General features: G+C 40.9%; 2 protein-coding genes across 2 annotated transcripts; one reads left to right on the top strand and one right to left on the bottom strand.

Moving 5' to 3' along the window:
* Positions 1-309: 309 nt before the first annotated feature.
* Positions 310-27,930, bottom strand: LOC139461223 (ferrochelatase, mitochondrial-like). Its single transcript, XM_071242840.1, has 11 exons — positions 27,872-27,930; positions 22,294-22,399; positions 17,809-17,931; positions 14,460-14,608; positions 12,735-12,807; positions 11,750-11,918; positions 10,305-10,403; positions 9,752-9,859; positions 8,538-8,702; positions 6,728-6,787; positions 310-5,565 (listed from the first exon to the last, which is right to left on the bottom strand). Exons 1-11 carry the CDS (start codon positions 27,900-27,902, stop codon positions 5,377-5,379), a joined length of 1,272 nt encoding a protein of 423 aa, XP_071098941.1. The 5' UTR covers positions 27,903-27,930; the 3' UTR covers positions 310-5,376.
* Positions 27,931-29,262: 1,332 nt separating this feature from the next.
* LOC139460801 (uncharacterized) lies at positions 29,263-36,256 on the top strand. The gene is made up of 4 exons (XM_071242276.1): positions 29,263-29,296; positions 31,456-31,506; positions 35,013-35,203; positions 35,888-36,256. The coding sequence occupies exons 1-4, from the start codon at positions 29,263-29,265 to the stop codon at positions 36,254-36,256; spliced, it is 645 nt and encodes a 214-aa protein (XP_071098377.1).
* The last annotated feature ends 35,833 nt before the right edge of the window (positions 36,257-72,089 follow it).

Here is a 72,089-nt window from a genome sequence, read left to right on the forward strand (position 1 = left end):
CTAACAAGAGGCATGGTCAGCGCTATCAGTGACGACTAACAAGAAGCATGGTCAGCGCTATCAGTGACGACTCACAAGAGGCATGATCAGCGCTATCAGTGACGACTAACAAGAGGCATGGTCAGCGCTATCAGTGACGACTCACAAGAGGCATGGTCAGCACTTTCAGTGACGACTCACAAGAGGCATGGTCAGAGCTTTCAGTGACGACTCACAAGAGGCATGAACAAACCAATCTTTATTGACTTACATAACATCTATCAGTGACGACTCACAAGAGGCATGGTCAGCACTATCAGTGACAACTCACAAGAGGCATGGTCAGCACTTTCAGTGACGACTCACAAGAGGCATGAACAAACCAATCTTTATTGACTTACATAACATCTTTACAGCACTTATCAAAATAGCAACTAACAGTTCCTGATATATCATGTCAGATGGCTGAATACATGATCAACTATTACAAAGTCTTCAAATTTTTCAACAAATTACTTCAGGGAGTGAGTAAGTTCGCTTTTAACAGTCACGTCGTGTCATTTTAATGTGGGAGGAAAGCCTGAAGTGATGCAGGTCTCAGACCTTTACCACTTCAGTTAAACCCACGAGTACGGATATGGTACTGACAAACCTAGAAACATAATCAGGGTGAACCTGGACTCAAACCCACAATCATAGGTTTCTGGCGTGCCCAAGTGCCGCAACTGTGCGCAGCTAATCATGGCACCTTAGATGACTGGGCCACTCGTGGCCCCAAATGACTTCAGGGGCAAGCAATACATAAACATCTGGTGTTATCACCGATTTTCATTGATCCATTCATATGTTTACTGCTGTTTTGCCTGGCATTGACGTTATATATCATATAAAACAGAGTACATTACTGTCAGCCTGATCCCGTTAGTCGCCTCTTTTGACAAGCATAGTCAACTCTTATTGCAAGAATCGGTTGCTGAAAACGTACATGTATTTTACTCCGGATCACCTCCAATGTAGACCAGAAAAGGGAACCATGTGACCTTCCCACTGGAAGTATCAAAGAGCCATTGTTGTCACACATGGTTTTGTTTAAATGCAACATGAAGTGACTGGAATAACTCACACAAATGGCTTCTGATAATTCTTGGATATGGAGGTGAATAGATTGCAAATACGATATTATACACATGTGAACATGCTCAATACATACCATTCCCAAGTCTACAAACTATGTTACTTTTTCCTCTGGGTTATATTAAGTGAGTGCGTGAGTATATTAAGTGAGTGCGTGAGTATATAAAGTGAGTGCGTGAGTATTTTTTACATCGCTTTTAGCAATATTCCAGCAATATCAAGGCGGGGAACACCAGAAATGGGATTCACACATTGTACCCATGTCGGGAATGGATCCCGGTCTTCGGCGTGACAAGCGAATGCTTTAACCACTAGGCTACCCGACCGCCCCTGATTATTGTAATGTTGAAGTAAATACAAATGGTGGTTCAGAATGACGAACACTTAAAGGTCAGTCATGCAGAGAAATAACACTTGATGATTAAAATATGCAAAGGCTGAAAGATGTACGAAGACATACATCAACAGGTCTACCTCTAAGCTCCAGGGCTGTTAGGTAGACAAGTGGTTAAAGCGTTCGCTTGTCTTGCCGTTCGATTTCCGACATGTGTACACTGTGTGAAGCTCATTTCTAGTGTCCCCCGCTGTGATACTGCTGGAATATTCCTACAAGTGGCAGAAACCCATTCTCACTCACCCACTCGGAGCTCCAGATAAGCTCCGTATTTGCATAATACTAGTATATGCCAAATAAATCCCCATATCCAAATTAATTTTGAGTTGCATGAACCAATTGATAACCCAATAGCACTGCCCTAAGTGGTACTGCCTACGTATCCTCAACTGGCATACCAGTATAAAGAGCTTTATTTACAGACATCACACACACATGATCTCTACTGCAGTGAATAAGGTATTAACAAAGTCTGACTGACTTATTCTGTACTGGAGATACATGTTGCTGTTGAGTTTGAGTGACATGCTACTACATGCTACACTAGCTAAAATGGATAGAATTATCATCAAACCGCCCGCACGTTATCAGAAATGAGCGGGCCACTGTAACTTGATAATGCCCTCATATTGCTTGACGACGGGCCATTATCAAGCCCGTTGTTCGGTGACGTCATAGGCTAGAGAAAATGACGTCACGTATTATAGTGACGTCATCTGGTTTGTTCATATTTGTAAAACATGGTCAGTGACATTCGTGTTGATTGCCGTAAATGTTTCAAAACCGATGTTGTTGTTTCTTTTTATTGGATAACAAATTCCATCCATTTTAGCTATAATAACGGTAACGCTCTTTTTCAGGGCATCATCATTTGCAGAAGCCCTCGGTCTTTTCAACTGCCCTCCTTCGTCGGGCAGCGTTAAAAAATGGCGTTACCCTTATAATATCGCCGATGGGAAGAAATATTAACGATTAACAATATGAAAATTGTGTCATGGATAATACCTTTCAGAAACTATTGTGATTAAATAAAGTTTTAATTTACCGAAGCAGTTTTTTAACCTTCCCGCAGAAAGCCAGCAACTGATTTTGTTATATCTTAAATGTCCACACAGTAATCCCTGCAAAAATGTGTCACCAGTGATGTGAAAAATGTTGCTTTGTCTCAGAGCTTTTTGCACATTTGCTCAAAATTACTTCTCCGCTATTTATTGATAATTGATCTTTATTTAGTTAAAGATTACCAAGCTGCAAGACATAACTCAATAGCCAGCCCCACCAGAAACAGCATTGTGAGCAGACTTATATTAACAAAAGATTCATTTGGTGGTGTAAAAATACCCAACAGACAAGGGAGTAAAAACATATTGAATACCCAGAGAAAACTATCAAGACTTGTGAGTACATACTCAATGGCTCACAGTGTAATCTAGAGCCCTGCTACATAGCAATTGGTTGTCACATCACACACATTATGCAGAAATTATAAAAATGCCACAAAATATCCGAAACAATACCAAACAATCCACTTTTCAAACATAAACATTCTTCAATGTGAACGTCCTTCCTTCCTTTAGAACTAAACCTTAACAAACAAGTGTCAGGCCTCGTGAGGTCATCACAACTCACACCAACAGCTGAACACCTCAACACAGCAGCTGTAGACTTGTCAACTCACTACTCCCAGGACAACTCACTACTCCCAGGACAACTCACTACTCCCAGGACAATTTATTTCCATCTGTAAAAAAATAACATCACATGGGAACTGTTTTACTGCCGCCCTGGCAAACACTATTTAGATACACGTATAGAATGATCTGATCATGCATACTGAAGTTGATAGACGCTTTATCCTTACTCGAACATATAATAGTCAGAACAAAAGCTTGCATAGTCAGAAAGAAATGTGAACAGTAGCTACTTGTAGTGTAACCATGGAGTTTTATTGTTAATAATATAGAACAATATATCACGTGACTAGCCACGGGTCCGGGTAGTCCTGTGTAACCATGGAGTTTTATTGTTAATAATATAGAACAATATATCACGTGACTAGCCACGGGTCCGGGTAGTCCTGTGTAACCATGGAGTTTTATTGTTAATAATATTGAACAATATATCACGTGACTAGCCACGGGTCCGGGTAGTCCTGTGTAACCATGGAGATTTATTGTTAATAATATTGAACAATATATCACGTGACTAGCCACGGGTCCGGGTAGTCCTGTGTAACCATGGAGTTTTATTGTTAATAATATTGAACAATATATCACGTGACTAGCCACGGGTCCGGGTAGTCCTGTGTAACCATGGAGATTTATTGTTAATAATATTGAACAATATATCACATGACTAGCCACGGGTCCGGGTAGTCCTGTGTAACCATGGAGTTTTATTGTTAATAATATAGAACAATATATCACGTGACTAGCCACGGGTCCGGGTAGTCCTGTGTAACCATGGAGATTTATTGTTAATAATATAGAACAATATATCACGTGACTAGCCACGGGTCCGGGTAGTCCTGTGTAACCATGGAGATTTATTGTTAATAATATAGAACAATATATCACGTGACTAGCCACGGGTCCGGGTAGTCCTGTGTAACCATGGAGATTTATTGTTAATAATATTGAACAATATATCACGTGACTAGCCACGGGTCCGGGTAGTCCTGTGTAACCATGGAGATTTATTGTTAATAATATTGAACAATATATCACGTGACTAGCCACGGGTCCGGGTAGTCCTGTGTAACCATGGAGATTTATTGTTAATAATATTGAACAATATATCACGTGACTAGCCACGGGTCCGGGTAGTCCTGTGTAACCATGGAGATTTATTGTTAATAATATTGAACAATATATCACATGACTAGCCACGGGTCCGGGTAGTCCTGTGTAACCATGGAGATTTATTGTTAATAATATTGAACAATATATCACATGACTAGCCACGGGTCTGGGTAGTCCTGTGTAACCATGGAGATTTATTGTTAATAATATTGAACAATATATCACATGACTAGCCACGGGTCCGGGTAGTCCTGTGTAACCATGGAGATTTATTGTTAATAATATTGAACAATATATCACGTGACTAGCCACGGGTCCGGGTAGTCCTGTGTAACCATGGAGATTTATTGTTATTGTTATTAAACAATACATCATGTGACTAGCCCAGGTCCGGGTAGTCCCCTGGGTATCAAGATCCTACTCAGTACCCACCCGACCCGAGTTCCCGAGGTACCCGTCCCAGCCCTCTGTGTTGTCACCAATGAGAAATGGGTAAGATCTTAGTGCTCACTTCTGTTACACAAAGACCTGAGGAAGGTCAGAACGACCTGACACAAACTTTGATCAACCAATGAAATTAATAACAGGAAATTGATATTAGCCAATCAGAAAGCAGCTTTCTTGAGCTTTATGGCAAAAATACTTCGACAAACTTCTTGATTCAAAATTTGAAAACAAAGGAACCTTCTGGAATGTCTAATACATGGCCGAGATTGTATGGCCGTACTTCCCATGGTCTATGCAGTCTCTGTTCAAATGTTTGTTTTACCTTCATGTAGAAAGCCTCATGTCAACATTTTCGAGGTTACACAATTAGAAAATACATTCAGGCTTTCACTGTCCTGAACTCAGTAGCGAAAGTCTGATTGGTCGGATGAGTGGTGTTTCTGACGTGTCCTGTAATGGGATGTCCTGAGATTTTTGTGTCTAAGGAAGCACTAAGATCTGATTAAAATGACTTTAAATATTATTGCAATTGTTTCAGTTCCACAGCATCAATAAAGCTTCATCTAGTTCAGATCCAATGTCAAACACCTAGCATATCCCACTCCCAACACACAGAGACCATCAGGACTTGGCGCCAAGTTTGAGTTGCTCGTCCTCAGCTCGCAACGCGTCTAGCAGTCCCTGCTGATCATGGAAGAACTCCTTGGCGAGACCGCACGTAGCGTTGGTGCACATGGGACAGCGTAGTCGCAGCTGGGTCGAGCACACCTTCTGTGTGGACAAGTGCTGCTTCACAATGTCCGCTATCGCCTGGAACAAGAATTGTTTGTTTCCTTATGATCATAATCATGATGTGGCGGTCGGGTAGCCTAGTGGTTAAAGCATTCGCTCGTCACGCCGAAGACCCGGGTTCGATTCCCCACATGGGTACAATGTGTGAAGCCCATTTCTGGTGTCCCCCGCCGTGATATTGCTGGAATATTGCTAAAAGCGGCGTTAAACCATACTCTCTCACTCACTATAATTATGATTAATATGTTGTTGTTGTTTGTCTGCTAACTAAATTATTATCTTACCTTTGGTGCTTTGTTGTTGGACAACTTTGTAGAGATAGAGAGAGAGTGAAAACAAACTTTCGCTCCTCACATAATTTACACTACACACTATATTCACTGCTTAGAGTGATGTCCAAACAATAATAATTGTGATGGTTTGTTGTTCAGCAATATTCTAGCTATATGACGGCAGTACGTAATCGAGTCTGAGAAAGACAATCCAGTGATGACATCATGAGCGTTGATCCAAACAATTGGAATACGATGACATGCATCAACCAAGTCAGCGAGCCTGACCACCTGATCCTGTTAGTTGCCTCTTTCGACAAGCAAAGTCTCCCTTTACAGCAAGCATGGGATGCAGACGACCTATTCTACCCCGGATCTTCACGGGTCTTGAGATGAGGTGAGCAAAGATGTAGGCCGTGTGGTCAATATGACACACAATCAACCAAGTCACTGTCTCGCCACCTTATCCACCATGTCACCTAGCATGACAAGCACCTGCTGCTGGGGACCTTAGTTCGTGTGTCGTATAAGGCTGCACTCAGCAATATTCCAGTGAACTGTAAATAATGACCCAAACAATCAAGTGATTGATATTGTGAGCAACGGTCCACGTCATCAGAGTACAATGAACACAATCAAGTCAGTCGGTGAGCTTGTCCACCCAGACCATCTGGTCATCTGTAACCATGGTAACGACCAACACTGGCTGCAGGTGCCTTGTAACCCGGAATCGCCACTAGGCCTGACGGGCGGTTGAATCAGGAGAGCTTATCAAGGCCTGGGTTCTATTCCCCACATGAGCACAACGTGTGACGCCCATTTCTGGTGTCCCCTGCCGTGATATTGCTGGAAAAGCACAGTCAAGCCCAACTCACTTGTGGGTAACGGCTTCATATTGATCTACGTACCTCGATGAAGATTGGGTTGTCATTCAAGGATGCTGCCCGCCGAATGTTCTTCACTCCCACCTGGCAACACATGGAGGCCCATCAGCAATCATCATCAACAAATTAGGCTAAAAAATATACTCTTGGTTCTCAGGCATAAAGTCTGCCGCAAGTTTTGTTGTTATTTCCATTTTCAAAAAATAAGATAAAAATCCTAATACTTGAACACAATGCATAAAAATAATTGAAAATGGAAACAAAAACGAAATGTACCATGAATTTTATGATGATGTGGGCAGTGACTCAGAACCAAGACTACTATTTTTTTTAGCCTTAAGCAGCGATGGAACCAACAAAGCACATCTACTAGCCCATATAGACACAGTGGAAAAAGTAGGATTACAACTTCTGTATCATACAGTAATAGTGACGTTAAATAGACCACGGTAAAGGGATCTATACTGAAAATGTTGCTATTACAGTATAATAAAGAAGTTGTTATTAAAAACTTTGGCCTACTTTGTCTTCTGTCAACTTCCAAGAAATGCCTATCAAACAATTTACCTCAACTTGTGATAAATAGCATAGGGCAATACCCAAAAGCCTGCTTAAACTTAGGATACCTTTATCATTAATAAAACTGGTCCTGACTTGCAGACTTGTGCTAATTTCAATCCCATTAAGTATTTTTGGTATTGTAGCATGTAAATGCCAAGGACGTGTGTTTTAGACAATGAATATACAAGAACTTTTTTGTTTAAATGGAAATAAAAACAAAACAGGCGTCAGACTTTATGACAATGCGGCAGTGCCTGAGACTATTATGTTTTTTAGCCTTATCAAGGTTGGTTAGTCAGCAAAAGCAATCAATGTTCTTTATGGGTTTTTTAATACAAGGCACTTTTTGGGGATAGGAACAAGTTGCTTTCTATAAAATGTAGGGAGGTTGATTGTACACAATTGTTTAATTGGTTACATACTCATTTTAACAACGAATAAAACAAAAAAAAACTCTGTCTCATGCACTATGTTTTCAAAAACCATTGCTTGAAAACCAATTCTTTTATGTTTTCAAGCTCAGTGCAGTAAACAGGAGTGCAGAGCCTGAAATGTCTGACTGCAGGTCTACTTAGTATCTCCAAGTAGTAAACAAATTACTGTTTGACTGGCTGTTGTAGAAGTTGGCAAATAATTTTGAAAATTAGTAAAATCTAAATATTTTTTACATTTGTATACTTATCCTGCATTACTCCTGAATGCCTTAAGCGTAGTAATGCAGGATAAATAAAAAATTTAGTAAAATCTAAATATTTTTTACATTTGTATACTTACCCTGCATTAGTACGCTGAAGGCATTAAGGAGTAATGCAGGATAAGTAAAAAATACAATTTTTTTTATTGATAACATTGTATGGTTTACTGCATATAGCGACGTTTTGATGAAGATTCTTACACCGTTATCAAGCTGGAGTGACAATGTTAATCTGCAGCTTATCACACCATGTCATGCATATATACCTCTCATCACTTGGTTCTTGTCACTGCAGCCTGATAACGATGTAAGAATCTACATCACACCATGTCATGCATATACATGTATACCTCTCATCACTTGGTTCTTGTCACTGCAGCCTGATAACAATGTAAGAATCTACATAAAATGTCGCTGTATGCAATAAACCAGAAGTTCTTATAAAAAAAGTTGTTCGTTTATCTTAATCAAATTACTGTTTAAGTCTATATTCCGAAAGTTTCTCAACACAATATCAGTAAAATAGGTACACAAGCTTGTGTGACTAGAAGACAGTGTACATCCCCTCAATGCGCCCACCTCTCCTCCCAGCTCCTGGGCGTACTCCAGGTCCAGCTCGTACAGGGTCTCGATGTGGTCACTGGTGAAGGCGATGGGCACCAGCAGCAGGTTCTTCCGGCCCCTCGTCACCAGCCCCTTGATGGCCTCGTCTGTCTGCGGACTCAACCACGGCAACGGCCCCACCTGCAGATTAGGATCTCACAACTACAGGTGTTCACTGGTAGACTGTGATTGGCTAGATTTGCTTGTTTGTGTTTTAACTATATAAGCATTCTGTATGTAATCCTGTCGGGGCCTGACAGTCCAGGGCTTGGCATCATGAACATCAATCTAAACAATTGGGATACAATGTAAAGCAAACACAAAGTCAGCGAGTCCCATCACTCAATGCCATTAGTTGCCTCTTAAGACAAGCATGGGTTGCTGAAGACAAATTCCAACCCAGATCTTTACAGGACCCTGTTTGGCTGTATACTGTTCAAAGAAAATGTGTTATAATTTTGGATGAAAAAGAGGCTTATGTTGAAATCATAATTTTTGTGTGACCTTGGACTGCCACACCAGTCTGTAGGCGTGACTGTGACACCAGTCTGTAGGCGTGACTGTGACCGAGCTCCCCTACCTTGGACTGCCACACCAGTCTGTAGATGTGACTGTGACTAAGCTCCCCTACCTTGCCTGCCACACCAGTCTGTAGGCGTGACTGTGACCAAGCTCCCCTACCTTGCCTGCCACACCAGTCTGTAGGCGTGACTGTGACCAAGCTCCCTTACCTTGGACTGCCACACCAGTCTGGAGGCATGACTTTGACCAAGCTCCCCTACCTTGGACTGCCACACCAGTCTGTAGGCATGACTGTGACCAAGCTCCCCTACCTTGGACTGCCACACCAGTCTGTAGGCGTGACTGTGACCAAGCTCCCTTACCTTGGACTGCCACACCAGTCTGTAGGCGTGACAGTGACCAAGCTCCCCTACCTTGGACTGCCACACCAGTCTGTAGGCATGACTGTGACCAAGCTCCCTTACCTTGGACTGCCACACCAGTCTGTAGGCGTGACTGTGGCCAAGCTCCCCTACCTTGGACTGCCACACCAGTCTGTAGGCATGACTGTGACCAAGCTCCCTTACCTTGGACTGCCACACCAGTCTGTAGGCGTGACTGTGGCCAAGCTCCCTTACCTTGGACTGCCACACCAGTCTGTAGGCGTGACTGTGACTAAGCTCCCTTACCTTGGACTGCCACACCAGTCTGTAGGCGTGACTGTGGCCGAGCTCCTCCATGACACTCTGTACCGTCGCTGCTACTTCAGTGCTGTATGGGTCTCCACGATTCACGACCTGTACAACACCAGAGATGGTTATGTTGGACATATTTTCACGAAACAATATACAACAGTACTGAAATGTCAAAACTCCCCCAAAAGTGTGCTAAATATACTCAGGAAATGTGAGATTGTGACTCTGACACACAGAGTGAGCCTTTCCCACCTGTGCATCAGGAAGACTAGTATACACTGTTTCACGGTTCATGTTGTTTTACGCCGCCCTCGGCACCATTCCAGCTATATGACGGCGGTCTGTAAATAATTGAGCCTGGACCAGACAATCCAGTGACTGATATCATGAACATCGATCCAATTGGGATACGATGACATACATCAAGCAAATCAGCTAGTCTGACCACCCGATCCTGTTACTCAACAATATATACATGGAATTTTGCTTAAGCCGGCGTTAAACAAACAAACAAACAAACAAACAAACAAACAAACACAACCCTCACCTTGAGGGGCAGTGAGTGGGCAGAGAACAGAATCACAATGTCGTCCCTGTCTTCCTCCGGGAACCTGGCAATCTCGTCTCTTATGTTTTCAGCAAATGCCTGGAAAAAAGAAAGTAAACAAATCACAAAAATACAGTAAACATTGCACCTAAACTTCATCGAAATCATCTATTTCACTCTATACATCTCTGCATCAAGATCTGACAATTACTTCAGGTGACCTTTAATCAGCCCAACAGCATGAAGACTTCCAAATTCTCCGTACAAGCAAGTGAAGCATTCACAACAGTATGTATCATTTCTGTATCTCTAAAGGGGCGGTCGGGTAGTCTAGTGGTTAAAGCGTTCGCTCGTCACGCCGAAGACACAGGTTCGATTCCCGACATGGGTACAATGTGTGAAGCCCATTTCTGGTGTCCCCCGCCATCATATTTCTGGAATATTGCTGAAAGCAACGTAAAACTTTAACTCACTCATTCACTCACTGTATCTCAAAAATGGATGTAAATGGGCAGTTCTGAAGGCAGAATATCAATAGTGTATGGGCGACTATGGTTTTACACTGCTTTTAGCAATATTCCCGCAATATCACGGCAGGGGACACCAGAATTTGGCTTCACACATTGTACCCATGTGGAGAATCTAACCTGGGTCTTAAGCATGACGATCGAGCGCTTTAACCACTAGGCTTCCCCACCACCCACAGAATATCAATAGTATAACAATCCTTGTTGTGGATATTGCTTCCTGTAGTTTCGGAGCACCACAGCATCTACACCCACAAGTGTGTACCATTGCGGGAACTTGAATGTTAAAGTTAATGTGGACTTTTTCTTGTTGAGACAAACTTTCAGAAACTCTAACTGAGGTTGTGAAGGACTGAGGCACCACTCTGACACAGTATACTGACTCTGTGGCGACAAGTCCTTGTTATATCCCCTTTTAGTGTCGAGCAACAGGCAGGGAAACAACAAGTTCCATCTTGTAATGTCTTTTGGCATGAGACGTATAGGAATCAACCAACAAAAATTCCTCCAAAATTCTCCATTTACACAGCTCACATTTTTTATGGTTTACCGATGCAGTTAGTTCACCCCCCAAAAAGTGGCAGTAGGGTAGCCTAGAGGTTAAAGCATTTGCTGAAGGCCCCACATGGCTACAATGTGTGAACCTCATTTCTGATGTCGTGATATTGCTGGAATATTGCTGAAAGTGGCGTAAAACCATTCTCACTCACTCACCGACAAGTGAGTGAGTGAGTGAGTATGGTTTTACGCCACTTTTACCAATATTCAAGCAATATCACGGCGGGGAACACCAGAAATGGGCTTCATACATTGTACCCACGTCGGGAATCGAACCCATTTTTTGGCGTAAAGAGCGAACACTTTAACCACTAGGCTACCCGACCGCCCCCACTCACCGACGAAACTATACTTGGTTACCTTAACAAGGCCTTTGTGTGTTGGCCAGCGATCGATGACACTCCACACCAGGTTGCTAAGGGTGCGGCGGTTCATGTAGTGGCGGTAAATGGCGTTCAGGCTACTTCCTGTAGTAGAACAGCTGTATTGTGGGTACTGGGTGAAGGCGACAGCTCGTTCTATGCCATCCCTGTTTGAAACATAACATCATATTTGTACATAACATAACATCACATCAAGTATTGAAGTTGCTTTCCACCACACTCAAATATATTCCAGCTACAAGCTGGCTGCATGTCTTAACCAGATAAACCAGGGATTGAAAATGTGCATATTCATCCTTTTGAATAGGTATAACAAAAACTTAATGGAAAAGGAATCATTATCTTCAAGAGTTCTCGGACGGTGGAGTAGCCTGTGGTTAAAGCATCCCCTCTTCACTCCAAAGCCTCAAGTTTGATTTTCCACATGGATGGAAACATGAAGCCATTTCTAGTGTACCCAGCCATGATATTGCTCGATTATTGCTAACAGTGACAAAAAGCCACTCATTTTCTTGAATTCAAAAATCTGAAAATAAATACTGGGTACACCAGCATCCCTCGTTTGCCCAGCAAGCTACATCTATATTTCACAGTATTATTTTGAAATACATTCTTCTCTATTCCGTATTCGCCTAATTAAGCTCCCCCCGACCAATCTGTAAGTAACTGTTACATGTGGCCCCAACTAAGACCTCCAGTCTTTATATTCTTTGTTTATTTTTTCAGATCATCTTCCCGAGTCTATTGTTTCTGGACAATGAGTGAGTAACCATGGTTTTACACTTCTTTAAGCAATAGTCCGACAATATCATGGCGGGGGATACCAGAAATGGGATTCACACACTGTACCTATGATGGGAATCGAACCTGGCCTTCGGTATGACGAGTGAACACTTTAACCACTAGGCTTCCCCATCAGCCCCATCTCTGGACAATTGGACAAGACAGACTTAGTGACTTACTCCTCCATCTGTTCAATGGCGTCTTCCGTCAGAGGGTTGGCGTATCGAAAACCCACATAGAACTTGTGAGGAGCTGAAAGACATCAGACATTTCAATTCCAGGTGAGCTTCTATTTTTTTGTGTTACAGTAAACTAGGGTTAAAACGAACTCAAAGGGACCACTAATTTAGCTCGTAAAAACCGTAGTTCGTTATAAGCATATATACAACATATGGCCGGGACAAAAAATATATTTGTTATATCGGTCACTTCATTATAAGCATGTTTGTTATAAATGTAGTTTACGGTAACACCAAAAAATAGTGGCACGGCACGGTAGCTCACCAGGATATGTAGTCAACAGATTAAAATGTCACCAAAGACAGACATTCAACAAAAGGTTGCTCTCAGCAGTGATATTCAAAATATTTCTGCATAAACAGTGAGTACTATAAACTAACACTTAAATCTCATGATCAGACCAAATATGACGTCATCATAATGAGAAACATACATGTTAAAGTTCAGCTCACTCATGCTGGCAATTTTGAAGAAGAAGTTTACACAGACAAATACGCCTCTACAGAGAACACAAAAGTAGGGTCAGAACAAGATAAAACAATCAACATATTCCATGAAATGGAAGAGGTGTGTTGAAACAAAACAAATACCAAATATCAGTACATTTTGAAGAAAAATGACTACGAAATGACTATAAATAGATTTTCAAAATGGCTGCTGTGGTCGATGAGATTCGGACCACTTGGACAAATCTGGAATCATTATTGGTGGAATCATGTGAAATTCTGGGTCACTGGTCCAGCAGTCTCTGATGACATGATGTCTACAGCGCAAGGGACCAAGGAGCCTGGTCGATGTGTAAAGGGCTAGGTCAGGGTAAGGGCAAAAGTTTAATTATGAAAAGCAGACCATACGTGTAGAACCTGCCTACTAATTCCACAAATACCAAAATCAAACTCACTAAATCCATATTTTTTAATCCAATATATCAGTTTTTGGACTGATATCGTGAAAAGCGGCCAATACGAGTTGAACCCCTCTACTAATTGCACATACGAAAACTTGATGACTGATCGGTACTTGTTCTTTTCCATTTCTGTGTCCATTTGGACCCCTGTCACGTTCACCTGGCTGTCACTAATATACAAATGGCCTCCACAGACCAAATATACTTGCAATGAACTACTCAAACAATGTACTACACTGACTAGTTTGTTATGGCCCAGGGTTGAAAGTTAGTCAGGCTTAGAACTTTTTGTCCAAATTCAACTTACTTAATCCGACACCAGAGCTCCAGATAATTTTTTGAGCAATTGAGTTTTTACTCCAGGGTTTCTATTCTAATTGAGTTATTACATTTTTCATTGGGTAACCAATATTTTGTCACTGATCTATTCATCACTCTTTTGGGTTTTTCCCAACAATTAGTAAACATTTTAAGATTAAAATAAATGAAATAAAGTTTTTGATGTATATATAACTGTTCTAAATATATAGGCTTGACTCGGAAAATAAATTATCTTGTAATTGTGTTTCGGAAATTTTTTTGTTCGCATGCTGAAAAAGCTTCATTGGATATTTAAGTGAGCTGTTTTTATACAATTGAGTTTTTCATTTAATGCATGTGTTTCTATACGCTAGTTAATTGAAAGTCACTGCATTTTGAATATTTTGGGTGGGGTATTTTACGCAAATACGCTGTTTATCTGTAGCTCTGAAGTTACCTGTTTCTGGACTGATTTTGTCGAGGAGTTCCACCATGCCTCGTCCTTGTGTCTCGGTCCATCGCTTGATGGGAGAACCCCCGCCAATCTTGCGGTACTGAGTCTGTATGCTGGGCGTCCGCCGCCTGGCGATGTAGGGAGCCAGCTTACTACAACACATCCAACACAACTACTGAAACCTTTATAACTTATTCTAGTGTCCGCCGCCTGGCGATTCTACAACACATCCAACATAACTACTGAAACCTTTATAACTTATTCAAGTGTCCGCCGCCTGGCGATGTAGGGAGCCAGCTTACTACAACACATCCAACACAACTACTGAAACCTTTATAACTTATTCTAGTGTCCGCCGCCTGGCGATTCTACAACACATCCAACATAACTACTGAAACCTTTATAACTTATTCAAGTGTCCGCCGCCTGGCGATGTAGGTAGCCAGCTTACTACAACACATCCAACACAACTACTGAAACCTTTATAACTTATTCTAGTGTCTGCCGCCTGGCGATTCTACAACACATCCAACATAACTACTGAAACCTTTATAACTTATTCTAGTGTCCGCCGCCTGGCGATGTAGGTAGCCAGCTTACTACAACACATCCAACACAACTACCGAAACCTTTATAACTTATTCTAGTGTCTGCCGCCTGGCGATTCTACAACACATCCAACATAACTACTGAAACCTTTATAACTTATTCTAGTGTCCGCCGCCTGGCGATGTAGGTAGCCAGCTTACTACAACACATCCAACACAACTACTGAAACCTTTATAACTTATTCTAGTGTCTGCCGCCTGGCGATTCTACAACACATCCAACATAACTACTGAAACCTTTATAACTTATTCTAGTGTCTGCCGCCTGGCGATGTAGGGAGCCAGCTAACTACAACACATCAAACATAACTACTGAGACGTTTATAACTCATACTCATTTAAACATATTTAGCCTAACTAGCTGATGTAAATACCGCTCCCTGTTACATAGCTATATGTGTGTAGACATGAAAACTTTAAGGTCAAGAATGAATACAAATTTCATAGTAAGAAGACCACTCATGTGACCAACACTATAGTCATATGCGTATATACATGATATAGTTATTTATACTCAATTTACAAACCTACCACTACTTTCGATTAAATCATGTATGGACATACGCATGTTGTGGTTGACATGTCTAGTTAAATTCCTGTTACCATACAACGCTGTGTTCAGATCATAACCCTTTAGGAAGTAGTACATGGTGCTCCTAATGCTATGATGAGAAAGACAAGTAGAGAGGAAGGGAAGTGGAGACTCCAAATAAAAAACCCACATGCTGTAATATTTGAAATACAGTAAACTACGGTTATAACGAACACGCTTATCATGAACTGACCGATATACAAACTTATTTTTTAGTCCCGGCCATTTTGTTGTATACATGCTGTATATACGCTTATAATTAACTACGGTTATAACAAACTAAAATTAGTGGTCCCTTTGAGTTCGTGATAACCGTAGTTTACTGTTTGTCTTTTGATACTATGACTATTGAGATCACTGCATCCAATTCACATAACTCTTTCTTTTAGAAAATGAAGATAAGACTTTCATATCCCAGGGAAATTCATATTGCACAGTTGATTAGCACTAGAATAAGAAAAAAATGAAAATATATTACATTAAGATATGACACTATCTAATACAACCACAGGCAAAAACATGTTTTGTTTGTTTGTTTGTTTGTATGTTGTTTAAAGCCACACTCAGCAATATTCCAGCTATATGACAGCGGTCTGTAATTAATGGAGTCTTGACCAGACAATCCAGTGATTGACAGCATGAGCATCGATCCACGCAATTGGGATACGATGACATGCAACAACCAAGTCAGCGATACTGACCACCCGGTCCAGTTAGTCGCCTCTCATGTTGTTTAACAGTGAAAGAGTGGCATCTTCTACTCCTCTGTCGGCCCTGTAGGCACACTATGTGGGTCAAGTAAATATTCTGTCTGTCCTGGTATTTCATAACTACAGGTCTCAAAGTGTAAATTTTTACCAAGTAGTTAATAGCTACAAGTATTTTTTTTCCAGGTAGCCAGTGGCAAAATCAAGAAGTCAAGCCAATATTGTAGGTAGACCAAAGCATTTGAAATTATCTTTTATCATATAACTATTATATGTACAAGTCATAGCACTAGTCTTGGAATGGTAGATTAGTGGAAACTGTACTTGATTTTTGTTACTTGTGACACAAACAATGATACAATTTATGTTACTAGATTATGTAGGTATATTCTTGCTTATCCGTTGAGCATTGTCAACTAAAATAAAGTACTAATTACATTAATATTTATGCACTTCGGTTCTTTGTCGACTTTAGGAGGAAATATTCACAAGTACAATTATTAGCAGACATGTTTTCCAAGATCAGCTGCTATTTATTTTTGTGCCTACAGATGTGTAGCAATAGAATTTAGTCGCCACAAGATATTTTTCAAGGTAGTCATTTGGCTCCCTCTGACTTTTAGACAGTAGACAAACTGAAATTTAGGTCGCATTGGCAACCATTTCAGTTGCAACTTTGAGGCCAGAGGTATGGATGTCAAAGCACCGCGTCGGTAATTGTTATTAACAGAAGGATTTGAAAATTTTGGAAGAGGGATAACATTAGAAGTCCTCCAAAGCAAAGGAATAACATTAATATGGATAGAAGTCTGAAATATGTTGTTGAAAACATGACAGAGTTGATCACGACATTCCTTCAACACCATACTGCATAGATTATCAGACCTGAAGATTTTTCGTTGTTATTTTTGTAAAAGAATGTCCTACCATGAAGTCTGTTAACAAATTGGACTGATTAATATTTTCTTTATCAAAATAGGTGTGTGTGTGTGTTAGCATGGTGTGTGTGTGTGTGTGTGTGTGTGTGTGTGTGTGTGTGTGTGTGTGTGTGTGTGTGTGTGTGTGTGTGTGTGTGTGTGTGTGTTAGCATGGTTAGTGCAGTTTGTGAGGTGAAAGTGGGTTTAACGTCACAACCAGGATTATTGCACTTATATAGAAACGTGCATGCATCCATGCGTTCATGTGTACGTGCGTGCGGGAGGACTATGCCGATTTATAGTGCTAGCTCACTGAGATACCATGCCACAGTTTAACATGAATACCCCACAGTATACTTACTCCAAGCCGACCAGTCTGTGTGTATGTGTAGGTATGTGTGTAGGTGTGTGTGTAGGTGTGTGTGTAGGTGTGTAGGTGTGTGTGTAGGTGTGTAGGTGTGAGTGAGTGAGTGAGTGAGTGAGTGTAGGTGCGTGCGTCAGTGAGTGCATGCGTGTTCACCAAGTTACCTCTGTGCAGGCAGGGGAATGAGATCCTTGTCCAGGAAGAGTCTCAGCAGAAAGTCGTGGACATCTTCCGTCTTCTCAGGACCCCCCAGGTTCAACATGAGAATACCTGTCTTGGGCTTGCCACTGAAAATTAGGAAATTGGAACTAAAATAATGCTTCATTCCACAAGATGCACACTGGATTAGGGCTGGCATGAATATACATCTTAGAGATCGATAATCGTTAACTAAATAACAATCAGTTATCGATAAATAAAGTAACTTTGAGCAAATATGAAAAAAGGTCAGAGACAAAACAACATACTTCACGTCACTGGTGACACATTTTTGCATGGACTTTGTGGACATTTAAGATATAACGAAATCAGTTGCTGCCGTCTTCAGTAATGGTGAAAAACAAGTCTGCTTTGGTGAATAAAGGTGATGTTTCGGTATAGATCCATATACCGTTGTCAAGCAAGACTGTAAAGGCGAAGTTTCGGTATTATATAAGGATATATACCGAAATATCGCCCTTACAGTAATTAAAGAAGTTGTTATCCATAAGATGTGTCTACTTCGTCATCTGTCAAGCTTGTAAGTAATGTCTATCAAACAATTAATTGTAGGTGTGTGTTGCCCACAGTTTTTGCAGAACGTTCCCAATTTACAGTAAACTCTATTCAATTAATGTGTGAGTGAGAGTTTAATTTTTACTCCCTCCCCTAAACCTTTGACACAAGGTAGGTATGCTCCAATATATCATAATGCCAGCTATATCCCAGCCATCTGTAAACATGGTAAATGATCAAGTTTGGATGAGGCAAAGAAGTGGTTGACAACATGAGCACAGACTTACGTCATCGGGTACGATGACATGCAGCCAGCCCCGTCACCCAGCATAACACCGGTAATACATTGTATTTGTAGTTGACTCTGAAGGAAGCTTGGAGTCCTCAGGACCTGTACTGCCAGGGAATCTACCCAGGCCATAGAATATTCCACATGTGTATTACTCCGATGCAAAATCTTTCTGTGTTAGGATCTGAGCATTTTTCCACAGATGGTCGCGTAAGGACAAATATAAACAAGCTTTGACTGCCCAATCTAATTGGAGGATGGGTTCTTGAGCTCAGATGTCAGCTTCTACAACGAATCATTCACCTTCATTTCCTTAAATTTCAATTTTAACAACAGAAAAACGACAGTAAGCGAGTGTTTAAAATACCCGCCCGACAGACAAAGATAGTCTATTTTGCTGATCAGTTTTGAAAAGGTTTGAAAAAGTTTTGTTAATGTTACGAAGTTGACAATCCACCAGATTATTGTTACTTTCTGGGAGCTAACATTAAACAGTATTATTCTCATGTTTCCCCTTTAGTTACTTTTTTTGTTAGTCAAGAAATGTCTGGACAGAAAACATTTTATCTGGTCTGCGAACTTTGCAATGTTGCCTGTCCGGTTGTCTGACTGAAACTTTGGAGAATTTGATACACTGACAGTGCACAAACATTCCCTTGGTGTACTCCCTTGGGGAATCCTCCAGCAGAGGGGTGACATCAGAGGATTGCTTGTCATGACTGACAGTGCACAAACATTCCCTTGATGCACTCCTTTGGGGAATGCTCCAGCAGAGGGGTGACATCACCGGATTGCTTGTCATGGCTGACAGTGAGGAAACTGATGACACAACCAGTATCTTTGTAAACATGGTACATGATTTCAATTCTTCTTCACAAAGGTTACAATTTCAATCCAGAACATAATTATTCAGTTAAAATAATCTTCATGAGTAAGTTTGGTTTAACACCACTCAACAGTATTTCAGTCATATGAAGGTCTTGGACACAAACCACTTTCAATTTTCAAAATTGAGCAGCAAAGTCAGAAGGTCCTTGCCAACTATAGGAGCAAACTTTAAGGATTCGGGATCCCCCCTTAATTTCTGACGTTGACTTTGGTAGGCCTGGATATCGATACAGATTTTAGAGATTGATAATTGTTAACTAAATATCGATCAATTATCAATAAATATCAGAAAAGTATCTTTGAGTAAATGCGCAAAAAAAACCTGATGGAAATCAACATGTTTCATTCCACTGGTGAGCTCTGGCACATTTATGCAGTGATTACTTTGTGGACATTTGAGACATAACAAAAACAGTTACTTTCCATATTCAGCAATTGACAATATTGACAATAACAAGTCAGTTATGGTGAATCTAAACTTAATTACATCACATTAGTTTATGTAAGGTATTATCAATGACACAATTTTCATATCAATAATCGTCAAGATTTCTTTCTATCGATGAAAATTCTGATTATCAATCTTTTTTTGCAAGCCCTAAATTTTGGTGAAACCAACAAGCAAGGTATGACACTAACAAACCCCGACACATAATCAGGGCAAAAGAGAGATTCAAACCCATGATCACAGGACCATGCACACCTGAACCAACTGGGCTACCTGTCTCCACCATAATCTGCTGATTAGGTAATGAATAAAGTACGAAATAAACAAAGACAATCGATTTGTTCACTGTTTAATGCTGCACTCAGCAATATTCCCGCTATATTGTGTGGTTGCCTGTAAATTATCAAATCTGGACGAGGCAACCATTGTGTACCAAGCCATCAGGTCACTTTAACAAACAATCGACCAAGTCACCAAGCGTGACCACTCATCAATTAACGACAATCACAGGCTGCTAGGGGCCTGGACTAACATAGAATGAGTGAGTGAGTGAGTGAGGAAGGTTTTACACATATTTTAGCAATATTCCAGCATTACCACAGTGGGGCCAGTGTTCGAAATAATTATAAAACCCAACAAGACAGTAGGGCAGGTGACCCATAATTGTTGCCTGCCATCTTCAAAGTTACCTGCCCACATTAATAATATTAAGAAAATCGCAAAAACTAAGAGACACAATCACTTCTTGATTCAGTTGACATAATGCAAACGATAAGGAGTTAAAAAAAACCTGGATATGTAACTAAATAGTCTTAAAATTATCTGCCAGGCAGTCGGGCAGGTGGTGAACATTTCATGCTGCCTGACAGAAAACTTACCACACAGGAAGGCACACTGGTAGGAGAACACCAGTAATGGGCTTCACGCAATGTGGGGAGTCGAACCCGGGTCTTTGGCCAGGTGAGCAAATGCTGTAAACAGAGGGCCACCCCCCCACCCCTTATCTTAACCTGGACTCCCCTCGAGGGCTGCTATACAGGTCAGCTTCCCCGGATGTAATACCAGCAGTGCAGCATTAGGGAGTGAGTGAGTGAGTGCGTTGGGTTTAACGCCGCTTTTAACAGTATTCCAGTTATATCATGGCGTGGCAGCTTAATGTGGGGGGAAAGCCCGAAGTGATGCAGGTCTCAGACGTTTACCACTTCGGTGAAACCCACAAGCACGGGTATGGTGCTGACAAACCTAGAAACAAAATCGGGGCGAATCAGGATTCGAACCCACAATCATAGATTTCTGGAGGTAACCCTGTACAGCGAAAATCGCAGCGCCTTAGATGACTGGGCCACCCGTGGCCCCGCATTAGGGAAGGAAGGCCACCTCATATCACTATAACAATGTACCAGTATTTTATTTATGTTGATACTGTATTAATACAAATTTATCAATGTAAATACAAAACCAATATTTCACAGACACAGAAATGCTTACCTTTATTAATATTACCACAGCAAAGAGGGACAATGAGAAAGCAGAAAATTCAATATTAAACATTTAATAGATCAGACTAGTTTCCTAGAGAGCATTTAATGTCAGACCTCTAATGGTAATTGATCAATAGACATGCAGACTAATAAAAACACATCATTAATTGATATATCGGGATACTTCTGAGTCGATATACTGTAAATCTGGAAATTAATGCGTCTCCAAATTAATATGACTGCTGCCCCCTAGCCAAAAAATGCAACTCAATTTCAATGCGACTCCCCGACCCCATCCCCAGTGGAATGATGCATAGCCTGTACTTAATCCAATCAAACAGCAAATAGCAACGTTTATTAGCGCTGAGTAGAGCACCTCCGTAAAAACAGTGTTTTCCTTAAAACAACACACAGTATATATATATGTTTACTCTGTTGACTGGCATCAACGAAATTCAAGGGCAATGAAATTATTGAACCAACAACAGTTCACTGATTGGTAATCTGAGAAGGTGTCAACAAGCTTGACACGAGTGGGTAGAACTTTTGCCCCTGGATGCCTATTGTGTAATTCCTATTCTTTGACTGACATTGCGATATATCTGTTACAACTGCTGCTCAATAAACCGTGTTTGGGTTGGTAATTTCGCTATCCAAAGTGTGCAGTCAGGCCGTCTTATTGTTGCTAGTCATTTGGAGACATAAATGTGAAATTAATTAACGCGAGCTAAGACCACTTGCATTGATTGCATTTAATTCACGCTCGTGTTAATTTCAAGATTTAGAGTATACCAAGGCCATAATTTCCAATGAATGCCACATGCATTACCTGTTTGAACTGGAGTGCCTCCTGGCGTCGCCGACTTGGAGGGTGGGGGCACACAGAGCCGGGGACACGCCCACATTCCTCCCACCACCACACTTCTGAAGCCATCCTGCAACCAACAAGAATCAACTTATTCCTGTGCTCAACATAGATTTTTCAATATGGTTGCAATGCGATGCAAAACCATTCATTCTCTTGATGGCGACAATTTGAACAATGAGCTAGTAAATGATGACTACTACTACTACTACTACTACTACTACTACTACTACTAATTTATATGGCGCTGTACTCCATGCATGAGCACGCTCTAAGCCCCTAGACATTTATTACCCCGGTCAATGGAGAACAATCATTCTCAGCTCCCTGGGGAGTACATAATGCATTTCAACTTCTTCATTCTTTCCTAGTTCATGGTTAATCTTCATCAGCATTTAACCGCAGCTACATAAATACATATACTACATACATATCAACACTCTTGGGTATTTTTTTTCCTAAGGAGTCAATTGGATCCAGCATGAGGGCGGTCTGTAAATAATCGAGTTTGGGCCAGACAATCCAGTGATTGACATCAAGAGCATCTATCCACGCAATCGGGATACGATGACATGCATCAACCAAGACAGCAAGCCTGACCACCCGATCCCGTTAGTCGCCTCTTACGACAAGCATAGTCGTCTCTTAGGGCAAGCATGGGTTGAGGACCTATTCTACCCCAGATCTTCATGGGTGCGGTGTGTTTAGAAACGAGTGTTGTCTTGAGGTACTGAACACTTCCCCAAACAAAGACGTTTTGTTTGTTTGCCAGTTTGAATTTTTATTTCATTTCAACAATCACGTGATTGTCCAGTGAAAATGCAAAGTTTGTCAGCAATCTTGATTAATCTGATTAAACAAACAATAATCAATATATAACCAGTCACTAAATGTTTTCTCTCTTGTTTCCAATTTTTTAAACAAAAACTTGCAACCCCAAAAACTAAATATATTTGTCAGTGGATTTGAGGATACTTTTCCCAAGATATCATCAACATAGTGTATAAGTAATAAAGTATGTAAAAGATAAATTATTTTCTTTAAAGTGTAGATTTTTCATCTTTACGAAACCACAAAAAATAGAACTGGAGAGGTATATCAAAAACATCACTGAACTTTACACACAACATATAAATAGGCAATTTTAGATTTTGATTTATGTAATACCGGTATGTTACAAATATATGACTCAAATGTACCATGTAACCTCTCTTGGCCACGCCCACTGCAGCTTAAAGTCTAAAGACATGGTGTCCAAGGCCCTGGTGATTACTGCTAAGTTTTCCTGAACATAGTGAACGGCGTGGTACGTGTGAAAAAAATTGGAATCGGGTCCCAAAAACTAAATTTGACCTGAAAAAGGCATTTTTGAAAAGTGCTTAAAATTAAAAAATTTAACATATTTAACATATTTAGGGGATTGCGGGTCATGAAAAGCCAGAATTTTATTTCATCGTGTCCAAGCATGTTAGTGAGTATTTATACCCGTGTGATATATTTAATAAACACATGTCACTCAAAGCGACAACACACTGGAAACAATGGCGGAACAGCTGCTGAGGCTGTGATACTGCGGACAATAGGTCTTCTGCATCCCACCACAAACATCCCAAGTGCTGAATGTGCAGATAAACTGCCTGATGAAATCTTTACTGCAGCTAATAGAGATACCACATTATATTTTCCTGATTGAAAATTAGATAGGATTGATAAAAAGTAATATCAGAACATGAATGACGTTGAAATATGCATTGTAAAAGTAATATGCTTGGGACATAACTCCAGATTTTCAGAATCAATACTTGTCAGATTGAAACATGTGATTAATTGTTGTCCTTTTATGAAATCCAGTACAGAGTTTAGCCAGTATTGAATTGAAACTTAGAAGCTGAACAAGCCATGCTTGAAGCAACATGTGCTGATCATTTGAAACCTGAGTTTAAATTCTCAGGTACGCTTTCTGGTCCATTTATGCAACATAGCGTTAAATAGTTACATACATATCAAAATATTTACAAACAAATATAAAGCTAAAGACAGAATTACAGTAAACCACATCTCAGTTTTATGTGGGATGAAAGACATGCGAAACCAAGGAGCATAGGTTTGGTGCTCACAAACCTAGAAACATAATTAGGGCGAATCTGGGATCTGAACCAACAATACAGGATGGAACATTTTAGAACACAACTCCTCATAATTATTTACATCAGATAACAATAGCAGGGTTAGAAATTAGCACTAGTCCTATAGTCCTTATCGAACTGCCCAATAGTTAAGGTATCATAAGGACTAGTAGAAACTTGCCATTTTTAAGGGGTTTGCTATATGTTATTATTATAAGGACAAGTGGACTAAAACGGTTAATTTCTACCACTGAATAGCCCATTTGTTAACACTAAAATGTCAAAAATAGGATTCTAAGAGCCAAGTTCGGCCTTGTAGACTCAAAAGCCTTTTGGCAAAGATTGTAATCCTAAACACTACTGCTGTGACGGGTAACTCGGGTGGATCCTAATTAGCACCCGGGTACCCACAGTACTACCCGGACCAGTGGTTAGTCATGTGATATATTGTTTAAGACAAAAACTCACTACAGCTCAGTGGTTTCACAAGAAGTCCCTAATGTTCGCATTACTTTCTGACGATGCACATGTGGCAGCCATAAAATTTCCGAGTCCCATGATGGGATTCAAACCACGGACCTTCTGATCAGAAGTCGGACACCTTGACCACATGACCAAAGAGGTTAACCCTGTCAGCAAGCTGACAAGGTAAGGATGTCATCTGTGGGATGACTCCACACCCCCTGCTAAATACTCCCGGATTTGGGTTTGTTGTTTAACACCGCACTCAGCAATATTCCAGGTATATGTCTGTAAACAATCGAGTCTGGACCAGACAATCCAGTAATTGAAATCATGAGCATCGATCAACGCAATTGGGATTGATGACATGCTTCAACCAAGTCAGCGAGCCTGACCACCCGATCGCGTTAGTCGCCTCGTATAGGAGGCACAGTTGCTTTTTAAGGCAAGCATGGATAGCTGAAGACCTATTCTACCCCCGATCTTCACGGGATATAGGGGGTCGGGTACCTGGGTAGTAAATTTGGACTCGTCCCAGCCCTACTAAAGACCATAATCGTCAGACCATGGAAAATTATTTTGAGTTGATCATCCCTGCCGGCATTACTAGAAAACACATCAACTTACTGTCTGCCCCCAAGTACCTACAGACAAAGAATACCCCTTCTTTCTTTATATCCTTGCACACCGTCATTTTGAACAGACGACATATTTTGAGGGATGAAAGAATCCAAACATAAATTTGTCTTCAACAACAGAATTTAGTTAGATTTTCAATAAAAGGAATCCTTAATAAACAGGACAAAGGCATGATCTCACTGCCTCATTTGTACACTTTCGCTGCACAGGAGTGACATTACCGTATTCAACGTAATAAGCACCCCGCTCTAATATGCGCCCACGGCGATATTTGCTGATATATTGGCTAGTGAACAATCCAAATAAGCACTCCTTCCGATTGATCAATGTACATAGACTTTTTTAATCGTCGAATACGGTACCTGTTTACAACAAGCTGGATGGGTGAAATCTCGGCAGCTTTCATGATGTCATACCTCATATAACCAGACGTATCAGTATCAAGATGGTTGTTCGAAAACAGGTGTCATTCAAAACAGGGTAATCAACGATATAGAAGTGCTATGAAACATTCATGCTTCATGTGAAGGGCATGCTTCAAGTGAAGGGCATGCTTCAAGTGAAGGGCATGCTTCATGTGAAGGGCATGCTTCGTGTGAAGGGCATGCTTCAAGTGAAGGGCATGCTTCATGTGAAGGGCATGCTTCATGTGAAGGGCATGCTTCAAGTGAAGGGCATGCTTCATGTGAAGGGCATGCTTCATGTGAAGGGCATGCTTCATGTGAAGGGCATGCTTCGACACCTGGTGCAGTTTTTGTTTTTTTAAAGTAGCACTCAGCAAAATGTCTGCTGTAAATAATCAAGTCCAGACCAGCTATCCAGTGATTTACATCATGCGCAATGATCCATCCCTTCGTTGTATGATGACTTGCAAGTCACTGAGCCGAGTTGTCAGGACCAATTCTAACCCGGAATCTCCATGGCATGTACACTCTGTACAGCGATACTATGAACATTAGTTTAAAAAAAAGTATTTCTGAAAAATATGGATGAAACTCGAATAAAACATATTTATTGTGACCCTAAAGAAGATCTATTTCAGCGATAGAAATATAGAATACTAAACGAGCTCCCGTGTAATACCAATTTTATGAAACGAGTGAATAGTTCTGGTATCTGACGAGCGAAAGCGAGTCAGATACCACAACTATTCACGAGTTTCATAAAATTGGTTTTACACGGGAGCGAGTTTAGTATTTTATTTATTACTTGCCATTTACAACGTTTTTAGAATTATACTGTTGAGTATGAATAGGCTAGCTGACACCTACACGATCCACGGCAAAGTCCAATTGAGTTTAACAGAATAATACTTCAAACACGTCAAAAGTTGAAAGGTATGAATTTAATACCATACAACGGTCCATCTTTAGAATTCACAAAATTATCGTAGGGCTAAGACATTCGCAACTCAGATACTTTAACTTAGACTAACGACTGTCGTTGCGCTACAGCACGATCACCTTGTGGAACGGGCCTTGTACCTCAAACCTTACAATAACGTCACAATACCCGATGACGTAATTTGTGGAATTTTGTTGCAAGACCCATCGGCGAAACAATGCCTAGTGACGTCACCCTAGCAACAAGGTTGCTGGGGTCATCAAGTGTGCTTAAGCTCCTCTCAGTGATCTATCAACTCCACACGCAATGTCTTTGAATAAGCCAAGTGATGTCGAGAGCTTTCAATTTTTGTTCGTGAAACGTGTTCCGAGAGTACACAAGCACGCGTTTTGGTATTACACAATGTGTAATACAGCTGTATGTTTATTAAACGGGTGATCTCTTCACGGGCAAGTAATAAATTAAGTTTTAGTCCACTAGTCATTATAATGATGACATAATAGCAAAACCCTAAAAAGGAAACATTTCTTCCAGTCCCCGTGATACCTAACTATTGGGCAGTTTGGTAAGAACCACAGGACTAGTGCCAATTTATAACGCTGTATTACATAATACAATTAATTTTGAACATCTATCATGAGTGCATGACCTTCCAACTTGTCTGGGTACAGAATCCACAATATACCAAAGATCGTTTGGGTCGTAAAGCAGGACGGTTACACATAACGCTGTTCACTTAAACACATCATCAAATTCACTGCGAGGTCGTATTGTGGAACTTGTTTGCCCGACCGTGACGGAGATGCATGTGACGTTGCCGTCGTTGGTCTCTGTAATATGTTGACACTTAAATGGCCATGCATTGACTGACTGATCTTCAATTCGATGTCAAATCCTAAATGAGAGAGCATCCTCAGATCACACACAGACACATTTTAAGTTTTGCAAAGTCATTGTTTTAACAAACTTACCTGTCAACCCGTGTCTCACGAACTTCGCCATGCTGAGCCGGTGTTTATGTCAACAGTGCGCCCTCTGCTGAGCGTGCAAGAGAAGATAATCTTAGATTCACACAGAGTTAGTTCCCCTACACCATTACGTGAAAGTAATATTATTCTTGGGAAGGATTTTACGCTGCATTTAGTAGTTAAACAGTTTGCTGATACCAGTCGAAATAAAATCACAAAATATGTAAATCTAAAGGATTTGTGAACGAAAATCGCCAAATCTAACCCTTGTCGATTAATTGGAGTTACATTTGGAAGCCTATAATGTATAATATATAACTTTTAATTCATTATGATTGTGAATAACTTCTTGAAATTTCTATTTTCACCCTGAATTATCCAGTGTATTATATATCCATACCATTATATTTGTCAAAATGGAGATATGTTACTGTCAATGTGCTAAATGACTGTAATTTTCACTTAGGCAATTTACAAAACGGCACATTATTTCAGTCATTCTAGAGTTATTTTCCCGTCAGACTGACTAAAAGTTCTTAGACGCCCTAAAGAGGTTAAAAGTCAAAATAGACTAATTAGTCTGGGATAAGAAGCCCGAAACATATAAAATATACATTGACTTTCGTTTTTTCCTTTAATCCTATTATTTTCAGTCACTGAGTGATGGGATAGAGCATAAACATGTTTGGTATTCGTTACCTGAATATAATAAATGGAAAACTAATCGAAAAATGTCTGACATATTTTTGACTGTTGTAAATTGCCAAAGTGAAAACTTCAGCCATTTTACACATTGACTGTGGGTATCATGTTAAATATAATAATACATGGGATATTCTAGGATTGTACAAATACATACGTGCAACAAAACGGAGATAAAATGGCAAAATAAAGTGTTTTTATCTATTATTTGTGTTTGTTTTATTTAATATCTCTTATGAACATAGGTGGGTTTTATCCCACAAGGGACGGTCTCGATCTTATTAATGACTCAACTATACAAACATAACTGTCTTAGTGAACATATATTTGCGAGACTCCACAACTAGGTGGTGCGTTGGGTATCATATACATATCAAACGGTAAAATAAAATGAGCGCCAATTACTTGAAGACGTTTATTCCATAAAATACCTGTATGACGTCATCGAGACAATGACGTCATGAATTGAACATCATGGAGGCACTGCCGAGTCAGCTGTCGCGCTACAACCTTTGAATGCAAAGAAGGTAGGTTGTATGCTGATCGTAAATAATGTATTCTGCCGACATTACTTTGCCACTAAGATATAGGGAGATAGTTTTCGGCGTTTCGTTATATTTCATTTGTTTCAGTTGATGACGTCACAATTCCATGGCAAATACAGTATTCCCGCCAAATGACGATTGTGCCATATGCGTTTACTGACTGTCGTGTGGTTTGCATCGAGTAAGTATAAGAATCTGACTCAAAACGCAATACACTATTGTATATGTAAGTTACTGTAGATCTATTTTATGTGTAAGTAACCCGAACAATCTCTAATTGCCCTATTTAGCATACCTTGGTTTTCGATCTAGATCAACTTATAAAATCGCGACTCGTGTGTGTAATCCGGAGGGGATATTATAGCCTTCAAACCCTAAACAAACAACGACAAACTGAACCAACGTGCAAACATCGGCACTCGGCGACAACGCGACATTTTGACCAATTATAACATTGTTGCATTTTCGTATTGTCGTGTTTTAAATATTTTGGGCTTTGTATAATATATATTTTTTGTTTTATACCAAAGGGCGACAATGCTCTTTCTGGGATTCCATACCCGTGTCCCTGATTTTCTTGCCTGTATGAAAAATACACTTTTAGAAGTTTTTTATGGTGATGGGCGGTGGGGTAGCCTAGTGGTTAACGCGTTCGCTCGTCACGCCGCAGTCCCGGGTTCGATTCCCGACATGGGTACAATGTGTGAAGCCCATTCCTGGTGTCCCCCGCCGTGATATTGCTGAAATATTGCTAAAAGCGGCGTAAAACAAAACTCAATCACTCACACTTATATTGTCAGGAAATATACATTTTATTTTAAAAACAACCCAAACTATTATGGTATCATAATAATTTTATAACACTCGAATAATAGCATTTGACCATCATGGTGTGTCTATGGGTAAAGTCGCACTCATCAAACAATTCCAGCTAGATGACATCCGCCTGTTAAGAATAAAGTCTGGACCAGGCAATCCAATGATCGATAATATATTATTATAATTGGATTTCTGTTATCAGTGTTGTGACCCGCGATCCATGCCGTCTGGGTACGATGACACACTCAAACAAGTCTGACCATTCGAGCCATTTGGTCGATTGATACGATCAGCATATTGTTGCTGGGGGACCAATTCTAAACCGAAATCCCCGCGTCTTTCTTTTAATGACGAAATGAGATTTTTTTCTGTAGCTTGCATGCTTGTTTGTTGTTTAACGCCGCATTCAGCAATATTACAGCTTTACCCTTAGTTATAACACCCCTTTTTCCAAATATTGTAAGGTTTTATCTTTTAGACAGACACAGGTAATACCATTGACACCCAAAGTGATGGATCTCGTTGTCAGTGCAACAATAGAAACGACATCCCACAATATCGAACATATTTTTCATTACAGCTGTTTCTCCGCTCTTCTTTGTATTTAGCATCTTAACGAAACTCGTTCAGCAAATACGCTTTTCTTCGAATACTCATACAAAATCAACTAACGGGATCGGGTGGTCAGGCTCACTTGGTTGATGCCTGTCATCGTATCCCAATTGCGTGGATCGATACTCATGTTATCAATCAATGGATTGTCTGGTTCAGACGCGATTATTTACAGACTGCCGTCAGCTGGGATATTGCTGAGTGCGGCGTTAAACAACAAACAAAGAAAGTTCAAAGTTAAATATCTGAAGTAGAGCTCGTGCAAAACATGTCGTGGAAATCTTTTTTTGCAATGCGTGTATTTCAATGACCAGGTAGTGGACAGGTGTACCTGTTAGCTGGTTCCCGGCTCTATATGCGCGTCGTCAACTTATGATATCAAGAGACAGGACCCAGCTTAGACACCCGTGGAAGAAATATTTTGTACCGTATCACGTTTAATTTTAATCCACGTGTTTCCATTCGTGCGCGCATGCATAATATCAGAATTACAACAAAAAGCAGCTTGACAACAATGGTCAATGACATCACAGATGGGGATTGCCATTTCACCTACCGTCTGTTTCAAAATACTGAATGTGGTGATAATTTCAATTTATTTCCGGGTTTCTCTGCACGTGATAAGCAGCTGTTGACATCGACATCGTTTTGAAACAATCTTGTTCTTATCTCCCCGTGGGATTCCGGGTAGGGCCCCAGCAACAGAAGCTGGTCGTAAGAGGCGACTACTGGATCGGGCGGCTTGAGACGTCGGCCGTGGTTCATAACACCAATCACTGGATTGTCTGGTCTAAATTATTTACAGACCGCCGTCATTTAGCTGGAATATAGCTGAGATCGGCGCTAAACAGCAGACAATAAACAACAACAATTAATGTAGTTATCAAGGTAACTGTTTGACTTCAACAGGCGTCTATCTCTGCTTCGCTGTCACCAGACCACCACTGAGGAAGCTGCTTGGTAAGTGAGTGAAAGGTTTAACACCGCTTTGAGTGAGTGAGTCAAAATTTAACGTAGCATCGGCATCATTTCAGCCATTTAGCGACTACACCGCTTTGAACAATATTTCAGTTATATCACAGCGCATCAGCTTGACGTGGGGGGAGAGCCTGTTGGGATGCAGGTCTCAGACGTTTACCGCCCTCAGTGAAACCCACGAGCATGGGTATGGCGCTGACAAACCTAGAAACATAATCAGGGCGAATCGGGATTCGAAACCACGATTTTCATGCTGCCTTAAACCACTCGGCCACCATGTGCCCTGCTCGGGTTAGAAAACGGCCCACTTGCACAAAGCGATCGTAGCACTACAACTATTGTAAGCGTATGTTAAAGTATGGGAGTAACGATCATCTTAGTGCTAAGATCGCTTTGTGTAAGTGGGCCCAGGTCTTCAACAACCCATGCTTGCCGCATAAGGCGACTGACGGGATTGGGTGGTCAGGCTCGGTGACTTGGTTGATGTATGTCATCGTGTCCCAAATGCTTAGATCGATGCTCATGATGTCAATCACGGAATTGTCTGGTTCAGACTCTATTATTTACAGACCGCCGTCATATAGCTGCAATATTGGAAATAACAAACAAACAAACAAACAAGGATAAGCCACCTTATGTGTGTTGGTTTTATTCACGCATGCCACTTCGAAAACAATATTCATTTTCAATATTTCATTCACTCTAGTTTGAAACACATTTTGTTTGATTGGTTTAATTATTATGGCATTGTTATATCTTTACAAATTGGCTATCGGCGATGATATTTTATGAATAGGATTGAGGTCTTCTTCACGAATGCTCAGCGTTTTTTATGTGAAAGAGTCTCAGTTCTGAGCTGAGGAAAGGGATGTGATCAAGTATGTCAATAGATAACCAGTTCTCTAGTGCCTTTGGCGATATTAGACTTCTGGGGACACAGTTGACTCCCTAAATATCGAATGACATGCCGACCTTGAACCAAATCGTCGGTTCCGAACGTCTCCTAATACAAGTCTCATTATAGCTGTAAAATGGAAATTGTCAATTTGTCTCTCATTTGGTTTTCCGTGATCTGTTGGAATCTATTTAAGATAGCTGGCAAGTATATTTTTAAGACTTGATTTCAAGCGTTTCTGCGGGATATTTCTCTACAATATTGAGAGGGACACTTTCTTCACAGCCACGTCCCGAATATATTTTACGTGCGCTTCAGTTACTACAGTGCCTATGTTGGCCTCATTAAGATCCGGGGAAGAAAAGGTCGTCAGCAATCCATGCTTGCCGTGAATGGCGACGATGCTTGTCGTAAGAGGTGACTAACGGGTTCGGCTGGTAAGGCTCGCTGACTTGTTTGATGCATGTCATCGTATCCCAATTGTGTGGATTGACGCTCATGATGTCAATCACTGGATTCCCTGACTCGATTATTTACAGACCGCCGCCATATAGCTGGAATATTGCTAAATGCGGCGTTAAACAACACACAAAAATATCATAGGTTGTACATCACTCTAAACAGTGAATATATTATGTAGTGTCATTTAAATTATGTGAGGAGCGCAAGTTTGTTTTCAGTGTTCACCCTCTCTAAACCTATACAAAGCTGTCCAGGTCTTTCTAAGGTACCAAACAGAACGTTTCGGCGCCGTGTTGATTTCCGCAAAGTTTTCCTGTTTTGTTTGTCTTAAAAAGGCAGCATACGGGACTCGTGCACATTTTTCGTAAGGTCATTTGTCCCCGTCTTTATTTAAGTCAGGTGTTGTTTTGACTTTTGAATAGGATCAGTTATTTACACCTTCATATTGTGAGAATAGGTTTATATTTGGTTTTCATTCGCCGGCATTTCTGTCAAAACCCTCCGTATTGCTTCAGGAGGATTTGCCAAACTATCGGCTACAATGCTTTCTGTGTACGTATCTAACTAGTAAGGTTGGGGCAAAATGGTTGCCTTGTGACGTCTACATGGGTTTAGTGATACCAACTGGCACTGTCGCGAGTATGGTGCTGACAAACCAACTATAATAATCAGGGCGAATCCACGACCAGCTGTTCGTCGCTGTTTTAGGGACGTATTCATGTGAACGAGCTGATATACACCTTCAACGCTTAACGACATTGAGAGAACCACATCCATCAAGCGATCTTGGAGATGTGGTGAGGTGAAATGGTGTTAAACGTCGCGTCCAGTATTATTGCACTTATATAGTGTTTGTTTGTTTGTTTGTTGTTTAACGCCGCAGTCAGCGATATTCCAGCAATATGACGGCGGACTTATATTGTGACGTACATGCACGTGTGTGTGTGCGCGCGTGTGTGGCTGCTTGTGCTAGTCCGGACTGATGCCGATTTCTAGTGCTAGCCCACTGAGATACCATGCCGCAGTTTAACATGAATACCCAACTCCGACACAACACAGAATACTGACTCCGAGCAGATCAGTGCTTGTTTTAGCCCCTTAATGCCGAGCGCTAGACAGGGTAACAACAAGTACCATCTTTTAACGTCTTTTGGTATGACATGGCGGGGATGGAACACCGGACCTTCCGCTCTCCGGGCGGACGCTCTACCACTAGTCTACGGAGGCGGTCAAAGCGATCTTGGAGCTAAGGCGACTGTAAAAGTGTTTGTTTGTTTGGTTGGTTGGTTGTTTGTTTGAACGGGGTATTACGAAAATGGGTATGGTTTGGCAGACTCAGACATAATCTGGGTGAATGTGGGATTTAAACCTTCCATCACCGGATCCTGGGGCGATTGAGAGACGCAACTCTATTCAGCGAAAACAGTTTGTAAGACCGTGTCTCAGCATGATCTATTGGTGCTTTGAAGAGCCCAACTATCTGCATCGGATCAAAGCTCATCCAGAAATTATCATGTAAAAGTGGACCCCGTTAATACGAACCTCGTGTAGCCAAACATCTCCTCAGTCGTTTGGACGCGTTAATTGGCCGTTGCCACATAAATTCGTCCCCAACGTAGTCATAGCGCTATGATTGTCGTAGGTCTATGGTAAAGTGTGGGAGTAACGATCGTTAAAGCGCCAAGGGTGTCCTTGTACAAAACAACCTTGGCGCTACGACTGTCGTAAGTCTATGTAAAGGTATGGTTGTTACAAGCGTTTTGTGCTAAGGTCGCTTTCCACAACGACACCGAGATTTCTTTGTGGGCCAAGGAAGCAAATGCGGGACCCACGTGAAAATCCGGGTTACACTAGGTCTTCAGCAACCTGTGCTTGTCATAAGAGGCGACTAACGGGAACGGGTGGTCAGGCTCGCTGACTCAGTTGCGTAGATCGATACTCATGATATCAATCACTGGTTTGTAAGGTGCAGACTGGATTATTTACAGACCACACTCATATAGCTGGGATGTTACTGAATGCGGCGTTAAACAACAAAAACAACAAAATCAACAACATATGCATGTTTATGAATTATTCAGAGATTTAATGTCCAAGCGTTAACATTTCTCCATCAAATGATTGACCTTAGGACTTACTGACCAATCAGACAGACATGAGAAGCCACGGATATCAGCCAATCAACTCACACGGCAGCCGGAGAGCATCCGCAATAAGAGGAGTGCGCATCTGCAAGGTTTGGCCAACAAAGATTGGAAGGTGTCGTGGACATCGCCGAAGCCTAAAGTGGGAACAGATTCATACGAAATTGACGACTTTCAGGTGCCATTATTATTGACTTATTTCCCACGCCCACATCTAAGTATAGCACGGAAACAATGGTTATGATGCATAAACGTTCCCTATTGTCACTGGATTGTCTGGTCCAGACTCGATTATTTACAGACCGCAGTCATATAGCTGGAATATTGCTCAGTGCGGCGTTAAACAACAAACCAACGTACCAACATATACCAAATTGTGGATCCCACCATGAAACAAAAAATTATTTGTAAACTGCTTCATTAAGGTATTTATTGATTTTATTTGGAAACCCCAAGAAAAGTTTAATTAGTGAAGATCCGGGGTAGAATAGGTCTTCAGCAACCCATGATTGCCGTGAAACCCGTGAAGATCCGGGACATAATAGGTCCTCAGCAACCAATTCTTGCCGTAAAAAGCGACCATGCTTGCAAGGTGCGGATAACGGGATTGGGAGGTCAGACTCGCGGACTTGGTTGATGTATGTCGTCTTATCCCCTAATCGTCTAATTGGGGACACCAAAACCGGACTTGACACATTTTACTCACGTGGGTAATCACATTTGGGCTTTGGGCGGCATGATCGAGCTCTTGAAAAACAAAGCTACCACACCGCCCAAATAATGACGAGTTGAAACGTTTTGTGTTTATGTATGTGATGTACGAGATGTCATTGCAGTTTTTGTCAACGTGATTTCATGACAGGTCATCAATCAAGAGGAGATTCTCCGCGCCAAGCACCTGTATATGAAGAACATTCTGACCTATGTAGGAATAACGCTGGGCGCTGTCCTCCTATTTGTCATCATCGCTTTCTGCTTCCTTGTCAACCCCAAACAATGCATTATCGCCTTCGGAACAGGGAGCCCTTGCTGCCTGATTATCTCCCCTTGTATTTTGAAATGTGTTGAAAAATTTCTTGACCCTGGAAAAATAGTTCAGGGTCAAATGAATCGATACGTGCCAGGGGTGGTTATCAATGAGACGGGCAAGGTTGCGGAGACATACGAGCCTACACCGGAGGAACTACAAGCGCTGCAGGAGCTAGTTGAAGAGGTCATGGAAATGGTTTAGGTTAACGTCGTAGCATGACACGACTTGTAGATCAGATTCTTATATGTACGTGAAATGTACCTATCTATTTAAGAAATAAACTACTCGTGGTCGTTGTTTATCGTAAATAAAACACTGCAGGGAGAATAAACCATGAGGGGCGCGCCCCCTCGAGTTGTTAATTACTTATATGAGATGTCGACACGATGTACAGCCTCTTTAAGGATGATGATAAACTGTTCGAGCTTAAGAATATGTACCCAAATTTTAATAATGATGACTCCCTCAATAGAGACCTCGGCAATGTCGGACAAGTCCATTTATGCACAGGTGGATATTTCCCGCATAAACTCACAATCCTCACGTCAATTACTTGTACCTTTTCTCCCAATACTGATTGTCATATTTCTCCGGCATTTGGATGCGATCGTTCGGCTATTGCGTTTATCTGCGTTGCACAGATACATCTATGGGAAATAACTCACTAGACACTCCCCTCTCAAAAATAACGTCGTCCAATATACGACGTCATCAAGTTGCGAGCGCACGTTCGAATGTCCAGAAAAGACGTCATGATAGAACAATGTTTCATCGTAAAATAAACCACGCTCAGTTCTTTATCGTTCTCTGCGATTTATCACAATGTCAAGGTCATCGCTTTGAGATCAGTCAGCAATTTGTCTTTTTCTCTTTGTGATTCACAGAAAAGAAATATAATTTGAGGACATCTGATTGTATTTGTGTTGGGTTAAATGTACATTGTCATATATACATGGGCCGTTGCGAATTGTTTGTTGAGTGAGTGAGTGGGTTTAAGGCCGCTTCGAATAGTATTCAAGATATATGCCGGCCTGTTAGCTTCGTGTGGGAGGAAAGTCCGAAGAGATGCAGGTTTTACACAATAACTAGATTGGGGAAACCCACGGGTATCGTGTCTAAACATAATCATCTCACATCTGGGATTCGAACCCACAATCATTGGATTCTGGCGCCTTGAGGAAGCAACTCCGCACAGCGAATTGTGGCGCCTAGATGCAGACCCACATTGAAACAGCCTCAGTTACGTGAGAGATCTTTTTCATCAGCAACGCATTCATGATTTTGTTTTCGAGCACTCAAAAAGTGATTTGTGCTGCTTGCTGCCCTCTGGCATCGGGGGCATATCATGGACTTTCATTGTTATTTGTCTTCTCCGACGGAGATAAAACATTATTAATGCATTTCCTCACGCATTTTCCCCTTCCCATCATGCGTAGCAAGGCTCTCCGTGAGTCTTCTGTAACGGAAATTAGCATTCATTAAAAATACAATATTAATGTCCAATAAAATTGTAAGACCTTCTTTTGTATTTAAAGATTTCCCATTGAACTGCTGCTGTGACGCCCTGTCCGAATGTGGGTTAAGAATACATTTTGACGTGCGTCTACTCGGAGGGCGGAAGGTCAGGCTTTTTAAAGATGGTACTTGTTGTTACCCTGCCTTGTGCACGGCCTTAAAATTAAGGGAACAACACTAGGACAGGTCGGCTTGGAGTCAATATACTGTGTTTGATTGGGTATGTTATACTCTGGCATGGTATCTTAGTGGGCTAGCTCTATAAGACCGTCATTAGTCCGGACTATAGCACACACTTAGACACATACACTCACACACACACTCACACACACACACACACACACACACACACACACACACACACACACACACATACACTTAGACACACACATACACACACACGCACTCACCTCACGTGCACCTCACCTCATATGCCGGCTTCTCTGAATGGGCTTCCAGGAAACACCCCCGGGCACCATCAGGTAGTCTTCTATTCTTTAGGAGATTCTCTATCTGTGTTTGTAAATACATGTTTAAGTCAAAATCACTTAGCTATTCTTAATGTATGACCCTTAGGCCACATGGAAGAAAATTGTTTTTGCGTAGTACCCGTGAAGATCTGGTGTAGAACCGGACTCCAGTAATCCGCAATTGTCAATTAGATTAAGGGAAACAAACGAGGACAGGTCGGCTCGGAGTCAGTACACTGTGTTTGATTGGGTATGTTATACTGTGGCATGGTATCTTAGCCGCTTTTAGCAATATTCCAGCAATATCACGGCGGGGGACACCAGAAATTGGCTTCACACATTGTACCCATGTCGAGAATCGTACCCAGGTCTTCGGCGTGAAGAGCGAACGCTTGAACCACTAGGCTACCCGACCGCCCCTCCGGTTTAGAACTGGTCTTCACCAATCCATACTTGTCAAAAGAGGCGACTAGCGGGATCAGGTGGACCGGCTCACTGAAGTGGTTTGCGTTTCTCAATTGCTTATGATGTCAGTCACTGGATTGTGATGGTTTTAAAACAGACACCAGTCATATAGCTGGAAGATTAGTGAATGCAGCGTTAAACAACAAACAATCAATCTCTTAACTTCTCAAGCCTATGCTCATAACTGTAGTTACGTGGTGATTTTATTTTTTGGCACATATTAATAAAGACAAACAAGGAACTAGTCTCGTGTCAGTAGGCAGGTGACTGAAACAGCGCTCGCACTTGCTGACTCCTCTGTAGGAATCGTAACTGCCGGACAAATGAAACACTTGGAAAGTGGATCATCACAACCGTTACAGAGCTGAAAACAATTGCCTGTTGTGAGAAACTCATTGATAAGATGCATGTAGTATTGCCTGTTGTGAGAAACTCATTGATATGATGCATGTAGTATTGCCTGTTGTGAGAAACTCATTGATATGATGCATGTAGTATTGCCTGTTGTGAGAAACTCATTGATATGATGCATGTAGTATTGCCTGTTGTGAGAAACTCATTGATATGATGCATGTAGTATTGCCTGTTGTGAGAAACTCATTGATATGATGCATGTAGTATTGCCTGTTGTGAGAAACTCATTGATATGATGCATGTAGTATTGCCTGTTGTGAGAAACTCATTGATATGATGCATGTAGTATTGCCTGTTGTGAGAAACTCATTGATATGATGCATGTAGTATTGCCTATAATACCCGTTACAAATACATCTCCATCGAATAACCATTTCTTGTTTTTCACATGTTTAGCCAGCATCAAAAATGGGTGTCTACTTTCTTTTCTTACCCTAAATAAATACCTTATTTTCGACAGCTTATAAATGTTTAATACCATCTTGTACGTTTATTGTGAGGAGGTGAATTCCACATTGAAACCAGGAGTTTAACCAGGAAATTCATAGGCCTCGAATCGCTCATATGAAGTTAGAGCCAACTTATTCTCGAACCATAAAGCCATTGTCAACAACCAGGGGATGTAAATCCGTATTGCAGAAAAGAATCTGAAAACAATAACATTTATGGTAAATGAATCATATAGCAGGAGTATAGTTTCATGCAGCTTTCAGCAATATTTCAGCAATACCACGATGTTGCATCCATGTTGGGAATTGAACCAGGGCCTTCGGCATGGCGGACGACCGCTTATACCACTAGGCTACCCCATCGCCCTCTTATGGCGAAAAACGTTCATACAAAGCCAGTTTTAATCAGCCATGATTAACTCAAACAGATATACGAGGTGTCATTACAAGCTCTTTCGATGTTTACTTACAGGAACAAGCGGGCTGGGATTCTTAATTGTAATTGGTATTTCTGTCGACAGAATACTTGATTTGATTGATTGTTTCACCAACCAACACTACAAATCTCCACTTACAAAGACCACTCGCTCAGACAAGTGTTAGCTAAATACTATTATGTTGGACCGCATTAGCTGGTATTATTCCGAGTGTCTCTAGGGAACATATTGACAGACACTGGAGAGGACTGATTAGCAACTGGTCACTGTGATGGACAAGGGAGGTAAGTAGGTGGACAGGACAGAGTTGTTATTTCACACTGTCCAGGGAAATGTAGTCTGTCTTACAGACCCCGATACAAATATATCAAATACAGCCCATGCAAGTCTATAATATTTAGCAAGACTAGATTACTACAGTATCTGAAAATAAAGAGATTCTCTGGGTTCCTTTTTATTAAATTTTCACTAAGATAATTTAACAACTGTTTTTTCAGTACGATATGTTCATCTCAGAGGCGAGATGTTAGTCTTGGGGAAACGGTGCCATGGTCATTATATTAATCAATATGTTGATCGATTGGCGCTGCTTCCAATACCGACTGATATAACTCACCCACTCTTGGATGTAATCGTTTGGTCACTGCGTGTATCTTCGTTACCGAGCTACATCTATGAGGAACAAGTCACATGACATTTCCCTCTTAAAAATAATGTCGTCCAATTTATGACGTCATCAAGTTGCGAGCGCATGTTCGAATCTCCAGAAATAACATGATGATAGAACAATAAACAACACATTGTTCTTCACTGCGCTTTGCATATATAATTATTAGATTGCACTTTTCAAGAATGGTTGCACTGGTGCATTATTATATAGCTAAATCAAGCCCTGTTTTCTTCAACACTATCATCCCAACACCCCTCTTGTCTGTTGGCTTAAACTGTGTGATATTCTTCCTCAACACTACCCTCTTGTCTGTCGGCTTAAACTGTGTGATATTCTTCCTCAACACTACCCTCTTGTCTGTCGGCTTAAACTGTGTGATATTCTTCCTCAACACTACCCTCTTGTCTGTTGGCTTAAACTGTGTGATATTCTTCCTCAACACTACCCTCTTGTCTGTCGGCTTAAACTGTGTGATATTCTTCCTCAACACTACCCTCTTGTCTGTCGGCTTAAACTGTGTGATATTCTTCCTCAACACTACCTTCTTGTCCGTTGGCTTAAACTGTGTGATATTCTTCCTGAACACTACCCTCTTGTCTGTCAGCTTAAACTGTGTGATATTCTTCCTCAACACTACCCTCTTGTCTGTTGGCTTAAACTGTGTGATATTCTTCCTCAACACTACCCTCTTGTCTGTCGGTTTCCCAATCCTTTCCCTCCCTTTCACTCCAACCTCTCTCTCTTGTCTGTCGGTAGAAACTATGTGGTATTCTTCAGCATCATCATCAATCCATACCTGCCAAGCACTTTCACAGCACAGCAATCCAAGCTCGTCTGACCTTTTTCAGTTTTTGCAATTTAAGGAGGCAAAAACCTATATCATCGCATTTTTCCACAAGCTTTTTATTTACGTTTTTGTCTTAATCTCTTTACTGTTTGACAAGGAGCAATTGGAAGGCAAAACCCCTACAAGGAGGACTTTCCCCCCGTATCAATCATTATAATCTCCTTACATGCAATCGATTATGTAAAGCCTTGATGTGCTCGGAAAATCAAATTGCAATTTATTGCGTTGACAGGTTGAAGCAGAAAGCAAGCACTACAATACATGCTACCGTGAGCTTTATCAGAATCTTATTGTTGACGGAAAAGCCCGTCATGCAACGACATCGATGTTTGATGGGATGCGGAGACAGATATATTACCGTCGACGATGTTGTAATTTGTTCTGTGATAAGGTCGTGGATCTTATGACAGGAGATGAAACCAGGGATCCCTCGTCTAATCGATGGTAGGGATTGAGAGTAAATCAAAATAGTTGAATCAACACTTCAAAAGATTTCAAAGCAACTTGATGATTAACATAAAGTTGAGTTAGAGTGTCAGAAATGTTGATATGAATGATTCAAGTCTGAGACGGGGATGCAGTAATCTCATTAAAACATCTTTTTTCTGCGATACGATACTTCTCTGTGTGAAGATATGAAGACACCTCACTGCTGGAACATTGTTGGTAAGCTATTCGTACATTGCAGGATCATTGCTGGTACATTGCTGTCACATTACTGGTACATTGCTGTCACATTGCTGGTACATCTCTGGAACAAGTGTCCACAAGTCTATCTATTTTACATAGATAACACGTACGTGTTAAGGTGGGTCTGTCCCAAGCGGGCACAACAATGTTAATTCAATATTGTTTAATGTATCAACCAAATGTTTAACATTAAAACAATGTCATGTGACTGCTTCCTATATCCTGTTTATAGTCTCCAACGGTCTATTTATTTTATATTAACACCAGTTGCCAAGTCTCTATATCCTGTGTATACAACAGTTTCTAGTAGTATATATATTTTTAAATAGAAAAGATTCCAGATGTTCTTATGTTTGTTTGTTGTTTAATGCCACACTCAGTAATATTTCAGCTGTATGATGGCGGTCTGTAAATTATCGAAAATCTGGACCAGACAATTCGGTGGCTGACATCACGAGGATCGATCTACGCAATTGCATACCACCACCTGACCACCTGATCCCGTCAGTCGCCTCATACGAGAGGCATAGTCGTATTTTACAGCAAGCATGGGATGCTGAGCACCTATTCTATATTGTCTTTATCGTTATGTACACAGCAGCTTCCAGGGGTCAATATATTGTTTTGCCTACAGTAGCTTCCAATGGTCAATATTTATTGTGTATACAGCAGTTTCCAGGGGTCAAAATATTGTTTTGCCTACAGTAGCTTCCAATGGTCAATATTTCTTGTGTATACAGCAGTTTCAAGGGGTCAATATATTGTTTTGCATACAGTAGCTTCCATTGGTCAATATTTCTTGTGTATACAACCGTTCCCAGGATTCTATCGTTCTTATGTATATGCATATTAACTGTTTCCAGATTGTCCCGACACCCTATCTACACTAGTTTCTGTTTCCGAACCCCATTCGTTCTTGGCGTGACTAATGATTCGCCATTCTGACATTCGCCAAGACAAGGATAGAAGATAAGGAGCTTCATTCCCATTCAGCGTATATTTGAACTAAGCCGGTATTTGCCATTATTGATGCACTTTATGTGTGCATTTGACTCAAGTCCAACCCATTGTTTCATGTGTCAGACCATGATAGCGTAATAAAAGCATGGCCGACAGGTTCCTGAACATAGCGTGAATGAATAGCCAATAATTAATAGCTGTCGTGTTTGAAGAACGGAACCCAGCTATATCTGAGCCTTGCATGAGTTATCAGGACCCGAAACTAAATCTTCCCCAGTATTTCGTGCCAAGGAAGTAGTGCCGACCTGCTCACTCACTCAGCGATTCAATTATGTCTGCTCCCGCATTAAGTGACACGGATTAAATAGTTCCTGATATATCGGGGCTCACTTTTGCCTGACTCTCAGCTTGAAAAAGCACCATGTATTTTGCTGTACAGTGTTCTTAGAGTCTGATGCATGAGCTACAGAGATTGTGTACCTATGATCACAATGGAAGGAACACGAATTCTTCTGAGCAAACGCATCACTCAAGTTTCCGTGGACCCTCTCTTGCACAGACAGTTGTGGTTGTGGTTGTGGTTGTGGTTGTGGTATTTAAATAAGAAACAGGATGCATCATTCTTCTCTGACTAGCAGAGGCACTAATATCCCAATTGCCTGGTCCGTTGTGTCACGTACCTGAGGCGTGGCAAAAAACTAATGATCGAAGGTTCGAATCCCGATTCTGGTTCCAGGTTTGTCAGCACCATATTCATGCTCGTTGTTTTAGTTTAGCGAACACACTTTCCTTGGGAATATGAAACCGATCCGATTGACTGATTACTATATTTAGATCTATGCATAAAGATTCAGAGTGACAAAAGACTCTCCAAAAGACTGTATGACAAGAGGGATGACTTCAACTTTCCAAAAGTCAACTTTCCTTTGGTGTTAACAATCGAGATACAATCGAGCATGCTCTTTCTGCCAAGGTTTCAAAGAGTGTCATACGACCCTTGCTCTGAAGTTGTTTGATCATGGTTACAACATTCAAGGCCTCAGTAAAGCTTTTAAAAAGTTGTATGGTAGACATGTGGAGGACATTTCCAAATTTGACTCATCAGTGACACAAATGTCAAATGCATTTCCCCATTTCGACTTGTACCATATGGTCCCATGTTTATCTACTACAAGAAAAAAAGTGGGGGCAAATTCTATCCCTGACTTTAATATCGTTAAAATATGCAGGGAAAAGAAAGTATACAATTGAAAATTGGATTTGACCAAACAATCAAAAGATTACAAGGATGAAAACAGTCGCCGAAACACCGCAAACTTGAGGAACAAAACACACCTATGATACCTTTATCAAACACATCACCATCGAATAAATATTTCTGATTTGTTTCATTTTTAGCCACCATCGAACATGGGTGTATACTTTCTGTTTGGCCGTCAGTTTCAAGACTGAACACTGTTCCAAACGACGTTCAAATGACTCGCTTGTTCGACAGGAACATCAGAACGTACGTATGACAAGCCACTCCTAAATCTGTTCACAAGAACGTTCTAAGGCCCGGGATGGAATCTTTCTTCAGCAATCTATGCTTGTAAGGGTCAACTAACGGGATCGGGTGGTCAGGCTCGCCGATTTGGTTGATGTATGTCATCGTATCCCAAATACGTATATCGAGGCTCATGATGTCAATCACTGTATTATCTGGTCCAGAATCAATTATTTACAGCCCGCCGTCATATACATGGACTATTTATGAATGCTGCGTTCAATAACATGCAAACAAACAAAGAAACTGGTCCAAGCGGTGTGGAGATGACTTGCCTGTTCAATGGGAACATCAGAACGAAAGTATGACTACCCACTACAAGTCTGTTTACAAGAATATACGATCATGTGAGCAGCAATTCGATCTGCATGTTCATTAGTTGGATCTTTAACGTCTTTGAATGGAAATCGCTACCAGGTCCCCCACATGTTACGATATTTAGAGTCAAATGGCTTGAGCTCCGACATCCGTGATTTAGTTAAGAAAGCATGTGGTTACAAATCCACTGTGATCAATCAGATCGAATGACAGAACATTCAATCACAAGACCCCGGGCTACAATTGCACATCGATTTAAACAAATCAACTGACGATGAGAATAAAAAGCATTTCAATCCGAAATTAAGCGTCTGATGGTTGGCTCGAAATTGCGTTAACTTCGCATGTTCGCTCAGCGATCAAGATGAAATACGACCGCCGATGTGAAAAGGGGGTCAAGATTCATGGACGTACTCCATTAATGTCTACTCGGAATTAAAGCGGTGGTCAAAGTTCAGAAATTGTAAAGATGGGAAAATGTAATCACTTTGACAAATTCTGCAAGAAAAAACAGTGGGTGAGTGAGGTGGGTTCCACACCGTTTAAACAGTATTCAAGTTCTGTCACGGCGAGTCTGCTTAATGTGGGAGGAAAACCCGAAGTAATGCAAGGGTATGTTGCTGACCAACATAGAAATATAATCTGGGCGAGCCGGGATTCGAACCTAACGATCAGTTGTTACTGGCCTGTCCAAGGAGACGCAACTGCATAGTCAAAACCGGCGTCTCAGACGACTGGACCACCTGTTCCCCCTCAGTAGGTATTAAGTATTACTGACGCACGTGCAGGGACAGTGGTTAAGTGTTCACTCGTTTTGCTCAAAGCCTCGGTTCGATTCTCAACGTTGGCACATTGTTTGTATCTCCGACCGTGATATTGCAGTTGCAAAACAGAAATATATTCACACACTCACTCACACACTCACTCATACAAACTCGTTTCCAATGGGTGAGTGACTAAATGTTGGCTAATGCCATCCACACCAATGTCCCGGCAATATCACTTCGGCCTGTAAACAACGGATTCCGAGACAGACGATCAGGTAGTGGTTGATATCATGAGCAACAATAACACGCAATCATCCACGTCACTGAGTCTGATCCAATGTTGTCGCTTCTTACGACCAGAATAGGTTATGGCGCCTTTACAAGCAAATGCGTTTCCACACGGGCAGCGGGACACCAATTCTGTGATGCGATTGATCTGAAATATACTTTCTAATTCACGTGGATTATGACATGTCACTTGAATCATGACTTGCCACTTGAATCATCAAATAAAACTATTCATTTAAACCTTTTGGTTTGTATTCCTAGGAGGATGCACATGTACGCTGCCATCAAAAGTCCAACTTCTAAAATAAATCTTCCGAGCACGAAATTGATTCTACTGACACGGGCCCGTTTCAGAAGATAGTATCAACGATTTGACTGTTGGGTCAATGTTTGAGTGTAGGAATTACGACAGCCCTAGCACTTGAGTCGCTTTGTGAATGGAGCCCGGGAAACAAACAGCACGCAGGTGTTCCGTGTGAAGACTTGCCCAAAGGCGAGAATCACGTGCCGTCTGCCAATATTCCAAACAAAACGTCAGCGTTATCTCTGAACTGGTTTGTGTTTTTTTATTAATATGTCGTACATTTCCCTACAACGACAGTGATTGGCAGTTGAAATTTATGCCAGATATTCCTGATGGAAAAAAAAAGCGCAGTTGAAAAAACAACATTTTCAGCACTCTATCAGATGAAATGTGTATTCATATACGACTTGGTGATAAATAGAATATCACATTGAACACAGAATGGCCAAACGAGCCGTGCGCGGATTCATCTGTCCCTAAGTGAATGTTGAATGAATGTACAGTGAGTTAGTGAGTAAGTGACTGTGTAAAAAGATATCATCAATAGTGAAGCTGTATCACGCGAACGTCTACCCTTGAATACCATCTGTCATAATATGATGTTTAAACAATAAATATGTCCCTATCCTGATGTTTATTTAAATCTTGCTTGTTTAACAGGCCACTATTCCAGCAATACATGTATGCTGCCATACAAGTGCCGTGGTCTTCAACCCGACGTTAATCCCAATATTCACTTCACTTTACAGGTCACTTCACAAATTATTCCAGGAATATCACTGCTGGGGACATCAGAAATGAGCTTCACAAATTGTACCAGTGTTGGGAATCGAACGCAGCCTTCGTAATGAGGCGGGAACGCTTATACCACGAGGCTGTCTCAACGCCCCCATGTGGCAAACACTCTCTTGTAGCACCAAGTATTCATCAGCTATGATTAATTCAACACAGACACTCGAGGTGTCATTACAATATTTCAATATTTACTTACAGGAACATGCATCCCAGGTTTCTTAATCATAATTGGTATTTCTGAAGCCAGAATGCTTGATTTGAGTGAGTGTTTAACCCAACCGACACTACAAGTCTCCACTGACAAAGACCACTCGCTCAGACAAGTGTTAGCTAAATACAATCATGTTGGACCGCATTAGCTTGTATTATTCCGAGTGTCTCTTGAGAACATGTTGACAGACACATGAGAGGGCCAATTAGCAACTGGTCACTGTGATGGACAAGAGAGGTAAGTAGGTGGACAGGCCAGTGTTGTTATTTCACACTGTCCAGGGCAACAGTGCCATGGTCATTATATTAATCGATTTGTTGAAGATCGATTGGCGCTGCGGGTTCAGTAAATCCACCTGGTGATGTCACGGATGTCCCATCGCCATGACAGCCTTGTGTTGTCTGCTTGTAGGCTAGTTCATGGTGTATTGTATAGAAACTGACAACAGTTTGACTGCTAAATAAAACTAAGTGTATGATTAAACGATGCCTACTCATTGTTAGTTTGATTATGTTAACGGATGAATGGATTTTGGATAAAACACTTGATCACCACACGTTCCTTACGTTTGTACACTTTACAAAGGACACAGACCCCAGCTTATTTTGCTGACTTGTTACAGCGGAACGATGTTCTCAATTGACATATTTTTTTTTTTGATATACCTATGACAGACAGTTTTTTCAGTAAGGAGGCCCATAATACAGACACTGGTTGATTGCATGAACTATGCATGCCAAGGAAGTAGTCGATTTAAGTTTCTCTTAGCCGTTGGACTTTATATAGATATAAACATGTGTTATATACAACATCAAAGTTTTCTGATGAAATAATTTCAGTAAAAGATGTTACAATTTGAAACTTGATATATTGTTTAAGATACATATTTCTTAGTGCTGAATAACGCTCACATACAAGTAAAACATGAAATTCATCTTCAATATTTTCTATACAATATTTACATAAGTACATTGCTGGTACATTACTCATTACTGTCACACAGCTGGTACATTGCTGGTACATTGCTGATACATTGCTGGTACATTGCTGGTACACTGCTGGTACATTGCTGATACATTGCTAGTACATTGCTGGTACATTGCTGTCACATTGCTTGTAAATTGCTTGTACATTGCTGGTACATTGCTGGTACATTGCTGGTACATTGCTGGTACATTGCTGTCACATTGCTGGTACACTGCTGGTACATTGCTGATACATTGCTAGTACATTGCTAGTACATTGCTAGTACATTGCTGGTACATTGCTTGTACATTGCTGGTACATTGCTGGTACATTGCTGGTACATTGCTTGTACATTGCTTGTACATTGCTTGTACATTGCTGGTACATTGCTGGTACACTGCTGATACATTGCTAGTACATTGCTAGTACATTGCTGGTACATTGCTGGTACACTGCTTGTACACTGCTTGTACATTGCTAGTACATTGCTAGTACATTGCTAGTACATTGCTGGTACATTGCTTGTACATTGCTAGTACATTGCTAGTACATTGCTGGTACATTGCTTGTACATTGCTGGTACATTGCTTGTACATTGCTGGTACATTGCTGGTACACTGCTGGTACATTGCTGGTACATTGCTGGTACATTGCTTGTACATTGCTGGTACATTGCTGGTACATTGCTGGTACACTGCTGATACATTGCTAGTACATTGCTAGTACATTGCTTGTACATTGCTGGTACACTGCTGGTACATTGCTGATACATTGCTAGTACATTGCTAGTACATTGCTAGTACATTGCTGGTACATTGCTAGTACATTGCTAGTACATTGCTGGTACATTGCTTGTACATTGCTAGTACATTGCTAGTACATTGCTGGTACATTGCTAGTACATTGCTAGTACATTGCTGGTACATTGCTGGTACATTGCTGGTACATTGCTGGTACATTGCTTGTACATTGCTGGTACATTGCTGGTACACTGCTGGTACATTGCTTGTATATTGCTAGTACATTGCTGGTACATTGCTTGTACACTGCTGATACATTGCTGATACATTGCTGTCACATTGCTGGTACACTGCTGGTACATTTCTGGAACAACTGTCCACAAGTCTAACTATTTTACAAACATAACACTTACTAGTTGAGGGGGTCTATCCCCAGTTGGCACAATATTGTTCAATGTACCAAGCAAATGTCAACATTGAAACAATCTCATGTGACTGCTTCGTCTGTCCTGTTTATAGTCTACAAGGGTCTATTAATTGATATAAAGACTAGTTGCCAAGTCTCTATATATCCTGTGTATACAACAGTTTCTGGTAGTGTATATATTATATTAACACAAAAGTTCACAGAAGTCTGTCATAACACGCCCAACAACTGTTTCCAGTTTGTGCTTACATCTTGTGTTCCCAAACACACAATTCGTTCTTGGCGTGACTAATGATTCGCCATTCTGACATTCGCCAAGCCAAGGATGGAAGATAAGGAGCTTCATTCCCATTCAGCGTGGGCGGTCCAGACAATTGCGTATTTCACTCGCAGACATTTATTTGAACTAAGCCGGTATTTGCCATTATTGATGCACTTTATGTGTGTATTTGACTCAAGTCCAACCCAGTGTTTGATATGTCAGACCATGATAGCATAATAAAAGCAGGGCCGACAGGTTCCTGAATATAGCGTGAATGAATAGCCGATAATTAATAGCTGTCGTGTTTGAAGAACGGAACCCAGCTAAATCTGAGCTTGCATGAGTTGTCAGGACCCGAAACTAAATCTTCCCCAGTATTTCGTGCCAAGGAAGTAGTGCCGACCTGCTCACTCACTCAGCGATTCAATTATGTCTGCTCCCGCATTAAGTGACATGGAAAAAATAGTTCCTGATATATTGGGGCTCACTTTTGCCTGACTCTCAGCTTGAAAAAGCACCATGTATTTTGCTGTACAGTGTTCTTAGAGTCTGATGCATGAGCTACAGAGATTGTGTACCTATGATCACAATGGAAGGAACACGAATTTTTTGACCAAACGCATCACTCAAGTTTCCGTGGACCCTCTCTTGTACAGACAGATGTGGTTGTGGTTGTGGTTGTGGTTGTGGTTGTGGTTGTGGTATTTAAATAAGAAACAGGATGCATCATTCTTCTTTGACTAGCAGAGGCACTAATATCCCAATTGCCTGGTGCGTTGTGTTGCATACCTGAGGCGTGGCAAAAAACTAATGATCGAAGGTTCGAATCCCGATTCTGGTTCAAGGTTTGTCAGCACCATATTCATGCTCGTTGTTTTAGTTTAGCGAACACACTTTCCTTGGGAATATGAAACCGATCCGATTGACTAATTACTATATTTAGATCTATGCATAAAGATTCAGAGTGACAAAAGACTCTCCAAAAGACTGTATGACAAGATGGATGACTTCAACTTTCCAAAAGTCAACTTTCCTTTGGTGTTAACAATCGAGATACAATCGAGCATGCTCTTTCTGCCAAGGTTTCAAAGAGTGTCATACGACCCTTGCTCTGATGTTGTTTGATCAAGGTTACAACATTCACTGCCTCAGTAAAGCTTTTAAAAAGTTGTATGGTAGACATGTGGAGGACATTTCCAAATTTGACTCATCAGTGACACAAATGTCAAATGCATTTTCCCATTTTGATTTTTACCATATGGTCCCATGTTTATCTACTACAAGAAATAAAGAGGGGGCAAATTCTATCCCTGACTTTAATATCGTTAAAATATGCAGGGAAAAGAAAGTATACAATTGAAAATTGGATTTGACCAAACAATCAAAAGATTACAAGGATGAAAACAGTCGCCGAAACACCGCAAACTTGAGGAACAAAACACAACTATGATACCTTTATCAAACACATCACCATCGAATAAATATTTCTGATTTGTTTCATTTTTAGCCACCATCGAACATGGGTGTATACTTTCTGTTTGGCCGTCAGTTTCAAAACTGAAACACTGTTCCAAACGACGTTCAAATGACTCGCTTGTTCGACAGGAACATCAGAACGTACGTATGACAAGCCACTCCTAAATCTGTTCACAAGAACGTTCTAAGGCCCGGGATAGAATCTTTCTTCAGCAATCTATGCTTGTAAGGGTCAACTAACGGGATCGGGTGGTCAGGCTCGCCGATTTGGTTGATGTATGTCATCGTATCCCAAATACGTATATCGAGGCTCATGATGTCAATCACTGTATTATCTGGTCCAGAATCAATTATTTACAGCCCGCCGTCATATACATGGACTATTTATGAATGCTGCGTTCAATAACATGCAAACAAACAAAGAAACTGGTCCAAGCGGTGTGGAGATGACTTGCCTGTTCAATGGGAACATCAGAACAAAAGTATGACTACCCACTACAAGTCTGTTTACAAGAATATACGATCATGTGAGCAGCAATTCGATCTGCATGTTCATTAGTTGGATCTTTAACGTCTTTGAATGGAAATCGCTACCAGGTCCCCCACATGTTACGATATTTAGAGTCAATTGGCTTGAGCTCCCACATCCGTGATTTAGTTAAGAAAGCATGTGGTTACAAATCCACTGTGATCAATCAGATCGAATGACAGAACATTCAATCACAAGACCCCGGGCTACAATTGCACATTGATTTAAACAAATCAACTGACGATGAGAATAAAAAGCATTTCAATCTGAAATTAAGCATCTGATGGTTGGCTCGAAATTTTGCGTTAACTTCGCATGTTCGCTCAGCGATCAAGATGAAATACGACCGCCGATGTGAAAGGTGGGGTCAAGATTCATGGACGTACTCCATTAATGTCTGCTCGGAATTAAAGCGGTGGTCAAATTTCAGAAATTGTAAAGATGGGAAAATGTAATCACGTTGACAAATTCTGCAAGAATAAGACAGTGAGTGCGTGAGGTGGGTTCCACACCGTTTAAACAGTATTCAAGTTCTGTCACGGCGAGTCTGCTTAATGTGGGAGGAAAACCCGAAGTAATGCAAGGGTATGTTGCTGACCAACATAGAAATATAATCTGGGCGAGCCGGGATTCGAACCTAACGATCAGTTGTTACTGGCCTGTCCAAGGAGACGCACCTGCCTAGTCAATACCGGCGTCTCAGACGACTGGACCACCTGTTCCCCCTCAGAAGGTATTAAGTATTACTGACGCACGTGCAGGGACAGTGGTTAAGTGTTCACTCGTTTTGCTGAAAACCTGGGTTCGATTCTCAACGTTGGCACATTATTTGTATCTCCGACCGTGATATTGCAGTTGCAAAACAGAAATATATTCACACACTCACTCACACACTCACTCACACACTCACTCATACAAACTCGTTTCCAATGGGTGAGTGACTAAATGTTGGCTAATGCCATCCACAACAATATTCCGGCAATATCACTTCGGCCTGTAAACAACGGATTCCGAGACAGACGACCAGGTAGTGGTTGATATCATGAGCAACAATAACACGCAATCATCCACGTCGCTGAGTCTGATCCACTGATTACGACCAGCATAGGTTATCGGGCTTTTACAAACAAGTGCGTTCCCACACGGACAGTGGGGAATTAATGCGTTCAAAAAAAATGTAATAATGTGCCGTTTTCTCGCAGACAAGTTTCTAAAGAATATGGTTCGTTATTTATGTAACTGAAATAATAATTCAGCACCCGTTTATGTTGGAAGAAAACAAAGAACTCGTAAAGATGTAAAAAATCATCCCCAACAAAACCCCTAAACCCATTCCTTGACAATGGAATGGTTGCTGCCTTATCAGATGAAATTTGGAGAGAAAGGGTACACTGTTCTCGACCTTTTTTGTGTGTCCGGCTTGAACAGGCTGTGGCCGATGGAGGGACAAATTCTGGGATGCAATTGATCTGAAATATACTTTCTACTTCACGTGGATTATGACATGTCACTTGAATCATGACTTGCCACTTGAATCATCAAATAAAACTATTCATTAAAACCTTTTGGTTTGTATTCCTAGGAGGATGCACATGTACGCTGCCATCAAAAGTCCAACTTCTAGTATCAACGATTTGACTGTTGGGTCAATGTTTGAGTGTAGGAATTACGACAGCCCTAGCACTTGAGTCGCCTTGTGAATGGAGCCCGGGAAACAAACAGCACGCAGGTGTTCCGTGTGAAGACTTGCCCAAAGGCGAGAATCACGTGCCGTCTGCCAATATTCCAAACAAAACGTCAGCGTTATCTCTGAACTGGTTTGTGTTTTTATAATAATGATATGTCGTACATTTCCCTACAACGACAGTGATTGGCAGTTGAAATTTATGCCAGATATTCCTGACGAAAAAAAAAGCGCAGTTGAAAAAACATTTTTAGCACTCTATCAGATAAAATGTGTATTCATATACGACTTGGTGATAAATAGAATATCACATTGAGCACAGAATGGCCAAACGAGCCGTGCGCGGATTCATCTGTCCCTAAGTGAATGTTGAATGAATGTACAGTGAGTTAGTGAGTAAGTGACTGTGTAAAAAGATATCATCAATAGTGAAGCTGAATCACGCGAACGTCTACCCTTGAATACCATCTGTCATAATATGATGTTTAAACAATAAATATGTCCCTATCCTGATGTGTATTTAAATCTTGCTTGTTTAACAGCGCACTATTCCAGCAATACATGTATGCTGCCATACAAGTGCCGTGGTCTTCAACCCGACGTTAATCCCAAAATTCACCTCACTTCACACGTCACTTCACAAATTATTCCAGGAATATCACTGCTGGGGACATCAGAAATGAGCTTCACAAATTGTACAAGTGTTGGGAATCGAACGCAGCCTTCGTAATGAGGCGGGAATGCTTATACCACGAGGCTGTCTCAACGCCCCCATGTGGCAAACACTCTCTTGTAGCACCAAGTATTCATCAGCTATGATTAATTCAACACAGACACTCGAGGTGTCATTACAATATTTCAATATTTACTTACAGGAACATGCATCCCAGGTTTCTTAATCATAATTGGTATTTCTGAAGCCAGAATGCTTGATTTGAGTGAGTGTTTAACCCAACCGACACTACAAGTCTCCACTGACAAAGACCACTCGCTCAGACAAGTGTTAGCTAAATACAATCATGTTAGACCGCATTAGCTTGTATTATTCCGAGTGTCTCTTGAGAACATGTTGACAGACACATGAGAGGGCCAATTAGCAACTGGTCACTGTGATGGACAAGAGAGGTAAGTAGGTGGACAGGCCAGTGTTGTTATTTCACACTGTCCAGGGCAACAGTGCCATGGTCATTATATTAATCGATTTGTTGAAGATCGATTGGCGCTGCGGGTTCAGTAAATCCGCCTGGTGATGTCACGGATGTCCCATCGCCATGACAGCCTTGTGTTGTCTGCTTGTAGGCTAGTTCATGGTGTATTGTATCGAAACTGACAACAGTTTGACTGCTAAATAAAACTAAGTGTATGATTAAACGATGCCTACTCATTGTTAGTTTGATTATGTTAACGGATGAAAGGATTTTGGATAAAACACTTGATCACCTCACGTTCCTTACGTTTGTACATTTTACAAAGGACACAGACCCCAGCATATTTTGCTGACTTGTTACAGCGGAACGATGTTCTCAATTGACTTATGTTTTTTTTTGGATATACCTATGACAGACAGTTTTTTCAGTAAGGAGGCCCATAATACAGACACTGGTTGATTGCATGAACTACGCATGCCAAGGAAGTAGTCGATTTAAGTTTCTCTTAGCCGTTGGACTTTATATAGATATAAACATGTGTTACAACATCAAAGTTTTCTGATGACAGTTTGAAACTTGATATATTGTTTAAGATACGTATTTCTTAGGGCTGAGTAACGCTCACATAAAAGTAAAACATAAAATCCATCTTCAATAAAAGATATACCATTTTCTATACAATATTTACATAAGTACATTGCTGGTACATTACTGGTACATTACTGGTACATTACTGGTACATTACTCATTACTGTCACACAGCTGGTACATTGCTGGTACATTGCTGGTACACTGCTGGTACATTGCTTGTACATTGCTGGTACATTGCTGGTACATTGCTGGTACATTGCTGGTACATTGCTGATACATTGCTGGTACATTGCTGATACATTGCTGTCACATTGCTGGTACATTGCTGATACATTGCTGGTACATTGCTGGTACACTGCTGGTACATTGCTTGTACATTGCTGGTACATTGCTGGTACATTGCTGATACATTGCTGGTACATTGCTGGTATATTGCTGGTACACTGCTGGTACATTGCTGGGACATTGCTGGTACACTGCTGGTACGTTGCTGGTACATTGCTAGTACATTGCTGATACATTGCTGGGACACATCTGGTACACTGCTGGTACATTGCTGGTACATTGCTGGTACATTGCTGGTACATTGCTGATACATTGCTGATACATTGCTGGTACATTGCTGATACATTGCTTGTACATTGCTGGTACATTGCTGATACATTGCTTGTACATTGCTGGTACATTGCTGATACATTGCTAGTACATTGCTGGTACATTGCTGATACATTGCTTGTACACTGCTGATACATTGCTGATACATTGCTGGTACATTGCTGGTACATTGCTGATACATTGCTTGTACATTGCTGATACATTGCTGGTACATTGCTGGTACATTGCTGATACATTGCTGATACATACCTAGTACATTGCTGATACATTGCTTGTACAATGCTGATACATTGCTTGTACATTGCTGGTACACAGCTGTCACATTGCTTGTACACTACTGGTACATTTCTGGAACAACTGTCCACAAGTCTAACTATTTTACAAACATAACACATACTTTTTGAGGGGGTCTATCCCCAGTTGGCACAATATTGTTCAATGTACCAACCAAATGTTAAAATTGAAACAATGTCATGTGACTGCTTCGTCTGTCCTGTTTATAGTCTACAAGGGTATATTAATTTATATAAAGACCAGTTGCCAAGTCTCTATATATACTGTGTATACAACAGTTTCTGGTAGTGTATATATTATATTAACACAAAAGTTCACAGAAGTCTGTCATAACACGCCCAACAACTGTTTCCAGATTGTGCTTACATCTTGTGTTTCCGAACACACACTTCGTTCTTGGCGTGACTAATGATTCGCCATTCTAACATTCGCCAAGATAAGGAGCTTCATTCCCATTCAGCTTGGGCGGTCCAGACAATTTGCTTATTTCTCTTGCAGACATTTATTTGAACTTAGCCGGTATTTGCCATTATTGGTGCACTTTGTGTGTATTTGAATCAAGCCCAACCCAGTGTTTGATATGTCAGACCATGATAGCGTAATAAAAGCATAGCCGACAGGTTCCTGAATATAGCGTGAATGAATAGCCGATAATTAATGGCTGTCGTGTTTGAAGAACGAAACCCAGCTAAATCTGAGCCTTGCATGAGTTGTCAGGGCCCGAAACTTAATCTTCCCCAGTATTTCGTGCCAAGGAAGTAGTGCCGACCTGCTCACTCACTCAGCGATTCAATTATGTCTGCTCTCGCGTTAACTGACACGGTAAAAATAGTTCCTGATATATTGGGGCTTGATTTGGACTGACTCGTGTCTCAGCTTGAAAAAGCACCATGTATTTTGCTGTACAGTGTTCTTAGAGTCTGATGCATGAGCTACAGAGATTGTGTACCTATGATCACAATGGAAAGAGCACAAATTCTTCTGAGCAAACGCATCACTCAAGTTTCCGTGGACCCTCTCTTGTACAGACAGATGTGGTTGTGGTTGTGGTTGTGGTTGTGGTATTTAAATAAGAAACAGGATGCATCATTCTTCTTTGACTAGCAGAGGCACTAATATCCCAATTGCCTGATTCGTTGTGTCAGGTACCTGAGGCGTGGCAAAAACTAATGATCGAAGGTTCGAATCCCGATTCTGTTTCCAGATTTGTCAGCACCATATTCGTGCTTGTTGGTTTCACCAACGAGATAAACATCTAAGTGTGTCCACTTGCATATATCAAAGCCTAGATTACATAAAGGTTTTATACAAGTCGAGCGGACACACTTGCCTGGGGAATATGCAACCGATCCAATTTACTCATTTCCTACTACCAGAAATAAAGTGGGGGAAAATTCTAACTTTTACTGTTTACATACTCGAATACACAGGCGTTGGCCTACTTGTCGTAGTCTTGGATTGAAATACAGTCATTCGTTTGTCCTTGATAGCAAATGAAACAAATCGGAGTATTTTCTCATATTTGGATCGTAATACGTTCGTAATTAAGAACGCCATGCCCACCAAGGCTTTAACCGGACACAGTAAGTATTTGCAGATATTTTGACCGTTGCCTGTTGGAAAATATCGCCAAGCTTGAAACCAGTTTAAGTTTCACTTTAATCCCAACAAGGTTCTCTAATATTAAACGTCCATGTCGTTAAAAATTGCCTGCCAAAGAAAGTATACACTTGAAAACTGGATTCTAACCAAACAATTACAAGGGTTATTGAAATATTAAAAAAGATGAAAACAGTCACCGAAACACAGCAAACTTAAGGTACAAAACACAACTATGATACCTCTATCAAACACATGACCATCGAATAAATATTTATAATTTGTTTCGTTTTAGCTACCATTGAACGTGGGTGTATACTTTTTCTTTGGCCGTCAGTATTGAAACTGAAACACTGATCCAAGCAGCGTTCAAATGAATCGCTTGTTCGACAGGAACATCAGAACGTAAACGTATGACAAGCCACTCCTAAATCTGTTCACCCGTGACGTCCAGGCTCAATTATGTACAGCCCACCGTGACATACGTGGACTATTTATGAATGCTGTGTTCAATAACATGCAAACAAAGAAACGGTGTTCAGATGTGTTCGATGGGAACATCAGAACGAAAGTATAACTACCCACCACAAGTGTTTACAAGAATATACAGAGATGTGAGCAGCAATTCGATCTGCATGTTCATTAGTTGGATCTTTACCGTCTTTAAATAGAAATCACTACCAGGTCCCCCACATGTAACGATATATAGAGGCAAATGGCTTGAGCTCCCACATCCGTGATTGAGTTCAGATAACATGTGGTTACAAATCCACTGTGATCAATCAGATCGAATGACAGAACATTCAATCACAAGACCCCGGGCTACAATTGCACATTGATTTAAACAAATCAACTGACGATGAGAATAAAAAGCATTTCAATCTAAGTATAATAAGTCTGGGAGATCGTGTAAAGTCTGTCATTCTCAAAATCATGTTATAAGCATGGTATAAAAATACGTACAATGAATCTCATGGACATAACATGATATCCAAATGTCAACCTTGAACCTCTTGACGAAACATTACATTAAATAACTACCAGGAATCTCTCGATCGTCACATGATTCAAATGCCAACCTAGAATCTGTCGGTCGCAACAAGACATACCATGCATCTCTCGGCCAAAGCATGACATTAAGATATCTAACATGAATCTCTCGGCAGTCACATACAATTTTTAATACCTGACATGAGTCTCTCGGCTGCAATATGATTTTCTAATATATACGGGAAACTCAAGACCGTAAGATAATATACAAATATCTACCACGAATCTGTCGGTCGTAACATTTTATACAAATACCCACGATGAATCTATCGGTCGTAACATGATATATGAACACCTTCCCTGAAACTCTCGCCAGCATAGAACAATCTTCCTGTCCCTCTGTATGCCGTACAAGCCATGTGGTCCAGTACTCATGATCTAGACACCAATATCACGTAAGTATGGAAATATTCTTCACGTCGATGTCACATCCATAATCAAAAGGCTACTTAATCAATACAGAGTGACACAGGTGGATAAGTCATGTTGTAATTATGCAGATACCCAGATTTACCACACGATGATACACGACAGACAACCAACTACAGGGCTTAACGCCTGTTAACAGACACACGACAGACAAACTGACACCAAAAACAGCCTGGCCTATATCAAGTCATCCGAATTTTGCATAACAGTTTTACACGCCCATAGAATCTCACACACCTTGGTCGCCAAAGGCGTCCGTCGACTTGATTGTTCCAGTATGTTCTGAAACACTTACTTTGTTTGGGTCGACAATTAACCCAAGTGGAGCTTTTTGCATTCGCATAAAAGCTCCGATCGCGTTGTCATCGTGCGGGGGTCATTGCGTTAGAAAACTGATTGTAAATACGAACGTCTACGCCAGAGTATAATCCGTCTCAATGATAACAGTCTTGATTGGTGCAGGTCGTTTTCCGAAATGTTGCTTTCTTCAAAATTACAGTGGATGATATCACATTTCCGAGGATTTCCCATAGAATTCCAAACTGTCAAGTTTATGAATGTGCATGATGTATTTTGAATGTTATTCAAAGTGAGAGTTCATAAGGAGGGAAATGTGTCCCTGTGACATCCAGGAGGTTATCGCCCCAGTTATTATGAGAGCCGATATCACATGATGCCCGATGTCACTGGGGTTTGTAAATAGTCGAGTCTCAGACCAGTGACAGAAAGTATGAGCAACGTTCTGCGCTCTCGGCTAGTATCAGATCCAATCTGCCTCGTCACAGAACCTCTGATCCCTCAGTGAGTGAGATTGGTCTTGGAATGGCGATGACGGGGACGAAACAGGTCAATATTTCAAGAACATTCGGGTGCCACTCAAGGGACAGCAAGATGTAGACCACGTGTGGCCATCCCAAGGCTGGACAGCCATCTGTGCACGTTTACGACATCCTTACCCAACATTTCACTGATAAACTTTCTCTGGGATTATCCTGAGTGACAGATAAGACAACCTCCAATTCTCTGACCTTTAAGTTTTTGCAATTTAAGGAGGCAAAAACCCATAGCATCGCATATTTCACAAAGCTTTTTTTACGTGTTTGGCTTAATCTCTTTACTGTTGGACAAGGAGCAATTGGAAGACTTTTTCCCCATATCAATCATTATAATCGCCTTACATGCAATCGATTATGTAAAGCCTTGATGTGCTCGGAAAATCAAATTGCAATTTATTGCGTTGACAGGTTGAAGCAGAAGGCAAGCACTACAATACATGTTACTGTGAGCTTTATCAGAATCTTAATGTTGACGGAAAAAACGTCATGCAATGACGTCGATGTTTGATGGGATGCGGAGACAGATATATTACCGTCGACGATGTCGTAATTTGTTCTGAGATAAGGTCGTGGATCTTATGACAGGATATGAAACCAGGGATCTCTCGTCTAATCGATGGTAGGGATGGAGAGTGTAATCAAATGGTTGAATCAACACTTCAAAAGATTTCAAAGCAACTTGATGATTGACATAAAGTTGAGTTAGAGTGTCAGAAATGTTGATATAAATGATTCAAGTTTGAGAGGATGATGCAGTAATCTCATTAAAACAGATCTTTTTCTGCGATACGATACGTCTCTGTGTGAAGATAGGAAGACACCTCATTGCTGGAACATTGTTGGTAATCTATTCGTATACTGCTGGTACATTGCTCGTCCATTGCTGATACATTGCTGGTACATTGCTGATACATTGCTGATACATTGCTGATACATTGCTGGTACATTGCTGTCACATTGCTGATACATTGCTGGTACATTGCTGGTATACTGCTGGTACATTGTTGTCTCATTGCTGGTACATTGCTGTCACTTTGCTGTCACATTGCTGGTACATTTCTGGAACAACTGTCCACAAGTTTAACTATTTTACAAACACGTACTTGTTGAGGGGGCCTAACCCCAACGGGCAGAAAAAATGTTGAATCAATATTGTTCAATGTATCAACATTATCATTTAAACAATGTCATGTGTTTACTTCGTATATCCTGTTTATGCAGAGATTTCTATTTGATGTGGAAAGGATTTTCGCTTTATCTACTACAAGAAATAAAGTGGGGGCAAATTCTATCCCTGACTTTAATATCGTTAAAAGTTGCAGGGAAAAGAAAGTATACAATTGAAAATTGGATTTGACCAAACAATCAAAATATTGGCTGTCAGTTTCAAAACGGAAACACTGTTCCAAAAGACGTTCAAATGACTCGCTTGTTCGACAGGAACATCAGAACATACGTATGACAAGCCACTCCTAAATCTGTTCACAAGAACGTTCTAAGGCCCGGGATAGAATCTTTCTTCAGCAATCTATGCTTGTAAGGGTCAACTAACGGGATCGGGTGATCAGGCTCGCCGACTTGGTTGATGTATGTCATCGTATCCCAAATACGTATATCGAGGCTCATGATGTCAATCACTGTATTATCTGGTCCAGAATCAATTATTTACAGCCAACCGTGACATACGTGGACTATTTGTGAATGCTGGGTTCAATAACATGCAAACAAACAAAGAAACTGGTCCAAGCGATGTTCAGATGACTTGCCTGTTCAATGGGAACATCAGAACGAAAGTATGACTACCCACTACAAGTCTGTTTACAAGAATATACGACCATGTGAGCAGCAATTCGATCTGCGTGTTCATTAGTTGGATCTTTAACGTCTTTGAATGGAAATCGCTACCAGGTCCCCCACATGTTACGATATTTAGAGTCAAATGGCTTGAGCTCCCACATCCGTGATTTAGTTAAGAAAGCATGTGGTTACAAATCCACTGTGATCAATCAGATCGAATGACAGAACATTCAATCACAAGACCCCGGGCTACAATTGCACATCGATTTAAACAAATCAACTGACGATGAGAATAAAAAGCATTTCAATCTGAAATTAAGCATCTGATGGTTGGCTCGAAATTGAGTTAACTTCGCATGTTCGCTCAGCGATCAAGATGAAATACGACCGCCGATGTGAAAAGGGGGTCAAGATTCATGGACGTACTCCATTAATGTCTACTCGGAATTAAAGCGGTGGTCAAAGTTCAGAAATTGTAAAGATGGGAAAATGTAATCACGTTGACAAATTCTGCAAGAATAAGACAGTGTGTGAGTGAGGTGGGTTCCACACCGTTTAAACAGTATTCAAGTTCTGTCACGGCGAGTCTGCTTAATGTGGGAGGAAAGCCCGAAGTAATGCAAGGTTATGTTGCTGACCAACATAGAAATGTAATCTGGGCGAGCCGGGATTCGAACCTAACGATCAGTTGTTACTGGCCTGTCCAAGGGACGCAACTGCATAGTCAAAACCGGCGTCTCAGACGACTGGACCACCTGTTCCCCCTCAGAAGGTATTAAGTATTACTGGCGCACGTGCAGGGACAGTGGTTAAGTGTTCACTCGTTTTGCTGAAAACCTGGGTTCGATTCTCAACGTTGGCACATTGTTTGTATCTCCCACCGTGATATTGCAGTTGCAAAACAGAAATATATTCACACACTCACTCACACACTCACTCATACAAACTCGTTTCCAATGGGAGAGTGACTAAATGTTGGTTAATGCCATCCACACCAATGTCCCGGCAATATCACTTCGCCCTGTAAACAACGGATTTCGAGCCAGACGACCAGGTAGTGGTTGATATCATGAGAAACAATAACATTGGGTCTGAGCCAATGTTGTCGCTTCTTACGACCAGCATAGGTTATGATGCCTGTAGAAACAAGTGCTCGCCCAAACGGGCAGTGGGAAATTAATTCGTTCACAAAAAAACTGTAATAATGTGCCATTTTCTCGCAGACAAGTTTCCAAAGAATATGGTTCGTTATTTATGTAACTGAAATAATAATTCAGCACCCGTTTATGTTGGAAGAAAACAAAGAACTCGTAAAGATGTAAAAAATCATCCCCAACAAAACCCCTAAACCCATTCCTTGACAATGGAATGGTTGCTGCCTTATCAGATGAAATTTGGAGAGAAAGGGTACACTGTTCTCGACCTTTTTTGTGAGTCCGGCTTGAACAGGCCGGGGCCAATGGAGGGACAAATTCTGGGATGCGATTGATCTGAAATATACTTTCTAATTCACGTGGATTATGACATGTCACTTGAATCATGACTTGCCACTCGAATCATCAAATAAAACTATTCATTAAAACCTTTTGGTTTGTATTCCTAGGAGGACGCACATGTACGCTGCCATCAAAAGTCCAACTTCTAGTATCAACGATTTGACTGTCGGGTCAATGTTTGAGTGTAGGAATTACGACAGCCCTAGCACTTGAGTCGCTTTGTGAATGGGGCCCGGGAAACAAACAGCACGCAGGTGTTCCGTGTGAAGACTTGCCTGAAGGCGAGAATCACGTGCCGTCTGCCAATATTCCAAACAAAACGTCAGCGTTATCTCTGAACTGGTTTGTGTTTTTATAATAATGATATGTCGTACATTTCCCTACAACGACAGTGATTGGCAGTTGAAATTTATGCAAGATATTCCTGACGAAAAAAAAGCGCAGTTGAAAAAAACAACATTTTTAGCACTCTATCAGATAAAATGTGTATTCATATACGACTTGGTGATAAATAGAATATCACATTGAACACAGAATGGCCAAACGAGCCGTGCGCGGATTCATCTGTCCCTAAGTGAATGTTGAATGAATGTACAGTGAGTTAGTGAGTAAGTGACTGTGTGAAAAGATATCATCAATAGTGAAGCTGTATCACGCGAACGTCTACCCTTGAATACCATCTGTCATAATATGATGTTTAAACAATAAATATGTCCCTATCCTGATGTTTATTTAAATCTTGCTTGTTTAACTGCGCACTATTCCTGCAATACATGTATGCTGCCATACAAGTGCCGTGGTTTTCAACCCGACGTTAATCCCAAAATTCACCTCACTTCACACGTCACTTCACAAATTATTCCAGGAATATCACTGCTGGGGACATCAGAAATGAGCTTCACAAATTGTACCAGTGTTGGGAATCGAACGCAGCCTTCGTAATGAGGCGGGAACGCTTATACCACGAGGCTGTCTCAACGCCCCCATGTGGCAAACACTCTCTTGTAGCACCAAGTATTCATCAGCTATGATTAATTCAACACAGACACTCGAGGTGTCATTACAATTTTTCAATATTTACTTACAGGAACATGCATCCCAGGTTTCTTAATCATAATTGGTATTTCTGAAGCCAGAATGCTTGATTTGAGTGAGTGTTTAACCCAACCGACACTACAAGTCTCCACTGACAAAGACCACTCGCTCAGACAAGTGTTAGCTAAATACAATCAAGTTGGACAGTATTAGCTTGTATTATTCCGAGTGTCTCTTGAGAACATGTTGACAGACACATGAGAGGGCCAATTAGCAACTGGTCACTGTGATGGACAAGGGAGGTAAGTAGGTGGACAGGCCAGTGTTGTTATTTCACACTGTCCAGGGCAACAGTGCCATGGTCATTATATTAATCGATTTGTTGAAGATCAATTGGCGCTGCGGGTTCAGTGAATCCACTTGGTGATGTCACGGATGTCCCATCGCCATGACAGCCTTGTGTTGTCTGCTTGTAGGCTAGTTCATGGTGTATTGTATAGAAACTGACAACAGTTTGACTGCTAAATAAAACTAAGTGTATGATTAAACGATGCCTACTCATTGTTAGTTTGATTATGTTAACGGATGAAAGGATTTTGGATAAAACTCTTGATCACCTCACGTTCCTTGCGTTTGTACATTTTACAAAGGAAACAGACCCCAGCATATTTTGCTGACTTGTTACAGCGGAACGATGTTCTCAATTGACTTATGTTTTTTTTTTGATATACCTATGACAGACAGTTTATTCAGTAAGGAGGCCCATAATACAGACACTGGTTGATTGCATGAACTACGCATGCCAAGGAAGTAGTTGGACTTTATATAGATATAAACATGTGTTATATACAACATCAAAGTTTTCTGATGACAGTTTGAAACTTGATATATTGTTTAAGATACATATTTCTTAGTGCTGAATAACGCTCACATACAATTAAAACATGAAATTCATCTTCAGTAAAAGATATACGATTTTCTATACAATATTTACATAAGTACATTGCTGATACATTACTCATTACTGTCACACAGCTGGTACATTGCTGGTACATTGCTGATACATTGCTGGTACATTCCTGATACATTGCTGGTACAGTGCTGGTACATAGCTGGTACATTGCTGGTACACTGTTGGTACATTGCTGATACATTGCTAGTACATTGCTGGTACATTGCTGATACATTGCTGGTACATTGCTGGTACATTGCTGGTACATTGCTGTCACATTGCTGGTACATTGCTGGTACATTGCTGGTACATTGCTGTCACATTGCTGGTACACTGTTTGGTACATTTCTGGAACAACTGTCCACAAGTCTAACTATTTTACAAACATAACACGTACTTGTTGAGGGGGCCTATCCCCAGTTGGCACAATGTTGTTCAATGTACCAACCAAATGTTAACATTGAAACAAGGTTCGAATCCCGATTAACACTGATTGTTTCCACTTTTGTCAGCACCATATCCATGCTCGTTGTTTTAACCAACGAGATAAACATCTGAGAGAGTCCACTGGCCTTTGTCAAAGCCTAGATCGAAAAAAAGTTTTATACAAGTCTAGCGGACACACTTGCCTCGGGAATATGCAACCGATCCATTTTACTCATTCTGTATTTAGATCTATGCATAATAATTCAGAGTGACAAAACTCTCTCCACAAGACTGTATGGCAAGAGGGGTGACTTCAACGTTCCAATAGTCAACTTTCCTGTCATGTTGAACAATATTGCAGCAGTTCCAGCCTTTGGAGTTTACATTAATAAACTTTTGAGAGACAATCGAGCCAGCTCTTTCTAACAAGATTTCAAAGAGCGTCACACGACACTTGCTCAGAAGATCCTTGATCAAGCTTATAACATTCAAGGCCACAGTAAAGCTTTTAAAAAGTTTGATGGTAGACATATGGAGGACATTTCCAAATTTGACACATCAGTGACAAAAATGCCTTGCATGTGTTTGTGACGGGTGCTGGCGTTGGGGCAGGATACACTCACCTTTTGATAGTATTTGATACTGATTCTGAACACATGCTCATGATATAGTCGGTATTGTAAAATCAACTCTGCTTTATGCAGAGATTTCTATTTGATATGGAAAGTGTTTTCTCGATTTATCTACTACAAGAAATAAATTGGGGCCAAATTCTATCCTTTACTGGTCTCCTGTTTACATAATTGAGTACAGAGGCGTTGGCCGACTTGTCCTCGTCTGGGATTGAAACACTCTGACATTCGTCACTGATAGCGAATGTACAAACTCGGAGCATTTTCTCATATTTGGATCGTAATACGTTCGTTATTAAGAATGCTATATATGGACATGGTACGGATTTGCATATATTTTGGCCATCGCTGGCTGGATAATAATGCCAAGCTTGAAACCAGTTTAATTTTCACTGGGGTGCCAACAAGGTTTCTCTTATTTTGAACTTAAATATCATTAAAATTTAAAGGGAAAAGAAATTATACAATTGAAAATTAAATTTGACCAAACAATCAAAAGATTACAAGGATGAAAACAGTTGCCGAAACACAGCAAACTTAAGGTACAAAACACAACTATGATACCTTTTTCAAACACATCACCATCGAATAAATATTACTGATTTGTTTCATTTTTAGCCACCATCGAACATGGGTGTATACTTTCTGTTTGGCCGTCAGTTTCAAAACTGAAACACTGTTCCAAACGGCGTTCAAATGACTCGATTGTTCGACAGGAACATCAGAACGTACGTATGACAAGCCACTCCTAAATCTGTTCTGTGTGTAGAGGCCCGGGATAGAATCTTTCTTCAGCAATCTATGCTTGTAAGGGTCAACTAACGGGATCGGGTGATCAGGCTCGCCGACTTGATTGATGTATGTCATCGTATCCCAAATACGTGTATCGAGGCTCATGATGTCAATCAATGTATTATCTGGTTCAGCCTCGATTATTTACAGACCACCGTCATATACATGGGATATTGATGAGTGCTGCATTACACACCATACAAAGAAACTGTTCCAAGCGGCGTTCAGATGACTCGCTTGTTCGATGGGAACATCAGAACGAAACTATGACAACAAGAATATACGGACATGTGAGCAGCAATCTGATCTGCGTGTTCATTAGTTGGATCTTTACATCTATGAATGGAAATCACTACCAGGTCCCCAATATGTTACGATATTTGGCTTCAAATCACATGATCTCCCACATTCGTGATTTAGTTCAGATAACATGTGGTTACAAATCCACTGTGATCAATCAGATCGAATGACAGAACATTCAATCACAAGACCCCGGGTTACAATTGCACGTCGATTTAAACAAATCAGCTGACGATGAGAATAAAAAGCATTTCAATCTGAAATTAAGCGTCTGATGGTTGTCTCGAAATTGAGTTAACTTCGCATGTTCGCTCAGCGATCAAGATGAAATACGACCACCGATGTGAAGAGTGGGCTCAAGATTCATGGACGTACTCCATTAATGTCTACTCGGAATTAAAGCGGTGGTCAAAGTTCAGAAATTGTAAAGATGGGAAAATGTAATCACGTTGACAAATTCTGCAAGAATAAGACAGTGTGTGAGTGAGTTGGGTTCAACACCTTCATAAACAGTATTCAAGTTCGGTTACGTCGTGTCAGCTCTCAATGTAAAAGGAAAGCCCGACGTAATGCAGGTGTCATTAGTTTGCACGGGTATGTTGATGACCAACATAGAAATATAATCAAGGCGTGCCAGGATTCGAACCTAACAATCAGGATAAAATACGACCGCCGATGTGAAAAGTGGGGTCAAGATTCATGGACGTACTCCATTAATGTCTACTCGGAATTAAAGCGGTGGTCAAAGTTCAGAAATTGTAAAGATGGGAAAATGTAATCACGTTGACAAATTCTGCAAGAATAAGACAGTGAGTGCGTGAGGTGGGTTCCACACCGTTTAAAGAGTATTCAAGTTCTGTCACGGCGAGTCAGGTTAATGTGGGAGGAAAGCCCGAAGTAATGCAAGGATATGTTGCTGACCAACATAGAAATATAATCTGGGCGAGCCGGGATTCGAACCTAACGATCAGTTGTTACTGGCCTGTCCAAGGGACGCAACTGCATAGTCAATACCGGCGTCTCAGACGACTGGACCACCTGTTCCCCCTCAGAAGGTATTAAGTATTACTGACGCACGTGCAGGGATAGTGGTTAGGTGTTCACTCGTTTTGCTGAAAACCTGGGTTCGATTCTCAACGTTGGCACATTGTATCTCCGACCGTGATATTGCAGTTACAAAACAGAAATGTATTCACACACTCACTCACACACTCACTCACACACTCACTCATACAAACTCGTTTCAAATGAGTGAGTAACTAAATGTTGGTTAATGCCATCCACACCAATGTCCCGGCAATATCACTTCGACCTGTAAACAATGGAACCCGAGACAGACGACCAGGTAGTGGTTGATATCATGAGAAACAGTGACACGCAATCATCCACGTCACTGGGTCTGATCCAATGTTGTCGCTTCTTACGACCAGCATAGGTTATGATGCCTGTAGAAACAAGTGCGCGCCCACACGGGCAGTGGGAAATTAATTCGTTCACAAAAAACTGTAATAATGTGCCATTTTCTCGCAGACAAGTTTCCAAAGAATATGGTTCGTTATTTATGTAACTGAAATAATAATTCAGCACTCGTTTATGTTGGAAAAAGCAAAGAACTCGTAAAGATGTAAAAAAACATCCTCAACAAAACCCCTAAACCCATTCCTTGACAATGGAATGGTTGCTGCCTTATCAGATGAAATTCGGAGAGAAAGGGTACACTGTTCTCGACTTTTTTTGTGTGTCCCGCTTCAACAGGCCGGGGCCGATGAAGGGCACATTCTGTGATGCGATTGATCTAAAATATACTTTCTAATTCAAGTGGATTATGACATGTCACTTGAATCATGACTTGCCACTTGAATCATCAAATAAAACTATTCATTTAAACCTTTTGGTTTGTATTCCTAGGAGGACGCACATGTATGCTGCCATCAAAAGTCCAACTTCTAAAATAAATTTTCCGAGCACGAAATTGATTTTACTGACACGGGCCCGTTTCAGAAGATAGTATCAACGATTTGACTGTCGGGTCAATGTTTGAGTGTAGGAATTACGACAGCCCTAGCACTTCAGTCGCTTTGTGAATGGAGCCCAGGAAACAAACAACACGCAGGTGTTCTGTGTGAAGACTTGCCCAAAGGCGAGAATCACGTGCAGTCTGCCAATATTCTGAACAAAACGTCAGCGTTATCTCTGAACTGGTTTGTATTTTTTATTAATATGTCGTACATTTCCCTACAACGACAGTGATTGGCAGTTGAAATTTATGCAAGATATTCCTGATGGAAAAAAAAGTGCAGTTGAAAAAACAACATTTTCATCACTGTATTCATATACGACTTGGTGATAAATAGAATATCACAGTGAACACAGAATGGCCAAACGAGCCGTGCGCGGATCCATCTGTCCCTAAGTGATTGTTGAATGAATGTACAGTGAGTTAGTGAGTAAGTGACTGTGTAAAAAAATATCATCAATAGTGAAGCTGTATCACGCGAACGTCTACCCTTGAATACCATCTGTCATAATATGATGTTTAAACAATAAATATGTCCCTATCCTGATGTTTATTTAAATCTTGCTTGTTTAACTGCGCACTATTCCTGCAATACATGTATGCTGCCATACAAGTGCCGTGGTCTTCAATCCGACGTTAATCCCAAAATTCACCTCACTTCACACGTCACTTCACAAATTATTCCAGGAATATCACTGCTGGGGACATCAGAAATGAGCTTCACAAATTGTACCAGTGTTGGGAATCGAACGCAGCCTTCGGTATGAGATGGGAACGTTTATACCAGAAAGCTGTCTCAACGCCCCCATGTGACAAACACTCTCTTGTAGCACCAAGTATTCATCAGCTATGATTAATTCAACACAGACACTCGAGGTGTCATTACAATTTTTCAATATTTACTTACAGGAACATGCATCCCAGGTTTCTTAATCATAATTGGTATTTCTGAAGCCAGAATGCTTGATTTGAGTGAGTGTTTAACCCAACCGACACTACAAGTCTCCACTGACAAAGACCACTCGCTCAGACAAGTGTTAGCTAAATACAATCATGTTGGACAGTATTAGCTTGTATTATTCCGAGTGTCTCTTGAGAACATGTTGACAGACACATGAGAGGGCCAATTAGCAACTGGTCACTGTGATGGACAAGGGAGGTAAGTAGGTGGACAGGCCAGTGTTGTTATTTCACACTGTCCAGGGCAACAGTGCCATGGTCATTATATTAATCGATTTGTTGAAGATCGATTGGCGCTGCGGGTTCAGTGAATCCACCTGATGATGTCACGGATGTCCCATCGCCATGACAGCCTTGTGTTGTCTGCTTGTATACAAGTCCATGGACAACAGTTTGACTGCTAAATAAAACTAAGTGTATGATTAAACGATGCCTACTCATTGTTAGTTTGATTATGTTAACGGTTGAAAGGATTTTGGATAAAACTCTTGATCACCACACATTCCTTACGTTTGCACATTTTACAAAGGACACAGACCCCAGCTTATTTTGCTGACTTGTTACAGCGGAACGATGTTCTCAATTGACCTGTGTTTTTTTGGGATATACCTATGTAACATCATGAAGTACATTGCTGGTACATTACTCATTACTGTCACACAGCTGATACATTGCTGGTACATTGCTGGTACATTGCTGGTACACTGCTGGTACATTGCTGATACATTGCTTGTACATTGCTGATACATTGCTTGTACATTGCTGGTACATTGCTGATACATTGTTGGTACATTGCTTGTACATTGCTAGTACATTGCTGGTACATTGCTGGTACATTGCTGGTACATTGCTGGTACACTGCTGGTACATTGCTGATACATTGCTGGTACATTGCTGGTACACTGCTGGTACATTGCTGATACATTGCTGTCACATTGCTGGTATACTGCTGGTACGTTTCTGGAACAACTGTCCACAAGTCTAACTATTTACAAACATAACACGTACTTGTTGAGGGGGTCTATCCCCAGTTGGCACACTATTGTTCAATGTACCAACCAAATGTTAACATTGAAACAATGTCATGTGACTGCTTCGTCTGTCCTGTTTATAGTCTGCAAGGGTCTATTAATTGATATAAAGACCAGTTGCCAAGTCTCTATATATCCTGTGTATACAACAGTTTCTGGTAGTGTATATATTGTATTAACACAAAAGTTCACAGAAGTCTGTCATAACACGCCCAACAACTGTTTCCAGATTGTGCTTACATCTTGTGTTTCCGAACACACACTTCGTTCTTGGCGTGACTAATGATTCGCTATTCTAACATTCGCCAAGATAAGGAGCTTCATTCCCATTCAGCTTGGGCGGTCCAGACAATTGCGTATTTCTCTGGCAGACATTTATTTGAACTTAGCTGGTATTTGCCATTATTGGTGCACTTTGTGTGTATTTGAATCAAGCCCGAACCAGGGTTTGATATGTCAGACCATGATAGCGTAATAAAAAGCATAGCCGACAGGTTCCTGAATATAGCGTGAATGAATAGCCGATAATTAATGGCTGTCGTGTTTGAAGAACGTAACCCAGCTAAATCTGAGCCTTGCATGAGTTGTCAGGGCCCGAAACTAAATCTTCCCCAGTATTTCGTGCCAAGGAAGTAGTGCCGACCTGCTCACTCACTCAGCGATTCAATTATGTCTGCTCTCGCGTTAACTGACACGGTAAAAATAGTTCCTGATATATTGGGGCTTGATTTGGACTGACTCGTGTCTCAGCTTGAAAAAGCACCATGTATTTTGCTGTACAGTGTTCTTAGAGTCTGATGCATG

Source organism: Haliotis cracherodii, unplaced genomic scaffold, assembly GCF_022045235.1.
Source record: "Haliotis cracherodii isolate W230 unplaced genomic scaffold, xgHalCrac1.p SCAF_14, whole genome shotgun sequence".
In the NCBI taxonomy this organism is placed as follows: Eukaryota; Metazoa; Mollusca; class Gastropoda; order Lepetellida; family Haliotidae; genus Haliotis; species Haliotis cracherodii.

Excerpts from the sequence above, each read along its gene's own strand:
- LOC139460801 (XM_071242276.1), top strand. The coding sequence starts at position 29,263 with ATGCGTTTACTGACTGTCGTGTGGTTTGCATCGA. Across the intron at positions 29,297-31,455 it reads TGTCGTGTGGTTTGCATCGA|GCGTCTATCTCTGCTTCGCT; the intron begins GTAAGTATAAGA and ends TGACTTCAACAG. Across the intron at positions 31,507-35,012 it reads ACCACTGAGGAAGCTGCTTG|GACTTACTGACCAATCAGAC; the intron begins GTAAGTGAGTGA and ends GATTGACCTTAG.
- LOC139461223 (XM_071242840.1), bottom strand. The coding sequence starts at position 27,902 with ATGGCGAAGTTCGTGAGACACGGGTTGACAG. Across the intron at positions 22,400-27,871 it reads CGTGAGACACGGGTTGACAG|GATGGCTTCAGAAGTGTGGT; the intron begins GTAAGTTTGTTA and ends TGTTGGTTGCAG. Across the intron at positions 6,788-8,537 it reads CCCAGGAGCTGGGAGGAGAG|GTGGGAGTGAAGAACATTCG; the intron begins GTGGGCGCATTG and ends ATGTGTTGCCAG.